The sequence below is a fragment of the Mytilus trossulus genome, chromosome 6 (genome assembly GCF_036588685.1).
Source record: "Mytilus trossulus isolate FHL-02 chromosome 6, PNRI_Mtr1.1.1.hap1, whole genome shotgun sequence".
In the NCBI taxonomy this organism is placed as follows: domain Eukaryota; kingdom Metazoa; phylum Mollusca; class Bivalvia; order Mytilida; family Mytilidae; genus Mytilus; species Mytilus trossulus.
This window is the reverse complement of record NC_086378.1, coordinates 50,572,793-50,644,881: the sequence shown is the minus strand read 5'-3', so window position 1 is coordinate 50,644,881 and position 72,089 is coordinate 50,572,793. Positions and strand designations below refer to the sequence as shown.

At 33.1% G+C, this 72,089-nt stretch overlaps 2 protein-coding genes and 1 long non-coding RNA gene across 3 annotated transcripts; 2 read left to right on the top strand and 1 right to left on the bottom strand.

Annotated features, from left to right (window-relative positions):
• Positions 1–13,976: 13,976 nt before the first annotated feature.
• Positions 13,977–15,880, top strand: LOC134723518 (uncharacterized). Its single transcript, XM_063587107.1, has 4 exons — positions 13,977–14,111; positions 14,663–14,782; positions 15,127–15,246; positions 15,655–15,880. Exons 1-4 carry the CDS (start codon positions 14,014–14,016, stop codon positions 15,830–15,832), a joined length of 516 nt encoding a protein of 171 aa, XP_063443177.1. The 5' UTR covers positions 13,977–14,013; the 3' UTR covers positions 15,833–15,880.
• A 3,389-nt stretch (positions 15,881–19,269) lies between these two features.
• On the bottom strand, positions 19,270–29,534 carry LOC134723517 (uncharacterized). The gene is made up of 3 exons (XR_010108100.1): positions 29,393–29,534; positions 21,837–22,003; positions 19,270–19,869 (listed from the first exon to the last, which is right to left on the bottom strand). It is a non-coding gene; the product is annotated as an uncharacterized LOC134723517 (long non-coding RNA).
• Positions 29,535–30,640: 1,106 nt separating this feature from the next.
• LOC134721477 (uncharacterized) lies at positions 30,641–54,349 on the top strand. Its single transcript, XM_063584529.1, has 8 exons — positions 30,641–30,724; positions 33,178–33,324; positions 34,380–34,524; positions 40,572–40,685; positions 41,253–41,378; positions 50,002–50,112; positions 53,428–53,494; positions 54,251–54,349. Exons 1-8 carry the CDS (start codon positions 30,659–30,661, stop codon positions 54,318–54,320), a joined length of 846 nt encoding a protein of 281 aa, XP_063440599.1. The 5' UTR covers positions 30,641–30,658; the 3' UTR covers positions 54,321–54,349.
• The last annotated feature ends 17,740 nt before the right edge of the window (positions 54,350–72,089 follow it).

The following is a 72,089-nucleotide window of genomic DNA, read 5'->3' as shown; positions in this document are numbered from 1 at the left end:
TGAATTAGCCTTTTTAGCTATACTCTCTATGTGGGTGTTCCAATTAATAGTTTTGTGGATTGTGACGCCTAGATATTTTGCTGAGTCAACCAGTTCTAAATTGTGCCCATGAATGTTGTAGCTTGTTAGAAGTGGTTTGCGCTTGTTGGTAACGCGTAGCAGTTGGCATTTGCTGGGATGGAATTCCATTTGCCAATCAGATTCCCATCTGAGCAAGTTGTTCATGTCTTCTTGTAGTAGCTTCGAGTCTGCATCATTTTGAATCCTTCTGTACAGTACGCAGTCATCAGCAAATAGACGGACTGTTGATGACTGAACATAGTCTGGTAGGTCGTTGATGAATAGAAGGAACATGAGTGGTCCAAGTACGCTCCCCTGTGGTACCCCTGATTGGACTGGTGCAGTGTGGGATGTTTTACCATCCACAACAACTCTCTGATTTCTGGAGCTTAGGAAGTCCCTGATCCATTGGAGTGTTGGCCCGCTTATACCATAGTACTCTGCTTTGTACAAAAGTCTCTCGTGAGGGACTTTATCGAATGCCTTGGAAAAGTCAAGCAAGATAAGGTCAATTTGTTCACCGAGATCTATGTTTTTAGCCAGGTCCTGTATTGTAAGGATAAGTTGTGACTCGCATGAACGGTTCTTTCTAAATCCATGTTGAGCGTCGTTTAGGATGCATTTTGGTGCATTTGAAAGATAATGTAATAGCCTTTAAGAATAATACCGCAATTCAATGAACAAATAAGTTTTTTCATAGAGAAAAATATCGTTACAATTTAAGTGTGCAGGGAAATGCATAGTTAAACCCCGTGCCTACCTTGGTGGTAATTTTTACGCACGAAAAGCTGACCTAAGCGCGAATATTTAATATAAGGTCGTTAAAGTCAGCTTATATAATAAGGATAAGAATAACATTACTTTTCGGAAGTCTTTGTTAATAAACAAACCAAAATGCAGTTCTGTTGGCAAGGAAGTTATATTTGTAGAAAAAAATGTAATGTAAAAACTTTCAAGAAATTACGAGAAGTTTGTTTAAAATTAAATTAATACATAGAATTATGAGGGCAATACAACAAGAGTCTTTAGATTGCAATTAAATATTATTCCAAAATCTTTTTCACAATACAAGTACCTTATTTTTTAGGATCTGAGTATGATCGAGTATGTATTTGTCTCTGTTTTTCTCATTTTGACTGACGCCACATAAGTCCCTTATTTCTGCGACAAAATCAATTTAAATAAAACTCAGATGAGTGACACAAGGGGTAGAAAGTGTTGCGACCAAAGAGGGCGGTTAGTGAAATCCAACTCCGATATATTAATTTATGTACTAGTTAATTGTGGTGAAACCTCACTCCCCTGATACGCGAATGGAAAAAACCGAAGATCTAGTGAAAGAAGGTAGATCAAGACACAAAAAAACAAACAACAGCGAACTAAAACAGCGCAGACTGACAGTGGACACACACACGACGAAATATAAAGACAAATAAAATACCTAGATACGTCAGTGTCCGTCAATTATGCAGTATACGGCTCCATTTGTTAAAAAGTCATGGTCACTGAGGAGAGTGGACTCAACAACTGCATGATAGATACTTATATGTATATAATGTTTGTTCTTTTGTTGTTATTTTTGTATGATGTATTGTGTTCATTTATATATGCCTTCAACCCCATTGGGGTATAAATGTGCATTTATTCAATAAACATGTTAAGTAAAACGAAAGAGGAACGAAGGTAAGGACTGTGCAGCTGCAAGTACCCAACAAAGGATTCTCAAATTCCGATGATCTCATTATAACCAGGGACCTGTTTTATATATGGTGTACTTCATCCCCAAATGTTAAATTTACCCGGGACCCGTGTTATATATGTTGTACTACACCCTCCTATGTTACAACCACTATAGACCTATTAAGGAGTTATTGCCCTTTATATTAAATTTCTAACAATTTTAATAAATTATGCAAATGTTTGTAAATTTTTTCAAAATATTTTCCTCTGTAAGTACTTGGCCAAGTTCATTAATAATTGTTAGCAGCAAGAATTTTCAATAAAGTAAGATCTACAAACACATCATCGTCACCAAAACACAATTTTGTCATGAATCCATTTGTGTCCTTAATATGCACAAGGTAAGCGACACAGGGTCCTAAGAGCCTCTAGTAATAAAAAATAAATTGAAATAAAGTATAAACGTGTTTATTTCAACAATATACGCGTATAAAAAAAAGTACTCACAGTTACTGACACCTACTTCAAAGCCGCTAACAACTAACCCAAATTGCAGCTCAGATTTAACAAAAGTAGCAGCGGAAATCTTACATGTTTTCAAGCTTAGAGACAAAACAATTTGTATTTTTATTATTTGACATTGTGCACGTCTTTCAACATTAGTAAACATATTTAGATGTGCACAACACGTTCAACAGATGTATCAATGGATAAAGTCAAATGTACGGAAACGTCGCTATATATATGCGACGTTCACTAAAAAAAGGCATCTTTCAAAACGAGCAAATAAAATATGTTACAAGCCTCTATTTCCGTTAAAAAATGAAGAGTAGGCAAAGATTAATGTCCAATTAATTATTTGAAGAAATAAAACAAAATATCCGTAATCATATGATTTTTAAGGATGTGAATTTAAGAATGGATGCAAGTTTGGGTGCTCCTCATAACAGAATCACGGAAAGTTCGGAGGTCTGTTCAAACTCTTTTTTCTATGATTCAATATAGATTCAAAATTTATTCGTTGGAACTGTATAGTGAATTAAGATACATCTACAAAATAAACACAGAATGGAAACTATTTACTGTATCATAATGAGACGTTGGTGGAAAAAACTGTCAAAATAGGTGCAATTTTGGTACCGTCACGTTATGTACAAACATGCATCTTTACCAATAAATCACCCGACATAACAATCGGGGAAGATCCTATCAACATCTGGTATTATTGGAGTAACAAAGAACTCTACCTTTTTAAATCTTTGCATTTGTTTTAATTATGTTTTTACTAATTTTATTTCCATATACTTTTTTTTTAATAATTTCTGTCCAGTAGTTTTGTCGGTTTTTGTAGTAAAATTCCTATATTCTCATAAAAAATCTTCCAGCATTAGAGTTACTTCCAATAACTTCAATGTCAATGAGTGACAGTTGATTCCAAGTAATTTGCTAAAGACAGGAGATTAACAGATTAAAATAAACTGTCTTTTTAAATAGTTAAAATATTAAGTTTTTATTTAATTTACAATTTTAAAATTGTTTCGAAATTTCAGTTATATTGATCTGTATTATATATTCCAAGGATTTGTATATTCGAATCTAATCAGTGAACTTGACCAACTTCTTAAAATTAGTTAGACTGTACGACTGTTAGACTGTACGCCGCATACGGTACGACCATATGAGTATTTTGAAAAAGTACGAATACGGTCCAGACCGTACGCGTATGGTCTAAATACTCATATGGTCCGGATTATTAATACCCATAAACTGTTATCACAGAGATATGTCTCTAGTTTTTGTAATTTCAGTAATGCAAATGTTGAAATTAATACAGCAACACTTTAACATGTCAGTTTTGCAAATATTCAAAGTCAATGAACCATTTCTGAAGGTACAAAAATATTTCGGGTGAACTCAGGGACCACCAAAGGCTAACTAGTTCCTCAGTAGCAGATCCCGTGACGATCAATGCATTTGAATGGGGACATATAGTTGGACCCCCCCCCCCCCTTTTGTCCTGGGTTGGGACCCCCTCATCTTTTTCAAATGGCTGGATCCGCCACTGATCCTGTTCCACATGCATGTGATGCACGTCTTGTGGCTCATGTAATTCCATATTCGGTGATAAGCCTTATTCATTCGATAGGTTAGATTCTATGCAGAGATGATGGCATTTTGGTAACGTCGACTGGAACTTATCCGTCATCATCTCATTCTGGCGAATCAGATTTTCAATAAACAGCTGCGCCATGAGCGCATGATACGCCCGACGTCTTGTGTGGAAGTTTTATGCAATAATCATAAATAGTTTCTGAGAAAGTTTTAAGCAATTACCATTTATTGCTTTTGAGACACGGCGGGACATGTGAAACCCCCCCCCCCCCCCATTTTTTTTTTTTACAAATACCACTAAAATAAAATTTTGAATCAAACCAAAAAGTATACAGATCTTAGATTAATATAACAAAGAAGTGTGTACAGTTTCAAGCAATAATCTTCAATTGTTTTTGCGATACGGCGCGACATGTAAAAAAAACCCTCCCCTTTTTTACAAAATACTCAATAACTTAAAAATAAAATTTTGAGTCATCACCAAAAAGTAAACAGATCTTTAGATTAATATAACAAAGAAGTGTGTAAAGTTTTAAGCAATAATCATTATTCGTTTTTGAGATACGGCACGACATGTAAAAAAAACCCTCCCCCCTTTTTTACAAAATACTCAATAACTCAAAAATGAAATTTTGAATCATCACCAAAAAGTATACAGATCTTTAGATTAATATAACAAAGAAGTGTGTAAAGTTTTAAGCAATAATCATACATCATTTTTGAGATACGGCGCGACATGTAAAAAACCCTCCCCCTTTTTTACAAAATACTCAATAACTTAAAAATGAAATTTTGAATCATCACCAAAAAGTATACAGATATTAAGATTAATATAACTAAGAACTGTGAAGTTTTAAGCAATAATCAAGAATCGTTTTTGAGATACGGTGCGACATGTGAAAAAAAAACCACACCCCTGTTTTAGTTACAAAGTGCCGTAACTCAAAAAGTTTAAATCTTATTTTCACCAAAGTATACAGATCATTTGACCATCATAAAAAAAGAACTATAATAAGTTTCATGAAATTTAGATAAGTCGTTCTCAAGTTACGGTGCGACATGTTTGCGCCGGACAGACAGACGGACAGACGGACAGACGGACGGACACCGGACATTTGTATACCAAAGGGTCCAAAATTAAACTTAGTTTGATTTTGACAAAAAATGAATCAGTTAGGTTCTTTGATATGCTGAATCTAAAAATGTACTTAGATTCTTGATTATTGGCCCAGTTTTCAAGTTGGTCCAAATCGGGGTCCAAAATTAAACTTTGTTTGATTTCATCAAAAATTGAATAAATGGGGTTCTTTGATATTCCAAATCTAACTGTGTATGTAGATTCTTCATTTTTGGTCCTGTTTTCAAATTGGTCTACACTAAAGTCCAAAGGGTCCAAAATTAAACTTAGTCTGATTTTAACAAAAATTGAAATCTTGAAGTTCTTTGATATGCTGAATCCAAAAATGTACTTAGATTTTTTTATTATGGGCCCAGTTTTCAAGTTGGTCCAAATCAGGATCTAAAATTATTATATTAAGTATTGTGTAATAGCAAGTCTTTTCAATTGCACAGTATTGCGCAATGGCAAGAAATATCTAATTGCACAATATTGTGAAATATCAAATTTTTTTTTAATTAGAGTTATCTTTCTTTGTCCAGAATAGTAAGCAAGAAATATCTAATTGCAAAATATTGTGCAATAGCAAGATTTTTTTTTAATTGGAGTTATCTTTCTTTGTCCAGAATCAACTTAAATCTTTGTTATATACAATATACAATGTATATTCACTTTTTACTACCAACTGATAAATTAAAATAATCTTTACCATTCAGTGATAACAAGCAGTTTTTTTACATCTTAATATTTTATGATGTATTTAAATGAGTAGTTATTGTTGCAAACTCCATTAGAAATTTTAATTGAGATTAGTTTTGGTTAAACTGTTGATATTGGAATTAGGTGAAAAGTCAAGGTTGATAAATAAGTGTTCCGTGAAAATTGTTTTCGAAAATCTAATTTGTTCATAATTCTTTAAAGTAATAAACAAATATATTTTGATCTTCCCTCATCTGATCACCAGCATGGCTAAAGGTATTACTTCCAAAGGTATTGTGAGGGGTGTGAGGTGACACGTCCAGGTATTCAAGCGATTTCCTGTCGGGCTTGCAAGTTCATGCATCGTTTCACTTCTGCAGGTATTGATCAGTGTACACGGCTGATAACTTATAACTTATAACTTTCCATTTTGAACTATCAGATGAATAATATACAACTCTGTCTTACTTGTCATTACTAAACTCATACGCTTGTTTATAAATAACATTTCTGGTGTAAAGAATATAATTCATAAACATATAAATAATACCCAAAAAATAAGATTTGATGAAATTAAAATCTATTTAAATATTTTTTCCAAGGGTGAATTTGGGAAAATGTAATATATAGTCATTGTCAATAGTGAAGGACAGATTGGAACAGACCAGAAATATTGATTTAAAAAAATGTACGCACTTGCCGACGATTCGTTTATACGACTGGATAGAAAGTTACGGAACTATATAGCGCAATTTAAAATATATACATGTATACATTGAACATAAAAAAAAACCATATATTTTGAATAAATAGGGGTAAAAGTGTTGTAAATAGACTAGTCCACGTATGCCAACAGTATGTAATCATCGAATGTCGATAGACTATTGTATACCAGAAGAAGAAGAGAACCAATTTGATTTAAATACAGGTCGATGTATAACTTTTGCTTTGGTTCATTGAAGCTGTGGACCTAGTAAAATCACAGATTTATATTTCAATAAGATTGTTCTCGAACAAAGGAAGTAATTCGTCATCACAATTGTTATATATGCCACTGGACGAACACTAATTATCCCCAGGGAATGTGAATATTTTGCTGGGAAACTTTTGAGTATCAAAGTTTCAAATTAATTTCGGGATTTATTTTCTTTCTTGGTATTCAATTACAGAAAAAAGAATAAATTACTTGTTCGCTAAATAGGGGTATTCTTGTCAGATAAAAGACTTTTAGTTATATTTAAAAAATAGGGAAATATGACATTAAATTGGTTCTGTCTTTTTTTTAAACATCGTTAAAAAGATGTGTGTCTAAGGTGAACGCCACAAGAACCCTGTAATACTAGTACGAGAGTATAGCATGTAAACATTCCTTCTCAATAATACGGTTGTATTGGAAATCTTTTTATACAGATTGACAACTCATTGTCCGATATGCATGTAATATTTGCCACATGACGCCCATAGTTCTTTCTACCATCATCATCTTATTCTGTGATATTGCTGTAAACATCGATGGTTCACACCCAAACAAAATGGGAGTAATGGACCTTCAGAGCTTCTCCGTGTTATACACTTGTGAAATATATAGACGAAATTTCTGTATTGAAATGAATCTCATCTCACAAACAGGATTTTCAAATAACGATTGTGAGTAATCACCTTACAAACCAATATAAACGTATGGCAAGATATAACCATGAAGGAATTTAGTTTTTGTCAGACGCAAGAACTCATCACTATATATATCATAAACGTATACGTATATATATGCATACAGTTTCAAATATTAAGAACAAGCGGTCGATGTCGATAGTCTGTTTTCTAACTGTTCAGAGTTAGACATGTCACTTGTTCATTCTTGGAAGCTTCATATTCCCCGTCTAACGATGGGAACTCTTTCTGATTGTGTTGACTATAAATGCTTGTATGGTAATTCTGTCGTTTATCTGTACAAGCGGTTGCATTTCCTCTCCTTTCCCAACAAACAAACGAACGAAACGCCACTAGTCTGATTTCTCTGGAGCTCATCCTCAATGGCTCTTATACGTCAGGAAACTTACATGTATACTAATAATGATTGTTTCAAGAACAACGATGTATGGACGAACTATTATAAATTCGTCAATATCAGTTATGCATGACTAAAATATAACTTTTGTTACAACTACTGTATTACTTATTTGGATTAATGACGGCTATCATGTTCAACATTGCACAAATATTATCATAGAATTTAAAAAAAAATCCTCAAAAATCCTCAAAAGAAATAATGCCTTAGCTTAGATAATTGATATTCTTTTTACAAAAAGTTCGTGTAAATGATTGTCAAATGAATTTAATTATGTAAGAATAAAATGTTAAAAAGAAACTAAAAAAAAATTATGCATGTTGTATGTTGTATTTTTTTGTCAATTAAAAACTTTAAAATTGCAATAGTTTTATTAGCATTTAAACACAGCCAAATTTGAATACAAGTTAAGAAATTCCGGTAAAGTCAATGATATCAAACAGATGTACAATGGTATATCAAATTGGGTAATATTGCATTTAGTTTTTATAAAAGATTAAAACTACTATTTTTTGCTTCATATTTGAATCTTTACGCCAATTGCCGCTAAGAAAGTAATCAAAAATTGTTTCCTTTTATTTTTATACACTTTCGGAATTACGAATCTGAATTTTATTTTCAATTAATTTACACAATTTAATTATTGTATCTTTATTCTCATCGTGTATTAAATCTTAGTGTATTAACATCGTGACAGCATACTCTTTCTAATCCTTTCTGTTTATCCTTTCCAAATAATAACATTTATACCTGTCACGGCTGGTAATCTACACACGCAGAACATTTGGTTCTGCAATAAAAACCGTGAGAGGATTTTCCGGTTGTGCTTGAGTGGAGTAATTGTCACCGCTTCAAAAGGTATGTACATTTCTAAATCTCAATTTTCTTAGTCAACTGATCAAAATATTGAAAATCGGAGAATGCTATGCTGTGGTGAATACTTTAACGAAGAGATACATGTATCATTTACTGTTGTACGTAGAGTTGAACTCCTACAAAATCAGTTGTCCCACAAGAAATTGCCTAAAAAAGTGACATTTCAATTTTGAAATGGTTCTTTTTACAGACCTACAAGTTCAAATTTAGTTTTTTTTCGGGCAATGGGTATGAATGTTGTTTTTGGCGGCGTGTGTGCTGTCCTGTGTTGATAGACGTCCTTATAATTCCAAAAACAACATTTTTCCGTGAAGTCATGTTTATTGCAGAACCAAATGTTCTGCGTGTGTAGATTACCAGCCGTGTGGTGTACGCTTGAACTCACACCTGCGGCTAAATAGCTACAAGGTAAACGAATTGACCTCAAGCCGAGAAATATACAGTGACCTTTACAAAATAATATACACACTCTGCTCACACATTAGTTGCATTGAAATGATTATCAAAACAATAACGGTAAATAGAACTGAAATATTTTCAGTTCAATATCAGTAAAAAATGTTCAATAAATATTTTATGAAAAAAATCTCAACAATAATTAATTAAATTTATTCAAAAACATTTACTAGAGATAATTTTATAGGAATTTAATTCAATCAATACAAAACAGTATATGCATATTCACCGTGTAGAACGCCACATGCGGGGTGTCGGCTATGTTTGACATGGGGTGGCGATTTTGAGGCGACGAAAAAGTAACAAGGTAAGTTCATGCATCAAAATTTCTTATTTTTAGAACTCTCAGTACCATATAATGTATTGCACGGAAGGAACCGCAACATAATCTATTTCCTGAACGCAGAAGCAGTCGTTTTCAGTGCTCAGTTTTCTCAAACACCTCGCCCTAGTTTTCCGTGTTGCAGATTTTGAGGCTTTATATGCATATTTCGGTATAAACACTACTTTACGCAACTACCCTCAGTATCATTTATATAGAATTGTATTCCTCTCATTGACTTCTACCAAATGCCAGTTTCTTAGTTAAAATTAATTGGTTTTAAAACTGTTATTCATCAAAATATAAAGTGTCGCTCGGGGTGTCAGATTTTGCATCGCAAGGGGTATAGAGGCTTGTCATAAAAAAATACATATTTTTCATGTAAATTAGTCTTCATATGATACATTTTATTTCAAACACATCTATTTTACCATGACAAAATAAGGTTTTTTTCATTTTGCCTATTTTTGGTCTTATACAACATGTGCTTTTGATTTCATTCATAGTAAAAAAAATGGCTTAAAATATTTAATTTTAAAGCTGGTAAACGATTTCTTTTCCTTTTCAGTCACTATCATGGTAAAAAAAAAGTCAAGGCTATGGCTCAATAAACCAAAACATGGTGGAAAATCACAAAAAAGTCATCAATATAAGATATGCCCGAAGCCTCCACCAGCCAGAATGCATCATAGTTCATCACCAGCTTCATCTAAAAAGCACTCGTGCACGCCGCAAAAATCCATCACTCCTAAAAGAATTAGAACACTCTCTCCAATGAAACACTTACCGGCATCATTTTTAGCGAATGACAACACAACTTCAAGTAATCCCGAAGACGATGATACTACAATAGTAAATGATTTCAAAACAGCGATTCAAAATTTAAAAAAAGTTAATTTGGCTACTGAATTTCTATCCTTTATCCAAATGGTGAAAGAAAATACATTTCCTTTAGACAATATTTCGCTTCTTCTTTTCCTGGAGACTGTCAGATTCATGTCAAATAGAATTACATCAGAAATGTCGTATCGAGAAACGACAAAGAGGTTTTGGAAAACAGGCTACAGACTTTTTCATGGTAAATTTTTATATTTCATGGGTGGACCAAAGAGTATTGGACAAATAACAGAAAACTTGTCTGAGCGCGGAATGGCCGATCCCCAAGACGCAAGAATCAATTTTGCCGTTCCAAGCCAGAAGATACTTTCAGACTTTATCGCCATGGACCTTGATATTCCAAAGACAACTTCTCCAGGCATTCTTTATCCGGTATTGAAAATGTTGCATAACCAACAAAATCATGAGTTTATGCTATGTGCTGACGGAAAAAAGGTAACAGCAGGGGTAGATCGAAAAGGGGGAGATGTGGATATGTTCGGGTTTGAAGATGGGATTACATTTAAGGAACGAAAAACACTTCTAGAAGACCAAATAAATATTTTAGATGACTTTATAAACTTTTTACAAGGCCAACAATTATTGATTACAAACAAGGTTTTGGAACTTTCTCTTTGTAAAAGGGTACAAGAAGCACTAAATGTTATGAGTCTACGATTGAAAGACTGCAAAGAGCTTGCAATACGTCAGAAATTAGGTCTTCAAAAGTTTAAAGGAATGGCAGGTGAAAATTGGCGTGAATCTAGATTTGTATTTGTGATAAGTGGATTGCAGGCGTCATTGTTTCAGTTAACAGAACTTGTAGAAAATGGACTTTCCTGTATCAACTCGGTTCTTTTTAGCTCAAGTGGTATATTTGGATCACAATCCCATTATATTAAAGAAACGACAGTGGACATATCGTATCAAGGAAACCATGTCAGCCTCAGGGAACATGATGAAAGTGTTGAAGCTTTAGAACCAAGATATCTTAAGCAGAGGTCAGATGTATGGCATATACTTCGAAAGTCCGCTAGAATAACGGGAAGTACATTACACTCAGCTCTGGGATTGAGGGGACTTAAGGAACAGCGACTTCACTACGCAAAGTTTATAGATGGAATTGATAGCGAGGTATCAGAAGATACTCAAACACGGATGAAATATGGTAGTGATCACGAAAAAGATGGAATAGCAACACTTGTAGGTAAAGTTTTGCCCGTCTATTTTCCAGATTGCTTTTTCATAGAAGAAGGATGTTATATTATTCCTGGAGACAACATTGACGTTTTGGGGATAGTGTCACCAGATGGAAGTATAAGGTCACAAGTGCCGAATAAATCAGATTCCGATGGAGGTATCATTGCAGCCGTTGAAATAAAGTGTCCTTTCCCAAATGATAAGAGAGTTGCCGTTCACTATTCACTTCCAGAATATTATGTGTGTCAACTTCTGGCTGAGATGTTTGTTCTTAGAACCCAAACATTGATATATGTCTCTTATACGCATGAAAGCTCCACATTTTTTAAGGTGAAGTTCGACAATGATCTTTGGACAGAAATCTGGTCCGAGGCGACGAATATCTATGGAAATAATAAGCCAAAAAAATCAACGAGAATAAGCGTCAAAACAAAGGAAATAAAAGAGAAAATAAAACAGTTTGTGAAGAACAACGTCGAATTCCTGTGTGAAGTGCAGTCCTGTACCATGACAGACAGTGGATTGAGGACATTTTCAGTTGATAGTTATTACATGCAGCCGTTAAAGAGGTGCCACCTTCAAAATCCAGCGGATACATTACCGTTTGAAGATTTAAACAATGCAATTGAGAAATGTAAAGTATTTGTTAGTAACGCTTATGAAATTCGCAGACGTAGAGCAACAGAGGTCATGGTTTGGGTCCTGACAAATAAAAATAGGAATTCTAACCAAGAGATACCTTGTTCTATACCGATAGCATTTGGACTAAAGGATTATCGATTAAGTGGAAATGCTATGCGACAAGCAACGAATTTCGTTTTGAAACAATGTACTAATAGTGGTTTGAATATTCTAAACTTATCCACTGATGGGCAATGGATCCAGTTAATGAATCGGGACACAAGTGGCAAAGATTTGACCATCTTTCAATTGCAGAAGGACGTTTGGAATAGTACCAAATCAATGTCAAAACAGGAGTTACTGAAGCAACTAGTGAATATCTTTGACAGTTACCAGGACAGGGGCATTTGTGTGAATAGGTTGTCTTCAGGGGCATTATCGGTGTCTAGTAAAGATAAAGTGCTGATGAATATTAGGGGACCTGCAGATCACACAATTATGAATAAAGAACAAATTGGGGATTGTGTTGAAGAAAATGGGGATGACACAACAGGAAGTAGAAGTACTGACTGGCTTCCCGACTCAGTAATCAACATTTTGCCTGAGAACTCTGACTCTGATCTACTAAGAGATGTAGATAAAGTATCGAACGAAATAACAGATGTATGTCTAGCTGACAATGCAAACGAAGCAAACACAACAGACGCGGAATCCGAACATGCAAAGCAGACGGATTTTGAACACACTATTGAAGTACAATCCGACAATTTAAACGACATCATAGATACAAGTGGAGAGTCGGACACAACACGAATTGATATTGAACAACAACGTAGTACCGCAACTCACATAGAACTAACCGAAGAAATTCTAAACAAACTTGTCACTAGTTTAAAACAAAATCCAAAAACAGCATCTAAATGGACAAATGGTACTCATGAACAGTTAAGGACCAAATTGTCTTCATACTCGGCGATTAGATCATTGAGACACCCAGATTTAGAAGTATTACATGAAACATGTAAGAATGAAATTCCAAGCTTAAGTTTGGAATTCAGGAAAAGTTGGAAAAAAGATGACAAAGTATGTTACGTATGCAAAATGTTCGGGGTTGAAGTACCTTCGACTGTTTCAACCAAACCATCCCAAAGTCGGACTCGCACAAAACTGAAGAATCCTTTGCCTTTGAAAACAATTAGTAAGCGTATGATTCAGACCAAGGCCTACCCAAAGGCTAATTTGCGTATTGGTTATTCTGCATATTTATTTGAAAAAAAGTTAAGAGAATGGCAAAATGAATCACCGTTCCCATGTCCAGCAAAAATTGAAGGGATATGTGAAGATATCAAATACTGGTTTTCTTATCCAGAGAAAAGCACAATGACTGGACGCTTGCTAACAAAGAGTATTGATTGTTCTCATAATTTAACACACTTGCGTGTCAGGACAAGTACAAAAGGCATATGTGGTGTTTCATCATTAGCATGGCACAAGTGCGCTAAATCAAACGAAACAAGATTAACGTTACCTTTTGTAGAAGATCTTATTGATAAACAAAGTGTCGCAAATGCAAGGACCCATTTTTCACAAGAGGTTGAAGACTGGATGAAAAAGAATGAATATATAAAAGCGTCAAATCTAACTAGACTAATACGAAATTGGTATGAAGCGAGTGACAACCCTGGAATTCCTGCAGCACGAAGAATTTGCTTCCTGGTAGAAATGAGAAATTTCCTGTTGAAGGACTTGGACTTTTCAAAGTTTCCTCCTTACACAAGATATTTTAAAGGAATTCCATGTGTTACCTTTGAAGGGATGATGATTGACATCGATAGCAAAATACAGTTGCATACCATGGCAAATGGATACAACATAAGATCAGTGGGCAGTCTAGCAGCAGAAACAACTGTTGGAGTCTTGCAAGCGATGTACCCAACATCACAGGTTTCAATCAAAGCACGAGATGTCCCTGAACTTATATCCAGTGTGGTAGAAGTAATGACATGCAAAAGTAATCCGGACAGGTATAACTATGCATAAATATTTCATGTTTAGAGCTTACCTAACATCAGATCATAACATTTTTTTAAAGAAATGATTTTAGATTTGTGTTATATTGCAAAGCATAGTCTTATTGCATAAAGAAAGGGAATTAAACAGCTGTATTTCTTCATCAATAAGGTTTGATAATTTTAATTCATCATATCAAAAGACAATTTCGAATCAGAGCTTCTGCTATTGCACATTAAATTATTGCCCTGGAAGCGTGATATATAAAAGTTAATAAGCAAAAACCTAATATCTTTATAAAAAAGGAAGATAAAACATGACCGTCAATAAGACAAGTCACCAAGATACCAAACATTAAACCTTATTAACAACTATAGAAAGCCGTATGGCCTCAACAATGAGCAAATACATATTGCACAGACAGTTATAAAGTACCCCGATAGGACAAGTGTAAAATAATTCAAAAGAGAAAACTAAATAATGTTTATTTATATATTCAATGTAATGAAAATATTTACGTGGTACCATTTTATTCGTGTAATGATTCGTGTATTTATGTTTGCAGAGGCTTTTGGATGAAAACGTCACGGTCAAGTGGCATATATCCAGACTATGAGGCTGACATGACAACACAAAAAGTGTCTGACAAACAACAGACAACAACAAATGGCATTATAATTCCAAGGTAACGATTTAATGAAGATTTTATATTGCAAACATATTATTTTTGAAAAAAAAACCTTGTCAATTTATTGAGAAAATTGTCAATGAGAAAACAACGACTTGTACACAAATATACAACGGAACAGTTTACAAGAAAAAAATTCAAGACAGTTTTTTCGTTCGTAATCGCCCAGCTAGAAGTTACAAATTTATCATATCATATCTACTTTGAAGGTCTACTCTGACTATAAACATATCTCTAAACGAACCGGAATTGAATAAAATTTGAGGAATTTGATGTAACCTGTGTTTTCTTTGTTGAATTTCTGTTGTTACGTATACATTTATGTTCATATCTGTTTTCAGAGGATTTTCAATGAAACCTTCGCAATCTAGTGGCATATATCCCGATCATGAAATAGATTTCACAGCACAGACAATTTCAGACATACAGACAACATCAAACCAATGTATCATTACTCCAAGGTAATACATATAGAAAAATCACTTAAATACGCTAATATTATATATAAAGTAAATATAAAATTAAGAATGGAAATGGGGAATGTGCCAAAGAGACAACAACCCAACCATAGAGCAGACAACAATTAAACAAATATGGAATTAATCAGACTTTGGAGCGTTTTTGTAGCATCAATGATTCGTTTTCCATTTGTTTTTAGCAATTAAGAATACTATTTTGCACTTGGTATGTACACTTTTTTTATTTTTTTGTTTGGATAGTGTTCAAATATTCATGTTGCTTTTTTTAATTGTTTTTTTTTTATTGTTTTTATAGTTTTGTTTGAATTGGTTTTTTTTTTGGCGGGTCGTTTCTATTAGCTTCATGTGTTTGTTTTATGCAATTCAGTATTATTATTCATGTGATTACAGAGATCATGCATTTGACCTTCCAGCCAGAGGAACAAAAAAGCGAAGAATTAAAATTGGAGAAATATCAGGTCCTATGGCTCCAGCTCGAGGTGCACTATCGGATCGTCAGTACCACAGAAAGGACGAATCAAAAATTCTGCCAACAAAACGTTTGGGAGTGGATCTCAAAGAGATATAAGACACAAAAGTTGATTGTAATCATATATTTTTATTTGTAACAACTCCCTCTGAGCATTATTTATAGTAACAAATAACAAAAAATATAACAAAAATGTGTTGTTTTCAATGAAAACTGATTAACAAAAGTAACATTATATCAATGATATCAAAATAATAAACATAGTTCACACTGAATGCTACCTGCATACTGTATGATATAAATATGTCAATATAAATTATATTAGCAAGGGACAATACTCTTATTAAAGTAATTAATAGAATTGATTTTATAACTCATGAATGACATTGCCTACGAACATTCTAACAAAAGGTGTTGACAAGAATAGAAATGTTGTAGGCTATCACTGCCGTTATAGCCGAAATAGATATGGTGCTTTAAGTTGAATGGTTTGGACACATTCGTTCGTGCCTCCTCAGTGAGCTGGAATACGAATATGTTTTTCCACAAGTACATCTATATTGTTCTGGATTTTGATGCTTACAAATTAAATGTTTTTGCAAATATCTTTTGCACAAAAATTTCTTTTTACAGATATCACATTCGTACTGTCTTGTCCTTTTATTGTGAACTTTACAATTTTTAAGGTGCTGTACAACATCCCTGAAAGATTGTTTGCAATTAGGACATTCTTTCTTTGTTTTAATGTGCGACTCCTGGTGGCGTTTTAAAGCATAGTTGTCTTTAAAATTCTTGTCACAAATTGAACACACCAATGTTTTTTGTCTATGCTTAAACCTCACATGGTTATTCAATGCCATTTTGGAATTAAACCAAGCACCACACTCAGCACAAAGGTGGGTAGTTTTTTCTGAGTGTGTCCTTATTTTGTGTTGTTTCAATAGGTCCATGGTACGGAATGTTTTTTCACATTGCATACAAGGGTGGTCCTCACCGTCATGTATCTTTAGGTGCTTGTTGAGGGATGACTCGTGCTTATATCTTTTGGTACACACATGACATACAAACTGTTCGCCAGCCTCCTCTTCGTGGTCTATTTCAAATCCTTCTCGTTCCATTCCTTTAAAAAAATATATACGTTTATGCATTTACATAATGTCTAAACAACAATTAATTTATTAATGCGTCGATCAGTTTAAATCAGTGAAAATAAACTGATACAGTTATTAAATAAAAATTATATAAAAACATTTACGATCTCGATTATACATTTTGATAAAAAATCATGGAAAGATTAAAGATTGATCTGTTCATAGCATTTAATTTATAGAGGTTTGCTGCTCTCAAGGAAGCTATTAAACCAAGAGTTCCAAATAGTGAAGTTGAAATCATCCCTTCGTAAATTTTACGGACGCCATCACGAGTTGGTTGACCGTTATGGAATAACCGTTTCACAAATGATATCGGATATGTTCCTTACGTCGTAACTACAATCCCCTTCCCTTTCATGAATATGACCTACCGAATTAGACTATTTACCGGATTTGTAATCACATAAGCAACACGACGGGTGCCACATGTGGAGCAGGATCTGCTTACCCTTCCGGAGCACTTGAGATCACCCCTAGTTTTTGGTGGGGTTCGTGTTGTTTATTCTTTAGTTTTCTATGTTGTGTCGTGTGTACTATTGTTTTTCTGTTTGTCTTTTTCATTTTTAGCCATGGAGTTGTCAGTTTGTTTTAGATTTATGAGTTTGACTGTCCCTTTGGTATCTTTCGTCCCTCTTTAATTAAGTGTATTCATATTCAACTCAATTTAATTCGTTAATTATTTGATAATAAATCGGGTACACCTTTCTTCATTTATACGTGTAATTTTCATATTATTACGTACATTTGTCAATATTTTTGTATTTCAAAGGTATAATATAAAACAAATAACATTACACTTCTATTCATATCCAATCATTTTTCTACTTTGAGTCTTTATTTGCTATGTTTATCAATAAAAATGCACATTACTTAAAAGACTAAAATATGGACCAAATGACATACCTTAAGTTTGTAATTTGTCATCATAACAATGTAGGTGTGTTTGAATTAAAAAGTAACAGATAGAGATCGATTTATAAGAAAATGTATTCTTTTTTATGACAAGCCTCTACCCCTTGCGACGCAAAATCTGACACCCCGAGCGACACTTTATATTTTGATGAACAACAGTTTTAAAACCAATTAATTTTAACTAAGAAACTGGTATTTGGGGGAAGTCGATGAGAGGAATACAATTCTATATAAATGATACTGAGGGTAGTTGCGTAAAGTAGTGTTTATACCGAAATATGCATATAAAGCCTCAAAATCTGCAACACGGAAAACTAGGGCGAGGTGTTTGAGAAAACTGAGCACTGAAAACGACTGCTTCTGCGTTCAGGAAATAGATTATGTTGCGGTTCCTTCCGTGCAATACATTATATGGTACTGAGAGTTCTAAAAATAAGAAATTTTGATGCATGAACTTACCTTGTTACTTTTTCGTCGCCTCAAAATCGCCACCCCATGTCAAACATAGCCGACACCCCGCATGTGGCGTTCTACACGGTGATATTCATTTTCGTTCATTCTTATATTATGGTTAATAACTTCGACCATTCGTCAGATGTGCGCTTTTAATTACGTATATTGTCGATAAGCTATAAGAGTTAAACAGATTTTATTTTTTCCCAGAATTCAATAAATCGGGCTAATACGTCACGACCCACTCGAGAATTCAACCAAAAAAGTTACAAATACTTGATTTTCTCCGTTATTAGAAGGAATATAAATTTAAAACTTTGCAAATGTGTTTTTTATGTTAAGATGAACATAATTAGATGATAAGTAAAAAATCGCGGAATTTCCCTTTAAGCCCGGGGAGTTTAAGCAAGTGAAAATAATTTCTACTAGCAAATTTGAAATTTAACTTTGAATTTAGCAAGTATTTCCTCCGAAATTCGATCCCTGGAAATCATCATTTGGCTGCTAATAAATATCGTTGAATTTTAATTCACTAATACTGTTATTTTATTATGAATGAAAAATGAAAGCAATACAATAGTCATCAAAACATTTATCAAATACTGTACCCAAGAAAAACATAGCTCCATATATATATGTAGTTTATTTCAACTCAAAAAGAGGAACTCGCTCGCAGGAATCCTGGACTCATCATTTGCATCTGGGACTCACCATCTTTAAAAGTGATGAGTCCCAGGACTCACCATAAAAATTTCCTAGTGAGAACCCTGATATAAAACCAATTAAATATTGAAAAACTTGCACAAGAAGAAAATATACTGGATAAAATTATTACTTTAATGTAGCTCATTACATAACAAATATTCAGAATGATTTTTGTTGTCAAAATGATATAATTTGTCCACAAAAAGGAAATAAGTAAAATCTTCCTGTTTTCCGAAACATAAATCGACTAGATCAAGTCCTTCATTTTCTGACTTAAGCAAGTCAATAATTGCAACAATTTTTCAACAGACTGCAGTTTTTGACTTCTATAAGTCGGAAACGGAAAAAGACTTGTTTAAGTCTGAGCTCTGACTCAAAGAGAAGTCACTTCTCCCTGTTTTTTTTAAGTAGTTGAGCCCTGATACTGCTAGGGACAAATATTCATGATATTCATGCAATAACCCCATATTATTGTATAGCAATATAATATTTCCCACAGAACGTAACCAAAAGTTAGCGTGCAATAAATTCTAATATTGCACTAGTGCAATAAATCTTCAAAATTCATGACGTCATCAACGTTTAAATCTTAGTTTAAACCATTTTTTTACTTTCAAATATTATATTGCTATACTCTACTCGGGACAATATTCCCCAATATTCATGCAATAACCCTATAATATAATTATAATTATAATATTGCAATAATATTAATTAATAATAATCATATAATAATTATGATTTATAATTATCATATAATGATTATTACATATTTATTAATATTGATTTTATTCATTATTTATAATTAATTGATAATCAACCAAAATGATGATGATACTTCAGAGTGGTCTTCCGAGGACGACATTCTGAGCAATATGGATCGAACTACATTCCCATTTATGTCTACCGATTAACCTGGAAAGAATAAAATACAATTTGAAAACATGTACTCACATTTCGAAACAAAGAACATCTTTTCACAACCCAGCACAGGAAAATACCACAACGATTTTTATGTTATAACAAAATGTGGCGCTAAGTGAGATTGGTGCCTGTGTTACTGGTACTTCATGCTAAAGAAATTGATTCTCTTGATATATTCATGACTTGTGTAATAAAACTGTAATAGACCAAAAAATGTGTGGCCGATATCCTTCGTTTTTAGAAAGATTGAAACAATTGTTTCAATTCTTTTCTGTGGCATCGACCTGGTTGCTAAGAGCCAACTGTGTTCTGTTATGATTGTGTTACTACACTGTAAAATAGTTTTGATTAAGAAAATCACTTCTCCTTTCCAACCAGTTTGCTGAGTAAAACTTTCAAGATTTATGTAATACACGTAATGGAAATTACTATTTTATAAATGTTTGAAATGTCAAAATTTTATTTATTTGTTCGAACTGCAGTTACCAAATTTCAGATTACTCCGCACATATTTCCGTCGTTTGGGTTTGGCTGTAAGTACTTTGATGACTTATGTATCATTTCCCGTTATCCGCTAAAAACATTTTCGACTGTAAATTAATTGTAATTAAATGAAAAATAATTTGTTTAAATGCTTCTTTTTAAGTAGAAAGCACTTCGTACAGAATGTTATCGTGGGCATACTTGTAATGGGGAAGGAAATGAAAGTTACCACAATGAATCAATGACATTCGGAAGTTCGATTCTACATTGGTTCCCAAGAAAAATCGTATTTGACCCGTATCCTGCTAAAATTTATAATCTCCTTAAAATTTGTTCGAGTTTCTCGGACTTTTTCACAGAAAACAAACACAATGGCAGATGTCGAGTCAAAGCTACAGTCTCGAGGCTACAGTACGCGTTCATCAGGAAAGAAAAGATACTGTCGTCCATATGAACATCAGGGTCTTCCTTATGACAAACGAGATCAACATAAAGCATACGCTTCTTATTCAAATCTGCTTCTTCTCCTTCGCATTAGTTTTTTGAAGCAGTAATAATTTGATCGTATCATGTCGTACACCTTGTAGCTGTAATCATGGTAATGTAAAAGGTGTAAAACGTACTAGTACAACACATTTTAAAATATTGTACGGTTGCAAAATAATTTGCAAACGCAAGAACAAAGCCTCGTGAAATAGAAAATAAGTAGAAGCATAGAAGGGGAACCTTGAACTTCAATTTGAAATTGGCAATATAGCAGGCTATGCAAATCACAGGGCTTGTCTTTAGGTCAAATAAATGGCCTATATCAATATATGTGCATCTCTAAAAAATCGGGACCCATGTATAGTAGGGGGTCCCGATTTTTTAGAGATGCACATATATTGATATAGGCCATTTATTTGACCTGAAGACAAGCCCTGTGATGCAAATCAACATCTAATATCTATCAACCAGTTGAACATTAATCATGTTAATACTCCAAATATATTTTATTACTTTAGGATCCTTGGGGAATTATCTTTAAAAAAAACTATCCATTTTTCACAGGCACGAAAAATGCAGTGTGACTGTTGTTTTCATTTACAAAAAGGACATTATTTGTATCCAACTGAACATAGTATACATAATAAGAGGTTTCATACATTGCCTTGCATTCAATCTTTCCATTTAATGCTGTCGGGCACTTTGATTGTAAGTGTGGCCGACATCCTTTTGGATATTTTTAAAGATGGAAACAAAACGCTTCATTTTTTCAGAAAAACTGATGTAACTGATAGTTTCTGGATTAAAAATAATCATACTGAAGTGGTTTATATGAAGTGAAATAAAGTCTTATGAAAATTAGCTCATATCTAGTAAAAATGTAGCCTCTATCCTGCGAGTTTTGGGATTTTGAAAGTAATGAAGTCTTTGGTGGACTATATATTTTTACATAATTATAAGGAGAATATGAATAATGGACAAAAACTTACCTTTAAGTGCATGCATTGGCAGCGATTTCAAATCCTCCGACACCCTGCGTATGACGTACATTCTTACCCTTGTCAAGATGGACAGGGATCTCTTTTGCCCCTTTAGCATGTTTAGGTACCAGATTAGAACCAGATTTGACTCCGTGATTACTTTTTCAGCAAACGATCTATTAGTAAAAATATACTACTTGTTATATAAGTACTGATAGGGAAAAATATCCTAAGGACAATTGCCTGTGGCAATTAACCATATTTTTCTGGTGTAACTGATAGTTTCTGGATTAAAAATGATCATACTGAAGTGGTTTATATGAAGTGAATCATGAATCAAACTTTACAAAGGGAAATATATAAAAAAAGAATGGCATACAACAAATTTCAAAATTTTAAAAATAAAACAAATTGGGAATGCTACAGAAAACAAAGAAATCTAGTAAATAAAATTAAAAAGAAATCCATCAGAAACTATTTCATGGAAAGATGCATAGGAGGACCTAACAGCAAAGATTTTTGGCCAACAATCAAGCCTTTCCTAACAAACAATGGTTCACATTTTTCAAAAGACCTAATCCTTTGTGAAGAAAATAAGATAATTAACAATCAAAATGAAGTAGCTGAATGATTTAATAATTTTTTTATAAATGTTGCCAAAGATATCGGCTCAATAGATACTGTAATAGATGAACATCATCCAAGTATTAAAATTATAAAAGAAAATAAACCAGAAAAAGAAGAACTAAATTTTAGCCCAGTAGATCCAGAGTTTGTTAAAAAACAAATCAATAAAATTAACATCAAAAAGGCAACAGGAAAAGATGGAATATCTTCAAAAATACTAAAATTATCCGAATCTGAAATATCCAATCCAATTTCTAAAATAATAAATAAATCATTTGAATCAGCTGTTTTCCCAGATAAATTAAAAGAAGCACAAGTAATACCCCTGCATAAAAAATCAAACACTCTTGATAAAGGAAACTATAGACCTGTAAGTATATTGCCCATGATTTCAAAAATTTTTGAGAGGTCTATAGAAAATCAACTTGTTGAATATTTTAATTCATTTTTCCACATTTTTCTGTCAGCTTTTCGAAAAGGATATGGATGCCAAACCGCTTTATTAAAAATAATTGAAGATTGGAAAAAGGCTTTAGATCAGAATAAATATGTAGCAGCTATATTAATGGACTTGTCCAAGGCTTTTGACTGCCTACCCCATGACCTCCTCCTACTAAAATTAAAATCTTATGGTGTGTCTGCCACATCTCTTAAACTTTTGGAAAGCTATTTAACTAATAGAAAACAGTGTGTTAAAGTAGGTACTAATTCAAGCTATTGGCAAACAATGTTTAAAGGGGTGCCACAAGGGTCAATATTAGGGCCAACATTATTTAATATTTTTTTAAATGACATTTTCTATTTTATTCATAAAAGTGAACTCTATAATTATCAGCAGATGACAACACCCTTTCATACGCAGATAACGATTTAGATAAATTAATTAAAACTTTAGAAGAAGAAAGTAAAATTTTTATAAACTGGTTCTCAATAAATAAAATGAAAGCAAATCCAGAAAAATTTCAGGCAATAGCTGTAGGTAAAAAAACTAAAGACAAAAACCTAAAATTTAAATTAGAAGGTAATGAAATAGAGTGTGAAGATAACGTTAAACTGCTAGGTGTAACAATAGATTTTAAACTAAATTTCAATGAACATGTCTCTATAATATGTAAAAAAGCATCCAAACAATTAAATGTATTAAAAAGAATAGGTAAACACCTGACTAAACTCGGAAAATTAACAATTTATTATTCTTTCATAATGTCCAACTTTAATTACTGCCCACTAGTTTGGCACTTTTGTGGGGAGGTAAATACAAAAAAGATAGAGAAAATCCAAGAGAGAGCACTAAGGTTTATCTACGAAGACCATTCAGCAAGTTATGAAGATCTACTCTGCAAATCAAAATTACCATCTTTAAAAGTAAGAAGAATGCGATCTTTGGCGATTGAAGTTTTCAAAATTATAAATAAAGATTGTCCTGTTTATCTCCATGATTTGATTCACTTAAAGGAAAACACTTACTCTTTCAGATACCAGAATACAGCAGATCTACCACATGTAAGGACAACTGCATATGGCCTACAATCTTTCAGGTATGCAGGTGCTAGGCTTTGGAATGAGCTGCCAGATGAGCTTCGTAAGCAAAAATCAATTCAAGAACTTGATAAATTCTTGGTCTGGCAGCTCATGCCAATGCTTTGCCTGCAAAACCAGTTAATCTCTGCTTATTATTTTGTTGTTTTGTTGCTTTATTTTCAGCATGGCAAATTTATTCTAATATCTTTACTATAAACACTGGACACTTTTAATTTGCAAAACACTCATTTGCAAATCCGCCGCCGCCTCAAACAAGAGCTACAATATCATGTATATAACCAAAATGTGCGGAATTACATGGGATTCAATAATTTCATTGGTTTTATACTGTTACTTTCATATTTATTTTGCAATTTGAATTATAAAAACATGGGATTTTCAATATCCCATGGGACAGGGCAAAATCCCATGGGATTTACCATTATCCCATGGGATTTTGGTTAAATCCCATGGGATTTTTTTTGGTCCCATGGGATTATTGTAGTCCCATGGGATATTTGTTGTCCCATGGGACAAAAAAAAATCCCATGGGACTATAATTATCCCATGGGATTTTTAATATCCCACGGGACAAAATAAAATCCTATGGGATTAAAATTATAAATATATATATATAAATATAAAGTTATGTGTATGTTACAATGAATGCTGTTTGGTTGTAAAATGTTTTAACTGTATACGAGTTTTTTTTATATTTTTTATATATACATATAAATAATTTTTTTTAAATTTTGTCACAAACATGTTTTTTATTTGTTTATATGACAATAAATATTATTCTTATTTTGGAATGTATAATAATAATATTTTACAGTCAAAAAATAAAGTCCTTTCACTGAAACAAAATGATGAAATTTCTAAATAAATGAAAAAATATTGTTTTGAAATCTTTGTCTTGTTTATTCTATTATGAAAAATAGAACTGAAAAAATATTTCATATTCTGACTGAATAGTTCACTCTTTTCATGAGGTAAAATTTTCTTTGTTATAGGTTCATTGCAATACTTGTATAGGCAAACAATTTGAATTATATATAACTTTGTGGTGTACATAATAGTATGCTTATAATTGCAAATTTATAATATAAACACTTTTTGTTAAAGTTTTTGCTTTCTTTATTCACAGCTTGCTATGTACAATTATTCAGTCCACTATATAAGAGTGAAGTCAATAAATAATTTCATTCACTAGAATATTCCTGCAATTCTTAGACAAAACATTTTTTCAATCTGTTCTTCAAAGATCTTCCTCTGTACATCTTTATTGAATGGAGAGATTCAAATGAGAAGACAAAGCAAGTTTATTTGGACAACAACATTCTAATATCTTGTTCATTCGTTCCATCTTTCAATTGATAATTAATACATTGTTGTATTTATATGATCAAGTTCTTGTGCATCAATGATCGTGATGATATGACTCTTTTTTGTTTATATAGTCATCATGTTGAAATTTCCTCTTTCAAATAAATGTAGGAAAAAACATGTTCCATTTCAAATTAATAAAAAAGTCGCACTATGGAGAAAAATATCAGCTTTAAGTTTTCCGTTCAGTATTGATCTGTGAATGATGACCATGAAAATCCAGATTTCTGACCTACAAATACACAAACTCAAAAATTATCAGTGAAGAGATCAATAAAATGGCTATTTTATCATGTTTATGATTAATATGATAAACTTTCATTTAAATATTCAAGTACTAAATTACAGAAATCGCTTAAATTTTATAAAAGTTTAGTTAAAGTACAGCTTATTTAAAATAATAATAAAAAATATAGGCCACCGATGAGTTAAATAAGATATTACATTTTTAATGCCAAAAAATGGCTTTTTTGCACCAAAGGGAGATAATTTGGAGCTTTTTCAATGATATATGCATTTTAAAAGTCATCTGGGGCCAAACCGAATTGATTGTTTTGAATGATTTGGTGTACCATATGATAAAGATATAAATAAATTGAGTTATGAAAAAAAAATATTAAAACATTTTTCTGAAATTGTTATACCCTAGAGCCTCCTTAAATGTCATTTGATCTCTATTGGAGAAATGTCTCATTGGAAATCAGACTGCTAAGTGTTTCTTATTTTTATATCAACCCAGCCATATTATACCTGTCTAATATCAGGAGCTTGTACATATTCAGTGGTTGATGTTGGTTCATACCCGTCATTTTTATTTTTCATAATTTTTTGTTTTTATAAATTAGTCTGGTATATTTGACGTTTGAATTGATGCTCTGTTTCAAATTTGGTTAGTGTTGACTTTTATAGATTACTATAACATGTATAGGGTATGGGTTTTCTCATTACTTACAGGTCATCAATGGCCTCTAATAAGTAATTACAATGCTTACATCCGCTAAATTGAACTCTGATGGATAGTTTTCTCTTTCATCATACCACATCTTATTTTAATAAATATTTAATTATTATTCAAGGACATAATTTTTTATAACAGTGGACTTACCATTTAGGCTTTGTTGACCTCTGTAAATCTTATTTTGTTGATAATTTCTTCTGTTTATAGTTTCCCCTTTATCTTTCATGTTCTTGCCCTACACATAAAAGGGTAAACATCATTTAATGACAAAAATAACTACTACATGTATTACATAATTAGTAGGCAACTGAAAATTTTGTCTTATTTGTATATAACATCAACTTACTCATCATTCTTGCTGTTCAATATCATGAATATTATCATTATTCTATGAATATGAGGTCACAGTAAAATTAACCTTGGCAGGCAGACATCTTTTTTTATATGATACCTTGTAGTCATTCCATACAACAAGTAGACCTATGCTTAAAAAATCTAAGGCCAAAATTAAAAATATGTTTGTTTCCCCTCCCCCCACACGGGTCAAAAATAAGCGCCCGGGTCAAAAAATTATTTTCCACAAAAAAATCGAAATTATTTTTTTCCTGAAAATAATTTGTTTCCATTTTTGGAAAGTGCTTGAAAGCAGAAGGATTGATAATCTAAATAAATACACTCAAATTGAGCACAAACAACTGATAAGTGGCCTGGACTGGACAAGTCAAACCATTCATGTGACCATGCTATGACAATCACATCCAGTTAAAAAAAACTAGAGGCTCTCAAGAGCCTGTGTCGCTCACCTGTTAATGTGTTTACTGATGTCAGCCATCTTCGTTGGTAGGCGGGGTCATTAGACACTTTTTTTTTTAAATAGATACCCTAGTATTATGATTGTGGCCAAGTTTGGTTAAATTTGGCCAAGTAGTTTTAGAAATGATTTTTATACAAGTTACAAAAATGACGAAAAGTTGTTCAATATTGACTATAAAGGGCAATAACTCCTTAAGGGGTCCTCTAACAATTTGATCATGCTGACTTATTTGTAGATCTTACTTTGCTGAACATTATTGCTGTCTACAGTTTATCTCTATCTATAATAGTATTCAAGATAATAACCAAAAACTGCAAAATTACCTTAAAATCACCAATTTTAGGGCAGCAACCCAACAACAGGTTGTCCAATTCAACTGAAAATTTGTGAGGGGATATATCTTATTCTGATGGACATTTAAATCTTGAAAGATTTGCCCTAAATGTCTTAGTTTCAAAGATATAAAGCAAAATCTGCATTTTACCACTATGTTCTAATTTTAGCCATGTCGGCCATTTTGTTTGGTAGGCTGAGTCATCGGACACATTTTTTAAACTACAAACCACAATGATAATTGTGGCCAAGTTTGGTTAAATTTGGCAAAGTAGTTTCAGAGAAAAAGATTTTTAAAAAAGTTACAAAAAATTATGAAAAGTTGTTAAAAATTGACTATAAAGGGCAATAACTCCTTAAGGGGTCGACTGACAATTTTGATCATGTTGACTTATTTGTAGGTCTTACTTTGCTGAACATTATTGCTTTTACAGTTTATCTCTATCTATAATAGTATTCAAGATAATAACCAAAAACTGCAAAATTTCCTTAAAATAACCATTTCACAGGCAGCAACCCATCAACAGGTTGTCCGATTCGTCTGAAAATTTCAGGGCAGATAGATCTTGACCTGATCAACAATTTTACCCCCATGTCAGATTTGCTCTAAATGCTTTGGTTTTTGAGTTATAAGCCAAAAACTGCATTTTACCCCTATGTTCTATTTTTAGCCATGGCGGCCATCTTGGTTGGTTTGACAGGTCACGCCACACATTTTTTAAACTAGATACCCCAAGGATGATTGTGGCCAAGTTTGGTAGAATTTGGCCAAGTAGTTTCAGAGGAGAAGATTTTTGTAAAAGTTTACAGACGACGGACGCCTGGTGTTTTTGAACTTGGTAATAAGTTATGTGATAGAACTATAATGTTTTGGGATATCAAAATCAAAAATATCCCATTTTTACTTTTAATAAAGAAGAAGATTATTGATGTATGTTTAAATGTATATTAAAATGAGACAGCAAGCCAACAACACAAAAAAAAGAGGATAAAACATACATGTTTTGTTTGTATCAATGTTATAATTTCCAATATGTTCAAGGTATTTTTTCATTGAAATAAAACACAAATTGAAATCTGTCTGAACTTCAAAAGCTTAAAGAAATATTGTTTCTGTTGTCTGCATTTTGTATAATATATTGCAAATTCTTGTGAATAATGGAATGTTATTATAGATCCCATGGGATAATGGTAAATCCCATGGGATTTTGCCCTGTCCCATGGGATATTGAAAATCCCATGTTTTTATAATTCAAATTGCAAAATAAATATGAAAGTAACTGTAGAAAACCAATGAAATTATTGAATCCCATGTAATTCTGCACATTTTGGTTATATACATGATATTGTAGCTCTTGTTTGAGGCGGCGGCGGATTTGCAAATGACTGTTTTGCAAATTAAAAGTGTTCAGTGTTTATAGTGCTTCTGCTGCTTTTGTGTTAATTTTAGAAACTTAATGTGCTTTTATGCTTTTTATGTGCAAACCATTTCATTTGTGCTTTTGTGTTTTTATCTCATAATTGCATGTACCAGTATGTGTTAAACTTGTAAGATGCTTAAAGAACTTTTGTGCTGCATGTTTATATACTGATTGAACTCTTGCTTATATGTTTAATGTTGTGTGCATGACTCGATATGTATGTTTTGTTTTATTTGTTGTTATGTCGGTTTTAAAAGCTCTTCAGAGCTTATGTTTGTAATTGCTTGCTTATACCGACTCTAATTAAAGCTAATTAAAGCTTTCTGTCTTATGTCTTATGTCTTATTATGAAGTGAAATTAAGTCTTATGAAAATTAGCTCATATCTAGTAAAAATGTAGCCTCTATCCTGCGAGTTTTGGGATTTTGAAAGTAATGAAGTCTTTGTTGAACTATATATTTTTACATAATTCTAAGGAGAATATGAATAATGGACAAAAACTTACCTTTAAGTGCATGCATTGGCGGCGATTTTAAATCCTCCGACACCCTGCGTATGACGTACATTCTTACCCTTGTCAAGATGGACAGGGATCTCTTTTGCCCCTTTAGGTACCAGATTAGAACCGGATTTGACTCTGTGATTACTTTTTCAGCAAACGATCTATTAGTAAAAATATACTACTTGTTAGGCCGAAGAAAAAAAATTGTTGGTTTCCCCTAACCCGGCCGGGTCATTTTTAAGGTGCCTGGTCATTTCTTTTTTTTTTGCGATTTGAAAAAAATAAAAAATAAAGTTAATCTGCTTGGTCTATTTTAGATGTTATGGTGGTATTTAATGTGTTTAAATCAAAACGATGGTGGTAATGTCAAATAAATTTGTAGTTTTAAAGTTAACATTAAAGGGTATAACAAAACCTAATCCATATTTTTAATTTGCATCTTCAGAAAAAAAATAAAAGATAAAATATTACAAAAAATTTCAAATCATGAATAAAAAAAATAAAATAAAATCCCTGCCTGCCGGGTCTAAATTTTTTGTCCATGTTAGGGGAAACCAACTTTCATTTTTCTTTGGCCTTATATAAGTTCTGATAGGGAAAAAATCCTAGGGACAATTGCCTGTGGCAATTAACCATATTTTTCTGGGAAAACAAAAAAATATTTTTGCTTAAAGGATCTGGAGACCATTAGCAGCCCCAATTTCTAGAGGGTTGCTTTGCGGTGCTTTATACGACTTTAAGTAAAACAAAAACTTAGCTACTGAAATATTATTTTTAGTAGCCCTATTTAGGCCAAACAAAATTATATGTGTGGTTCTGGTTACATCAAAATAAGAATTAGGGTAGGTAGGAAAGGATTTTTTTTTTTTTTTTTTTTTTTTTTTTTTTTCTTTAGATTTGTTAGTGCAGTGGTTATATGTTTCTATATAATATGTATGATGAATGAATGACCAGTTTTGCACCTTAAATAAAGTCATTCTTATGGCAAAATGTTTTTTTACTAAAACCATACTCATATTTTCAAAATAAATCTATACCCTTGAAACATTTGTGAAATATTGAAGGAAACATGGGATTATCCTGTTTATAAAATGTTCAAATTATGTGACAGGTGGTTTCCCATATTTTCTAGGAAGGGAATTACTAACAGTAATCTATGAAGATGAAGTATGCTGAATGTTTCATGAAGGTGCTCCTATTTTAAGGAGGGATATACAAAGCATACATAATATTTCCCGCCAAAACCACATTGTAAATAAACAAAAGCACATGGTTCATTCCATGAAAAAAACATTTCTATTCTTGATTAAAATATGGATATATCTATATAGAAAGGTATAGTAAAGTACTTATTTGAATTGCTACATGTATGTATCTTAGATAAACGAATGTTGATTTTCTATTAATAAATCGGAAATGAAAGTAGGTCATGTACACGTATAAACATGATCATTTGATGCTTTATGTAAATGAGAAGCCAAGGTCACACTAACAGTGTGCATCAGCTGCCTTGAAGCGAAAAACTGCATGCTACCCCACAAATATTGCTATCAATAGATTAAAATTCTTCCTTGAAATTGTCAATAAACATGTCGGAGTATTTATAGAATGTGGTCCGTCAGTCCAATGCTGATTATGAGCGTCAAGATTGCCGACATATTTCCTATCATGTTGTGTTTACGTTAATATTTTTTTTTTTTTTTTCAAATTCAAATATTTTATTGGACAAAGCACATATGATACAATGCGTATTCCAAGATACAAACACATTAAACATGACAATTTATGCAAATATAACATAAAGAAAGCATTTCAAGTACCAATTATATATATAATATCACAGTATTTACTATTACACAGTATTATACTTATGGTAGACCAACTGACATTAGATTTTTATTACGAAGTTCAAAAGCTTGACTTAAATAATTACATATTTGTCTGGTGTCAACCAGATTTACTGGGTTAAGTAAATAAATCGTTGATTTAATATCATCATCATTATTAAGGTTTTTGAAAATATCAAACTTGTCTCGAAGGTCTTTATATAGAGGACAATATAAAAGAAAATGAACTTCATCTTCCACTTTATCTTTACAAAGTTTGCAGTATCTTTCACTTGCTAAAATTTTTGGTTTGCTATACCTCCCAGTTTCAATTGCAAGTGAATGTGCACTTATTCTAATTTTTGTAAGCAGTGATCTATCATATTTCTTAATATCAAATCTTAAGTAAGCTTTTAAGTCAAAAGATGAGCACATTTTACTATAAAATCTTAGTTTACCTGTGTTATTAGATTTGATATGCTCAAGTTGACCCAAAATCTTGCATTTATAAAAGTTTTTTAGTGAGTCCTCAAACACATTATGTGATATTTGAAGTGAATCAAAGTTGATTAACTTTTTTAGTTTATGTAATGATTGTACCCAGCAAGAGCTCTTCTGTGTATACAATTTTTTATCTTCAATGAATGCAGATTTTAATAAATCAAATTTTGGGTTGTTTCCAACTTCAATGTCAGTTAATCTAGCATAGTATTTAAACATTAGTTTATATGATATAAAACACACTGGATATAGCTCAAGTTCTGTACGTAAAGCTAAATTGGAAGCCTTACCATGAACACCAAGAATATTTTTCACTTATCTTATTCTGAACCTTTTCAAATGGCAGTTTATCAGCAGTGTCAAGATTTATATTAAAATCTGAGATCCAAATTTCAGATCCATAAGTCATAATTGGTGAAATAAATGAGTTGAAAAGTCTTACCCATTTTTCCACTGCAATACAATTAGAATATGGTAATTTTGATTTCAAGGCGAAATATGCCTTACGTGCTTTATCAGCAAGATTTTCGGCTGCTATATTAAGTTTACCTCTATTGTTGAAGACTATACCTAAGTATTTATATTCTGTAGCAGATTCTAATGGTTGGGGACCAAAATAAAAATAATGTTTATCTAATAAAGATCTATTTTTACTATTTGATAAAACCATAATTTGGGTTTTCTTGGTGTTCACATTTAGGCCCCAATCAATACAAAAAGATTGTAAGGCATCCACACAGTGTTGCAAGCCATTAGGTGTTTCTGAAATTAAGATTAAATCATCTGCATAAAGAAGATGACTAAAGTTATTCTGATTTAAATTAACTGGATCAGACAAAACAGGGTTGAAATAGGAATCTATGTCATCAACAAAAATATTTAATCTGTAATATTATTTGTTCATGTGTCACAACCTGTGTCTAATCAGATCCATCTTTTCACGAGACTTGGGTGACAATGGAAATGAAATTAGGATCGGTCCCTAGTTTTAACATTTGATTTTTTGAAGATTGGGAAAACAAGTGTTAGGGTCAGGAGTATAAATTAGGGTCGGTCGGGTAACCGGAACCACACATATTATTTTGTTTGGCCTTACTAGTAAATATAAAATCAAATTTCTATCACTGCAACACTGTCAGTGACTGTATTGTAATAATAATAATTCAAGATTTTTTCAAGATTTTGTTATAAACAGGAAAATCAATACAAACATTGATGTCTTCTCCACAATATTAATATTTTTTTTTATTCTTTACGATGTATAGGACTGGTTATAAGGTAGCTGTGGAACCATAGGGGAAAGTCTGGATACTTCGATCATAACATCGTTGTAGTGTACATGTATCTGTAGCATTAACATCCTGACACAAATATGTGTGCAATACGCATTGCTGAAATGTGACGTGTTTCTCCTCAAAAGATGATATTGTTGTAACAAATCTGTGTTTATTTTTTTTATAGTTTATGAGCATGGCACCTACATCCCCATTTATCTTGTTTGAAGAAAAATTGATGGAAGTCATCAAAAAAACACCAAAGACATCACCCCTGGAGATATATATTTTAAAAATATATCTGGAAATGAAAACAGAAACTGACATTGTTCAGGTTTGTACTATAGTAGGATATATACAGGTAGTAAAAAGATTTTGACTACATGTAGACTGCTGTTTTTACTGTTGTTCAATTTTAGGAATATATGTTTGTCTGATGGACATGCATGACAATTTTTTATACCCTGTAAGAATATAAGATGGTCCCAAATGTTTGTTTGTAGACTGTTAATTACATCATGTAAAAACTTGAAGGCATTATTTGACGTTTTTAGACCCCATCAAATGAAGTTTGTGTGGGTATATAGGAATCACCTCTGTCTGTCTGTCTGTCTGTCCATCCGTCCTGCTCATTGTCCTGAGCAGAACTTTTGTACCTTAGTACCTACATTGTAGGATTATCAAACTTGGTATGTGGATGAATCATATACGGGAGGTGGATGTGTCACGAATGAAATTATGTCACAATGACCTTGACTTTGATCTTCATGATAGCAAAACGAAGATGATGTATCACGTACCAAATTTAGGTCAATGTGACCCTTGACCTTCATGATAGTAAAATGTCATCCACTTTTTTCTTTATAATTTTTAAAGCTTTTCTTCTTCATGTTCTTCATGTCATAGCTTTTGTACTGTAGAGCCTAGGTGGTTGTATCATTGGAAGATGAACTTCTTGCGATATCAGATGTAAGTCTCATGACTTATAGGGTTAGGCAAGTGAGAGGGAAAAAGGGGTGGGGTATAGAGTTATGCTCATAGTTTCAAGTTAGATTTAATATGGAACAAGAATTTCATTGCAGACTCAATACATTTACAAGTTTAACTTCATACCCTTGGGAAGGAGATTTGAAAGAATTTTGACACGCATCTTCATCAGTCATGTTGTCAGTGATATCTCACCCATTATTTCATGATGTTATTATTATACAATTTTATTTCTATCTATTATTCAATTTTCCGTATTTAGCGCCAAAGTTCGGGAGCGGAGTATCACTAATAAGCATCAGTTCACACAGATTTCTTGTTTTGCTCTTGCATACATATATTATTATTTAGTGTACAGTTTTGTAACTGCTGAATATTGATTTTCATGTGTGTTATCTTTAGGAAGTAGGAACCAAGTATGACAGTCCCCCTCTAGATGAGAAGGACAGTTGTGGACAGAATTCAAGGAAAAGGAAAGAAAAGAATAGACTTTACACCTGGATAAAAAATTTCATAACAAGAAAGACGTGTGCACCTGTGGAATCTTGTGAGTTTATGATGTTTATCATGTTTATATGCACATTGATTTAAGAATTGAATGCATATTTTTTGTACTTTATCGGCGTGTAAAAGCGTTGACCGAAGCACATTTTATATAAAGCGTGGAAGCGCTTCATACAAAAAATGTGCGCACGGTCAACGCTTTTACACGCCCATAAAATGCAAAAAATCTGCATTCAATTCTTAAAATTACATTTTCCAGTCATAAAAAAAAACAAAATCACATCAAAGTTCAAGGCAAGATTTTTTCTGCGCCAGTCGCGTGTTTCGTCTATAAAAGACTCATCAGTGACACTCTTATCTAAAACTATGCAAATCCAAAATCACTATGAAGTTGAAGAGCTTATAAACCCAAAATATACCGAAACAGGGAACCAAAATAAGACCAAGGAAATCCTATGCCTTGAAGTAGAAAAACTTTATTGTTTTAACAGTCAGGGGACTTACTGAAATAAGTGATTTTTAAATCACTTATTTGAGTAGCAAATTCGAGGTTTTGTCACAAATCGGGATTTTGTAGTTTTTTCAATATTTTAAACACATAGGTTTAAATCATATTTTTTAATTAGTAAAAAATATGAACTTTTTGCTTCTTTTAAGTAGCAAGGTTTATGCTTTTGATGCTATCATTTAGCTTTAAATTCTATTTCAGTTGGAAAAATGCTATAATAATGGCTTTACATAATGAACTGATACTTTCTTAAAAGATTTTTCACAGCAGTGGGAGTATTTTTCTTGTGAAGTTCAAGGTTTCATCTTTCAGATTATGTAATAAAATTCTACTGTTCGCTATAAAAATATCACTGTTCGGGGGTGTTGAAATTAGTGGGGGTTATTAAAAGAATGATACTTAAAGAAGTGATTTTTGGGAAGGAAATTGAGGTCTGATACTTAAACAAGTGATTTTTATGTCATTATCCTAGATTCAGTACAAGGTCATCACCTGAAATGACCTGGTCATCCTAGACAACACAGATGTTGGTTCTGATAAGTTTAGAAACATAATTAGTCCCTGGATCATTAGTATTCTATATTTAAAGCTACAACAAAATTAAGTCACTTCTTCTAGTGATTAATTTGTGCTACTTAAATAGGTGATTATTAAAGAAAGACAACTCTTACTTCCAACTTTTATGGAAATAATGTTACTTGAATCAGTGATTTAGAAAATCACTTGTTTAAGTAAGTCCCCTGACTGTTTTAACAATTTCAAAATTTATAACAGCGAATTTAGTTTGATGAATCACGTCAGCACCAAAGTGTTGACTAGCGGAGCGGGTTAACCTCTAGGAAGAATACCTCCACCAGCAGTGAAAACCATCATGGTGTTAAAAAAAAAATCACATCAAAGTTCAAGGCAAGATTTTTTCTGCGCCAGACGCGCGTTTCGTCTATAAAAGACTCATCAGTGACGCTCTTATCTAAAACTATGCAAATCCAAAATCACTATAAAGTTGAAGAGCTTATAAACCCAAAATATACCGAAACAGGGCACCAAAATAAGACCAAGGAAATCCTATGCCTTGAAGTAGAAAAACCTTAGTGTTTTAAACAATTTCAAAATGTATAACAGCAAATTATGAATTTCCAACATAGTGTATTTTAACAGATTTGAGCTAGGACTTACATTTTCTGAGCTATAAGGGGCTAAAAGGGGTTAAAAAAGACTTCTCTTTTTTGTTCGTCAAATTTTTATTTTTCATCTTATTTTGGTTTTGTTTTTTATGCCCCGCCACGAAGTGAAAGGGGCATATAGATTTACCCTTGTCCGTCCGTACATACGTATGTACGTCCGTCTGTCCCGATCTTGGTTAAGTTTTGCGTTAAGGTCCATTTCTCAGAATGTAATAATGATGTACCAATGATATTTCATCAGTATATTCTTCTTAAATAGTACTACATTGATCAACAACATTATGGTCAATTTGACCTACATTTCATGCTTGATTGACTTCAATAATTTTTTTTATAAATGACCATTGTGAAGAAACCTATTGTAATATATGAATGATATTTCACCACTGTGGTGTTCCTATGTAGTGTAACACAGTTCAACAGTTCAGCATCTTTTGGGTCACTATGACCTACATTTTATGCTTGAGTGATTTTGGTTAAGTTTTGCGTTTAGGTCCATTTCTCAGAACCCTATGGTAGTGCATCAATGATATTAGACTGTTGTAGTGTTCTTGCTTAGTGCAACACAGTTCAGCATCTTTTTGGTCAATATGACCTACATTTTATGCTTCAGTGGTTTTGGTTAAGTTTTGTGTATAGGTCCATTTCTCAGAACCCTATGGTAGTGTATCAATGATATTAGACTATTGGTAGTGTTCTTGCTTAGTCAGCACAGTTCAGCATCTTTTTTGTCACTATGACCTACATTTTATGCTTCAGTGATTTTGGTAAAGTTTTGTGTCGAGGATTATTTCTCAAGAACCTAGTGTAGTATATCAATGATATTAATGTATTGTAGTGTCCTTGCATAGTGCAGCACAGTTCAGCATCTTCTAGAATACCATGACCTACATTTTATGCTTGAATGATTTTGGTTAAGTTTTGCATTTACTGCCATTTCTCGGGAATCTGTGGTAGTGTATCAATGATATACCACTGTTGTAGTATTCTTGCACAGTGCAGCACAGTTTGACCTCTTTTTGGTCACTTTGACATATCTTATGCTTGAGTGACTTTGGTTTAAATTTGCCATACAGCTCTTTTCAGCAGCATTTTGGTCAATTTTTACATGAGACAACATGGAACCTCATATTGATCTTAATGGCAGGGCATCTGTGGCTTACAGACACATTTTCTAGTTTTTCTTTATGTTCCTTATGAACTTTCGCAACAGTAGAGTACGACAGATTTAGCATAGCTTTTACCGTTTTCGAGCTATTAGGGGCCAAAGTGGTGCTAAATAAAAAAAAAAAAAAAAAAAAGTTTTTTTATTACTAATCAGAATTCTCTGTCCAGCATATTACTGTGTCCAGCATATTATTGTGTCCAGCATATTATTGTGTCCACTTTAGTAGTGTGTCAATGCTTGCCCAAATGAACACTTGTTTGACCACTGCGGTCGTATCATGCTGCGCTTGGCGTAGCTCTTTATTTTGGTAATGCTTCAACCAAATGATAATATCTTTGGTATGTAGCCTTATTATGAAGAGTTACAGATTAAGTTAGAGTTTGGTTACGGTTCAATGATTTTCACGGAAGCTACGGCCCTTGGACATAGAAAATTCAATATCAAAGAAATTGTAAAATGTAAAACCACTGGCAGTGGGGCTAAACAAACCAAATATAAAACATACAAAACAATAAAAAGTAAAAGACATAGGTAAAAGGTAAAAGTGGCCCAAAATATAAAATATTTCTATACATAGAAAATTACAGTGAATTTTAAGTATTCCACACTTTTTTTTGTAATGTTCAACCAATTGATTTTGTTTTTGGTATGTGGTCTTATCATGAGAAGTTACAGATTAAGTTCTACTTTGGTTGTGGTTGAATAATTTTTACGGAAGTTACGCCCTCGGACTTAGAAAATTACAGTGAATTTGAAGTTTTCAGCACTTTTTTATGTCCCGCCACAAAGTGGTCGGGACATATAGTTTTACCCTTGTTTGTCATTCTGACTTGTTGCGCAACAACCAGTTTTCCAGACTTTTTTACTAAACACCTTGAGATATTGAACTGATTTTTGGTATATAGATATTAATTGATGTTACAGATTGAGTTTGAGTCTTGTTACGGTTCATTGATTTTCACTTTTGTCGTTCAAAGTTATGGGACTTTGTTCATTGAAAATTGACATTTTTCACAAAAACTCAAGTTTACTTTGACCAATTCTTACTAAATTTTAACATGATGTTACATGTAGGTCCTATGTAGAGTAAATGCCTTTGGTTTTTGTTATTTTCCCTATTGTCCTTTTAGAGTTCTAGAGTTGGGAGCGGACTAAGTAACTTACTTTTTTTTTGTGAATAACTAAAGAATATTTTTTTCCTATTTTCATTTAGATTTTTTTTGGTTCTATATTTAATTTATTATTTTATAAAATTTTATTTTTATAAAAATAATTGTCTGTTTGCTTTTAAAATTCACACAGTGTTTCTTCTTTTGTTTTGTTTGAAATAGACATGATCTGATAATTACAGTCGAACCTGCTTAATCCGACACCTGAATATTCCGACATCCTGTGAAATCCGACAAAATTTACTGGTCCCGAAAGTTTTCTTTAACATTCTTTGTTAAAAAATCTTCTGTATTCCGACACCCGTCTACTCCGTAATCCGACAGCATTTTCAAGTCCCAGCCTTCATAAGTACTCTAATTATACTTGTTTAATCCGACCCTTTGATCTCCTTAATCAATTTATAAACAAGGTAATCATAATTCAGTCAGGTGTATTTCATGCATTTAAAGGTAATTTAATCCATTACCTGTGTACACAAATATCTTGTTATTTTTTATTGATCGGATAGGAAAGGAGTATGTTCGATAAGGTCCTAAAATGGCCCACTTTTTTAGCGTAAATTCCAAATTCGGATTTATTGACCAATATCACGATAAATTATAGCTAATACATTGACTAGATAGGATATAAGCCATTTTGTTTAAAATTTTACGTTTCTGCGTTTCATTATGACGTCACAAGTTGTACTCATATTGATTTTTCACGAAAAAATCAATGAAAATGGGTAAATTTCCAAAGATTATTTGACAGGAAACATAGAGCGCATACGTCGACAACAAAGATCTTTTAAAATGATGTTTGTGAAGACATTTAACATGTTTTATTTGAATATTAAGCTTGTCGACGCATGCGCTCTATGTTTCCTGGTCCTTTATTTGGTTGAGATCCCGCTGATTTTGTCAAATTTCACCAAAATCCCTTATCTTGACCGTTTTGGAATGTAAAAATCGTTGTGTTAGAATTAAACTTTGACAAAAACAGCTCTGTTTAACTTTTTCACATGTCTTTAAGGCAACTTAAAACAATTATTGTCTTGTAACCATGAACTTTATAATTGGGGCCAAATATGGCACTTACCGATCTTACTCCTTTGAGGCTCAGTACGGGATAAAAACATTTCTACAACATATGGAAAATATATAAATCTTAATACATACTTTTCATAATGTCTTTCTTAATTCAATGTGAGTAAATTGTTGGGGAAAAAAATCCAGACGAAGAAATATTGCTAATTGGACTGTGAAATGATTTCATTTTGACAGTTTACTTTATGTAACCATGCAGTGTCGAAGACGATATTCCGACTAAATGATACAAATAACCATGACTGGGAAAATAGTTAAACAATTGATGAAGACTAACACTGTAAATGTTCTAAGAACTTGTCAATCTCACTGAAATTTATCGTACTAAATATTTACGAGATCTTGGGAATTTGTACTTGACGTGGTGTAATGTTTCATAAACACTATTTTTCTTTAAAGGATCTCCTTAGTAAAACCTATTTTGGGTGTTATTGCCCACGTTTGTATCTTACAGGCTTATTTCACTTTTATCAAATGTGAAACCCGAGTATTCCGACACCCTGTCCAATCCGACATATTTCTCTGGTCCCGAGGTGTGTCGGATAAGACAGGTTCCACTGCATATGTTTTGAAATGAACTATAAAAAAAATTCGGAATGGGCGTGTATTGCACTTGTGGCGCAGCTGTTTATTCTAATTCTGATTTCCAATATATTTCAATAATAGTGAACTACCAACATAATCGTGGCAAGCAAGTTAGACTGTCAAGCAAGTAAGCATATCAAACACATTACTGTATGAAGCAAGCTACTGGTAACACAATTCCTGTGTTGACCACAATATAGGTTATTGAGTAGTCAACAAAGTAGGTTGTTAAGCACCTCAGTTTGTATTGATAAAACTATCTGTAATTTCAAATGTTATTTTGGACTGTCAATTAAGTCATTTTAAGCTTGAGAGGCAAAATAAACCTTTGCAAAAAAAAAGCTCAGACCTGTCATCGTTTATCATTGGATGAAAATCTTATATTTTCAGTTAAAGAAAAATGGACCAGATTTGCAGATGCAAATCCATCTGTGGTGATGCAGTACGTCATAAGTAGGCCCAGGGTAATAGAACAACTGCAATGCATTTTGGACTCTGATTCAGGTAAATTTAGAGTTTTACCAAAGAAACAAATGGAATTGTGAATTCAGAAACATGTGTTTTTGATTTCTGTTTAATAATTGAATGATTAATGTATTATGTTGTGCATTAGTCCATGATTGCAGAATATTTAATTTATTTCAGACAACATGTATGAAAGATGAGCATTGTTGATTGCTTTATAGATTATTATTAGGGTAATGTGAGCTTTTGCCACCATGAAACATCTATCATAACTTATCACACTTTAATCTTCCCCTCTGAAACCGCTGGGCTAAATTGAATCAAACTTGGCAGGATGCATCTATGTAAGGTCTGTTATAAAATTGCCTCATTTCGTCCTGATTGGACAACAAAATTGGCTGCCATGGGCAATTCTTGATGCTCACCTGAGCCTCTAGTTTTTTTTTATTCAGTCATCTTCAAAATTGTTACTAAAAGAATGCATAGATCACACAAAAAAAATTTAAAACGGCATTAAAATTGCTATATTTAGCCATTGATATGTTTGGTTAAGACTATCCAGGTAAGCAATTTATGTTAGTTAATGAAATATCTTTCCTTATTCAGAGAAAGAGTTAGAAATAGACAGAGAAGAAGATAGAAATACTCAGATGGAAGGTGTAGAGGCAGAAGAAGATTTTGAGAGGGAACAGTTCATCGATTCAGAAGAGAATATTATCAATGAAGAAGAGGGTATAAATATTGTCAAGTGCTGTTTTTATCCCCCCTGCTAAGCGAAAGCGGGGGGATTATGTCATGTATGTAATGCAGTCCGTCTGTTTGTATGTATGTAATGTCATGCAAAATCTCAGAAACTAGAAATGATGGAAACTTGAAACTTGGTAGCATGTTAGAGTATGTGATCAGGGTATGAAATTCATGCCCTAGGGCAAATTTATGAGCGAAATTTCGTTTTTGAGATAGGCAGAAAATGGTGAAATCTTCCAAACTATTTACAATAGGAAGTTGGTTCCAACAGTATGACCTCCCATTATGGGTACCAAGTCTAGCAGTGGCATGGGATTTTGCCTGCAAGCCCTGAGGGCATTTTCCTAAGGGTTCAAAATAATGACAAAATCGATTCTGCACGAACTCCTCTTACACCTTTCATGGTAGAAACATGAAAATTATAAGTGTATAAGTAGTACTATGAAAGTTGTCTGTGTCGAAGGTTTCGGAATTTTGAACTTTGCCCTTAGGGCAAAATGATTTCCCACCAAATGATTAATATGCGACATCTTTTGGTATGATTATGATCCAAGCAACTAACTTTTTATACGACTGCAAAAATTTTGCGTTCGTATAATGGTATCGCCCCTGTCCGTTGGCGTCGTCGGTGTCGGCGTCGTCGTCGTCGTCCAGATTAATGGTTTCCGGACAATAACTTAAGTTCTGATAGAGCAAATGCTACAAAATTTTAACACAAGGAATCTAACCACAAAATACAGCTTGGGATTGTTTTTGGGGGTTATGCCCCTGCCGGTTCCTGAAATAGGGGCCAAAAAGGGCAAAATAAGTGTTTATATTAAATTTGATGTAGAGGATTTATTTTTTGTTCAATTTTAATCAAATTTTTTTCATAATGTTCCTTATGAAATTCCGCAACTGTAATATTGCAACGGATTTAACATAGCCTTTACCGTTTCCGAGCTATAAGCGGCCAAAGTGGTGCTAAATCCCAAAAAACGAACTTTTTTATTTCATGTCCGATTTCAATGGGTTTTTTTTCTTTGGATTCCTTATGAAATCTACATCATTGGAAATTTTAAGCGATTTGAGCTAGGACCTACGGTTTCCGAGCTACAAGGGGCCAAAAGGGGCTAAAACTGCCTTCTCTTTTTTGTTCGTCAAATTTTTATTTTTCATCTTATTTTCATTTTGTTTTTTTCATTATGTTCCTTATGAAATTCCGCACCGATAGTATGTCAACGGATTTAACGTAGCTTTTACCGTTTCCGAGCTATTTGGGGCCAAAGTGGTGCTAAATCCCAAAAAACGAACTTTTTTATTTCTTGTCCGATTTCAAGGGGTTATTTTTCTTTGGATTCCTTATGAAATTTCCAACTCAGAAAATTTTTACCGATTTGAGCTAGGACTTACGGTTTCTGAGCTACAAGGGGCTAAAAGGGCTAAAACGAACTTCTCTTTTTTGTTTGTCCAATTTTTATTTTTCATCTTATTTTGGTTTTGTTTTTTTCATTATGTTCCTTATGAACTTCCGCACCGGTAAAGTCTCAACGGATTTAACATAGCTTTTACCGTTTCCGAGCTATTAGGGGCCAAAGTGGTGCTAACTCCAAAAATAGAACTTTTTTATTTCTCGTCAAATTTCAACATTTTTATACGACCGCAAAATTTGAAAAATTTTTCGTCGTATATTGCTATCACGTTGGCGTCGGCGTCGGCGTCGTCGTCGTCGTCGTCCGAATACTTTTAGTTTTCGCACTCTAACTTTAGTAAAAGTGAATAGAAATCTATGAAATTTTAACATAAGGTTTATGACCACAAAAGGAAGGTTGGGATTGATTTTGGGAGTTTTGGTCCCAACATTTTAGGAATAAGGGGCCAAAAAGGGCCCAAATAAGCATTTTCTTGGTTTTCGCACTATAACTTTAGTTTAAGTTAATAGAAATCTATGAAATTTTGACACAAGGTTTATGACCACAAAAGAAAGGTTGGGATTGATTTTGGGAGTTTTGGTTCCAACAGTTTAGGAATTAGGGGCAAAAAAAGGGCCCAAATAAGCATTATTCTTGGTTTTCGCACAATAACTTTAGTTTAAGTAAATAGAAATCTATGAAATTTAAACACAAGGTTTATGACCATAAAAGGAAGGTTGGTATTGATTTTGGTCCTTTGGAGTTTTGGTCCCAACAGTTTAGGAATAAAGGGCCCAAAGGGTCCAAATTAAACTTTGTTTGATTTCATCAAAAATTGAATAATTGGGGTTCTTTGGTATGCCGAATCTAACTGTGTATGCAGATTCTTAATTTTTGGTCCCGTTTTCAAATTGGTCTACATTAAGGTCCAAAGGGTCCAAAATTAAACTTAGTTTGATTTTAACAAAAATTGAATCCTGGGGGTTGTTTGATATGCTGAATTTAGAAATGTACTTAGATTTTTAATTATTGGCCTAGTTTTCAAGTTGGTCCAAATGGGGGTCCAAAATTAAACTTTGTTCATCAAAAATTGAATAAATGGGTTCTTTGATATGCCAAATCTAACTGTGTATGTAGATTCTTAATTTTTGGTCCAGTTTTCAAATGGTCTACATTAAGGTCCAAAGGGTCCAAAATTAAACTAAGTTTGATTTTAACAAAAATTAAATTCTTGGGCTTATTTGATATGCTTTATCTAAATATGTACTTTGATTTTTGATTATGGGCCCAGTTTTCAAGTTGGTCCAAATCAGGATTCCATATCAAGTATTGTGCAATAGCAAGAAATTTTCAATTGCACAGTATTGCACAATAGCAAGAAATATCTAATTGCACAATATTGTGCAATAGCAATTAATTTTCAATTGGAGTTATCTTTCTTTGTATAGAATAGAAGTTGATAATATATGTTGGAAATTTGCCAGACATGACTATGATGTCATTTTCTATTTTTAATTGCCAATAACTTTATGTAAATAACTTCATTGGAAATTTGCCAATATAAAATGTTGCTGATGAAGCTTTTTTTCCTTATCTTATCTAAAATGTTTTTAGATAATGTATGTTGGACATTTGCCAGACATGACTATGATGTCATTTTCTATTTTTATTTGCCAATAACTTTATGTAAATAACTTCATTGGAAATTTGCCAATATAAAATGTTGCTGATGAAGTTTTTTTTATTGTTTTATACAATAAACAATGTATATTCACTTTTACTACCAACCAATCTTTACCATTCAGTGATAACAAGCACTTTATTTTACATTTTAATATTTTATGATGTATTTAAAAGAGTAGTTATTGTTGCAAACTCCATTAGAAATTTGAATTGATATCAGTTTTGGAAAAAGGGACGGGGATGTGAAAAAAAAGGGGGGGGGGATTTAAATTTTTCTCATTTCAGATTTCATAAATAAAAAGAAAATTTCTTCAAACATTTTTTTGAGAGGATTAATATTCAACAGCATAGTGAATTGCTCAAAGGCAAAAAAAATATTTTAAGTTCATTAGACCACATTCATTCTGTGTCAGAAACCTATGCTGTGTCAACTATTTAATTTTAGATTTAAAAAGTTTGAAGAAGAAATCTTTAATTGATTTGTAAAATCTTGACATTTGTTTTGTGTAAAAAAAAACATGTAATGTCAAAAATTTGATCACAATCCAAATTCAGAGCTGTATCACGCTTGAATGTTTTGTCCATACTTGCCCCAACTGTTCAGGGTTCGACCTCTGCGGTCGTATAAAGCTGCGCCCTGCGGAGCACCTGGTTTTTGTTTGGATTCCTTATGAAATTTCCAACCCGTTTGATTCTTTCCAAATTTGAGCTGGGACTTACGGTTTCCCTGCTACAAGGGTCTTAATTTCTGTGTCCAGTATATTACTGTGTCCAGCTAATTACTGTATCCAGCAAATTACTGTGTCCAGCACATTATTGTGTCCACTTTAGTAGTGTGTCAATACTTGCCCAAATGAACACTTGTCGACAACTGCGGTCGTATCATGCTCCGCTCGGCGAAGCTTTTTATTATGTATTAGTATAACAGTTGGAACAATACTGTATGTTTGGATTCCAAATATGGCAATTCCAACTTTGGTAAATTTCCTGAAAGTCTCAAAGACTGTTTAAAATTTGGAAATGTTCCTTGAAACTAATTGTGTTTTACAATAACATATAAAAAGATATGCACACTTGGATTTTAAAAAAATGCCAATTCCAGTTTTAAGAAAATTCCTGAAAGTCTCAAAGACTGGCAAATCTTTGAAAATGTTCTTCAAAACTTACTATTCTTACATTGCAAAAACAAACAAAATATTTTTGAATGTTCAGATTTCCATTTTTGGTAAATTTCCTGAAAGTCTCAAAGACTCATTAATTTTTCAAAATTTAACTTGCAATTAATCTCTTTTGCTACATTTTATTTATTGGAATTACATGGAACACTTAGATTTCAAAAAATTTCAATTCCAAGTTTTGTAAATTTTCTGAAAGTCTTAAAAAGACTGCTTGATTTTTGGAATCATTCTACAAGACTTACCATATATATATATCATAAAAACTAATGAAATGTTTTGAAATGCTCTGATTCCAAAAGTTGCAATTCCAACTTTGGTAAATTTCCTGAAAGTCTCAAAGACTAGTTAGTTTTTGAAATGAAACTTTTACGCTGATGCTTGTAAAATGGGTTAAAACAAGTCCAATGTTTAGTGTTTAGTATAATAAAACAATTATGTCCTTCATGAAAAGTTAATATCCAAAATTGTTAAATCTCGAAAGGGGGAATTTCCCTTGGGCTATGCCCGCAGGAAATAACCTCTTCCGTGATTTATCAATTTTGGATACAATATCAACATTTTCATCGAGGTTCACAAAGGGTTACCTAGAATCATGAAAACATAATTCCTTCGTCTCATTCAATGATTAATCGATCCAGTGAACAGTGAAATGAACCAAGAACGTTTTTTTCCTTTATCAGATTCCTGAATAAGATCTTACTTTTGTTTCAATGTAGATTCATTCACGAGACCTTTTTTGGCAATGGTGTGTTCAGTTCACATTGTTTTCAAAATCAATTTTCCTCTTTTATTGGCGTACTTCAAGTCTCCATATTAATATTTGTTTAAACTAACATATTCTAAGGAAAATCTTTTTAATGGTTGTAAAAACAGTTCACTTTACTTTTAATTCACTTTTTGTTACCTTGCTAATTTTATACCCTGAAGAAACCCTTTGTGTAAACAACCACAACACACGCTCTTGATCAGTTTGATTGACATCAATCAATACCGTTATGATAAAAAGCCAAACCGGTTTTGACAGGTAATAATTAAAGTAATTTACTGTATTGGGACTAGATAATTAGATCGGAATTCGGAATAGACAGGGTCCGGTTTACAAGGGATATTTTTGCAAAGAATATTAAGGGAGGGAAATGGGACTTTAATTTTCGGCCGGAATTGACAGGAAACCGGTTTACTCAGGGTCCGGTTTTCACAGGTTTGACTGTATTAACTTTCCATGAAGGTCATAATTGTATATTATACAATTTATGACTTTTGATGAGGTGGATACAAGGATTTATTTACCTTGTACAAATATTTCATGTGATTAAGGTCAATATTTAAGAAATAGTTCAAGACACTGAGGGCCTTTTGGAGTGGCCTGCCAGTCCATATATTACAATTTGGCCTAAAGTTACAATGAACAATTTCTTTAATTATACTTTCAACTGTCCTTTACAGTAACATGACTATCAATCTTTATTTTTAAAATTTTGTAAAAAAAAAAAAAGAGTCTTTCATTGATATTTTATTGTAATAATTTGATACATTATTTAGTTTTACCCCCGCTTAAAAAAACGGGGTATATAGTATTCGTTGTGTCCGTCCGTTCATCCTTCCGTCCCTAAACTACTGAAGGGAATTCCATAAAACTGTCAGAGAATCTTTGTTGCATGTTCCCATTGTGCACTTCCTAGTTTAGATTTTGATCCTACCAATTTCTGGGGTTTCCAATAGCAAAACTCCTGCATAGGGGTTATTGGCCATAAATGACAGTTTTTTGCAAATTTGAATGCTTTTGGCTATTATCTCATAAACTATTATCACTGTGCTTAAACGGCTGTGGGTAACTTAAGTTACCCACAGCCCAATATGGCGGCGTAAAATAATGCGATTTTAATTTTATCAAATATCTTTAGATTTACGCATTAATAATTCATTACAAGTTGTCAATGTATTGTATCTAAGGCAAAATAATCAACTGAAAACAAAAAATGTAATGCATTTTGTCTTAGCTTAGCGTAAGAACAATTTTAAAAATGGCAAAAGATCACTCACTCACTCACAGTCCGTAACTTTTCTTAACCGAAAACTCTGGCCGTGGGTAATTTTTCTGTTGTAGCCTTTGGATGCATAATTTTTGCGTATATAAGGATTCTTTATACATAATGATCTGACATTTGTTTTCCTTTTCCACGTGGTAGAGGACACCGAAGAAAATGACACTCACAAACATGGGGATAATACCAACTTAAGCGCTTAACTTTGGTCCGTTTAGCTGTGCTGGATGTACAAATACACAGTCAGGTCCGGTCAGATTAGGGACGTTAAATCCGATGCCTCGTATAGGAAGAGTGCCACGCTCTCTACGTTCATGAAAATATAACATAAAATTGCGTACCAATACAGGATAATTTGTACAATAAACATGCAATAAACTTCAGCTACTGCAATTTACAATCATTAGATCTGCAAGTTACACGCATCCGCTTTACAAGTTAAGGGCATCTAAACTGTAGAAAAAGCAGCAGGTACACGCATCTTACAGCTCACTTAGAGCTTTAAAAATGAAATAGCTAGACATATAATAAACATGATTCTGGTCTATATTAAATCTTGAGACACTGACCTTTTCCTAAATTGCAAAATTCAACAATTGTAACAATTTTATAAGGCTTACCGGTAAAAGCTAGAAAATATAATGCCCAATATTTTCGTATGCCATCTACGGCTAACCGTAACTGCATTTACGGGCATGGGCTTTATACCAGTGATTTTCCACTATTAACAGCTACCGAAGGAGAGACAGGGTTTCAAAGAACTCAATAAATCATTATCCCAGTAGAAATTTTATTTTCAACTGTTTGAAGAAAAACAACAATGTGATCCTGGCAAATCTATTTGAAATTACATATATGTAATTGCACTACGTTTCAATGAGTAACACAAGTAAATAATGAAGAAAGTTTATTAACCCAACTAGTCCTGGTTTCTTAAAAAATAAGGCTAAGATATTTTCATTGTTTTAGTATTAATGTACGGTTTATTCCCTTTTGTAATTTCATCTGAAAATTTGAATATTGGCACCGCATAGAAGAAAAACATTTAAGCTACATGTTCAGATTTTTCGGCTTCTTAATATTCATCTTAAACTAGTTGATGAAGGACAGCCGTGGTTTGTTATTGTAAAAATGTATGTTGCAGTACTGTGTTGCTGTAATTTTATGAGTAAAACAGACAGAGTGATATCACATATAATCTAGAATAAAAAATGTTGAAGGGGTTTAGTGATTTGCTTTAAGGGATCGTTTCGAAAATTGGAACTTCTGACTATGAATTCCCCTTGCCGTTTTTGGGAATAAGTAAGGCGTTAACCTTTACTCTTTACTGTAACTAAATGTAGTTGTATACCAACTTACGATATTTCATAGCTTACCTTTATATTTTTGTGTATAACAATATAAATTCTGAGAAAAGTTAAAGACACATCATGAAGTTACGGACATCTCTGTAAATTACGTAAAAAAAGTTACGGATATCTCTTGTGAAAGTTACGGACCTCTTTTGGACTTTTAAAATCAGTTGTTTTTCGACTTATTGTTTTATACTTGAGTTATTTCTACTTTTATCAGTACGGGCGAAACTGATATACATCTTCTTGAAAGCTTTATCTTCGTTAAAACAACTTTGTTTTGCTTTAAAATAACTAAAATCTATATAAACAGAAGATGTCTTGCGCCATCTTGGGCTGTGGGTAACTAAGTTACCCACAGCCGTTTAAGCACAGTGATTATAGATAGAAAAAAAAATATTTTAGATTGCAAATATGTTCAGCAATAAAAGCTCTACACACAGTTCAAATGACCACTTGTTATTGGATTTATTGCCCTTAAATGTTTATTACTTGTTTATTACCATATCCTCTATTTTTATATTTTCATTGATTTTAGTGCTTTAAAAAGTATCTTTTAAACTGTTATAGATATATTGAAAGTTTGAACAGCAAAAATGTTAAGTAGGACAAGATCTAGAAAATAAAGCCAGTGGGTCTGAAATCATCCTCAAAGAAAGATTTAGACAAATTTGAAAACAGGTGAGCGACACAGGCTCCTTGGAGCCTCTAGTTACCTTTCTTGCAATAGTTACTAGCTGGTTCGTGTCAAGCGCAAAATTATTATGATTTACATTCAGAGTGGAATTGGTAACAACACGGACACATAAATATTCTGAAATATAAAACAGCAATACAAGACTTGACACAGCTTTTTTTTTTTTTTTTGTCAGATCATACATTATTTTTTTTATTTTGGTCCTGGTAATGAAACAGTTGATAGTGAAACATCTGTCAAATATGATATTCATCTTTTGCAGATCTACCAACAATGGAAACTCCAATTTCCTATCCAAAAAGGAAAAGAATTCCTAGAAAAATATATACTCCAAGCAGCAGTAAAATAGCTGAAAAGCAAGAAAACAAGAAAAGTAAGAATTGCTGATTTGTATTATTGGTTTCTGTTTTGGTCACTTAGCCTGAAAGGCTTGCAAGTTTTTGCCATCACTAAGCATTTTCATCCATTATCTATCGTCTGTCTGTTGTCCATCCATCCATAATTTATGTTTTATTCTGTTCTAAAACATCAAACGGACAGATGGATCAGTATAAACAATATGCCCTTCACTTATTGTCACGGTGGCACGAAAAAGGCGTCTAATTTTCCATCTAGTTGTAATTTGACCATGTCATGAATATTGTCCAAGTCCCTTCCAACAACAATCGTCAATTTAAGGGAAAAAAATCCAGTAAATTTTCAAAAGTTGTAGGCTAAAAAATATCTTTAAACCTGAATTTCTTTTTATATTAAATAAAATTGACAATTTCGATTTTCAGTTATGTCAAAAGTAGTCATATTTTTTCCAACAAAGTGAATTTTTACAGATTTGAGCTAGGACTTAAGGTTTCAGAGCTAAAAGGGGCTAAAACGGACTTCTCTTTTTTGTTCATGAAATTTTTATTTTTCATATTTTCATTTTGATTTTTTCATTTTTCATTGTTTTCCTTATGAACTTTTGCACTGGTAGAGTCTCGACGGATTTAACGTAGCTTGTACCGTTTCCGAGCTATTAGGGGCCAAAGTGGTGCTCAATCCCAAAAAACAAACGTTTTTATTTCTCGTCCGATTTCAAAGGGTTTTTTTTTTCTTTAGAGTCTTATGAAATTTCCAACATAGAGAATTTTAGCAGATTTGAGCTAGGACTTGCAGTTTTTCCAACCTATTAGGGGCCAAAGTGGTGCTTTTTAGTACTAATGTAATTTCTGTGTCCAGCAAATTACTGTGTCAAGCATATTATTGTGTCCACTTTAGAAGTGTGTCAACACTTGCCCAAATGAACACTTGTCGACCATTGCGGTCGTATCATGGTGCACTCGGCCAAGCTCTTTATTCTTGTATGTCGTTAATGAATTCAAAAATGCTTCATCCAATTGAACTGAAATTTTAAAATTAGGCTGGAATTGGTAATGTCTGGTTACCTTTTGTTTTTTCCAATTTTGCGATGTGTCCAGAGTTATGGGACTTTGATTTTTTTTAAAAATGCCATTTTTCTTGAATGTCGTACAGTAACTCAAAAATGCTTCATCCGATTAATCCGAAATTTTATAATTAGGCTAGAATAGGTAATGCCTGGTTCTCTTTCGTTTTTTTTCTGATTTTTCTATATGTTGTTCTAGAGTTGTGGGACTTTGGTGTTAAAAAAATGCGTTTTTCTTGTATGTTGTACACTAATTCAAAAATGCTTCATCCGATTGAATTGAAATTTTAAAATTAGGCTGGAATTTGTAATGCCTGGTTCCCTTTCACTTTTTATTAGCTCACCTGACCTGAAAGATCAACTGAGCTATTCCCATCACTTGGCGTCCGTCGTCGTCATCGTCTTCGTCGTCCGTTAACTTTTTACAAAAATCTTCTCCTCTGCAACTGCCAGGCCAAATGGAACGAAACCTAGCCACAATCATCCTTAGGGTATGATGTCCATGTCAGTCAACCAAGATGGCCGCCAGGGCTAAAAATAGAACATAGGGGTAAAATGCAAATATTGACTAATTTCTTGAAAACCATTGCAGATAGAGAAAATCTGACATAGGCAAAAATGTTCAGAATGTCAAAATCTACCTAAGTTCCATTTATGCCAAAATTGTCGGATGCCCTTGCAAAGGGGTTATTGCCCATAAATGATGATTTTTGACCAATTTTAACGTTTTTGACTAAGAAATAATTCGTGGCAGCCATGGTTTATTGGAGATTTTAACATGGGTTGCATTGTTTGTGTAAAATTTTAATCCCGAGTGTTAGCGAGGGTTAAAATTTCGCAAATAATAATCTTCTCCTCTGAAACTACCAGGCCAAATGGAACCAATCTTGGCCACAATCATCCTTATGGTATCTATTTTTAAAATTATATCCGTAGTCCTTGACGGGCAACCAACATGGCTGCCAAGGCCAAAATTTAATAGATGTATATCATGCTAAAATTGTCATATTTCTTGCATTTTATATATAAAAAACCTGTACTCAATTTCCTTTTGTTTTCACAATTCCCTTTATTATCCAATGCTACATACTATTATGCTGCGATTGGTAAGCACCTATGTTTCCATGAAGTGCCAGCGCTGCAGGTCCAGAGCCGACTTTGCTCTTGTTCTTTCCCATTTTCATACTTAACAAGTTTTCTTTTCATGGTCTGTATGTTTATATTATTGGCAAGTGTTAACTAGAGATCAAAAGAGGTCAGGGCATCAACTTAATCGGAATAAAAATTAGCATGGTTATAAATGCCACTTGGCTAAGTACATGTATTTAAGACAATATAAAAGAAAAAACACACCTGTCATATTTTAAATTTCTCTTTAATTACCGTTATCAGTGCCAGCTAAGTAAATTAACAGTAATAATTATACCCCCGCTCCGAAGGAGAGGGGGGTATAGTGTTTTACCTATGTCCGTCCGTCCGTCAGTCAGTCCGCCCTTCCGTCAGTCCATCCGTAACACTTTTTTGTAACACTTTTCTCAGCTACTATGTATTACAGCTATTAGATATTTGGTATCAAGCATCAGGTTGGGGTGCTGTACGGTGTAAGTGGTTTTCAGGTCTGTCGCTCATCTACTTCCTGTTTACAGACTTAGTACATATATTAGACATAGGGGTATTAATGAAAAATTTTCATAACACTTTTCTCAACTACTATGTATCACAGCTATTAGATATTTGGTATCAAGCATCAGGTTGGGGTGCTGTACCATGTAAACAGTTTTCAGGTCTGTCGCTCTTCTACTTCCTGTTTACGGACTTATTACATATATTAGACATAGGGGTATTAATGAAAATTTTTCGTAAGACTTTTCTCTGCTACTATGAATCACAGCTATTTGATATTTGATATCAAGCATCAGGTTGGAGTGCTGTACTGTGTAAGCGGTTTTCAGGTCTGTCGCTCTTCAACTTCCTGTTTACGGACTTAGTACATAAATTAGACAGGGATATTAATGAAAAATTTTCGTAACACTTTTCTCAACTACTATGTATTACAGCTATTAGATATTTGTTATCAAGTATCAGGTTGGGGTGCTGTATTGTGTAAGTGGTTTTCAGATCTGCTGCTCTTCTACTTTCTGTTTACGAACTTGCAGATCCTATAATGATATGGTTAGCGGGGGTAGACTTTTGTGAGTAATAGCTCACAGTTCATCTTGTTTAATATTTAATTCCTATCTTGAACCTATAATAATAATGAATTAATAGGAGTTGTATCACTCAAAACTGGCAAGAGGAAAAGGAAGGCTCCTTCAACTTTCACACCAAGTGATTGGTAAGTATTAAAAATGTAAGTACACATTGATTAACTTTGGTTAAAAGTTTACGTCCGAGTTCATTTCTCAGATACTATGTGGCCTAGGATCATGTAATTTGATGTGGGGATGTAACTTTGCAAGCCTGTCAGCATCAATACCAAAATAGGTCAATTTGACCTACATTTCATGCTTGATTGACTTTGGTTAAAGTTTACGTCCGAGTTCATTTCTCAGATACTATGTGGCCTAGGATCATGTAACTTGATGTGGGGATGTAACTTTGCGAGCCTGTCAGCATCCATACCAAAATAGGTCAATTTGACCTACATTTCATGCTTGATTGACTTTGGTTAAAGTTTACGTCGAAGTTCATTTCTCAGATACTATGTGGCCTAGGATCATATAACTTGATGTGGGAGTGTAACTTTGGGAGCCTGTCAGCATCCATACCAAAATTGGTCAATTTGACCTACATTTCATGCTTTTATTGACTTTGGTTAAAGTTTACATCCGAGTTCATTTCTCGGATACTTTATGACCTAGGATCGTGTCACTTGATGTGGGGATGTAACTTTGGGAGCCTGTCAGCATCCATACCAAAATAGGTCAATTTGACCTACATTTCATGCTTGATTGACTTTGGTTAAAGTTTATGTCGAGTTCATTTCTCAGTCACTATATGGTCTAGGATCATGTAATTTGACCTACATTTCATGCATAGTTGACCCTCCTTAGGTAAAGCTCTTACTTTTATGAATTATTGTGTTTTATAGGTTTGTCTTAGGTACAAAGAATGTTGCAGATGAGGCGAACTTTGTAATCATGGATTACCCTATGTTTTAGCAAGGCACATTCACTGATCATACAAGGTTAGTGTGAGGGGCATTTCTAGAATTATACAGGCCCTGGAGATAGTTTTTGATTTGAAGGAGAATTCAATTTGTGTTTTTTTGGACATCTATAACAGCATCCTGTTACAATTATATCTTCTTAGGTTTTGCTCTTTTGATATAAATTACATGAGTTAAAAAGTAGTCTTAGATTTAGAGTGCACTTATTGGCAGTTATATGCATGTATTACTTTTGCTTATATAAAGAGGTTTATAGCATTGTATATGAAAATCTCTGTTAATATCGACCTACAGGGGATGCATGATGCCTTGATTTATAAAGGTAAATCTAAATTTATAAAGGTTTGTTGTTATCTTGAATTGTGTCACATTTTCTTGTTTAGGGGCTTTTTACAGCTTACTTTATGTTGTGGATTCTTGTCCATTGTTGAAAGCCGTACGGTAACCTGTAGATAAATTTTTATTTGTACTTGGAACCTTTCCAGATGACTGTCTCATTGACAATCATACCACATCCTCTATTCTTATAACTAACTTGATAAGAAAATATAAAGTGCATCTTGAAAAAAAGCCATGGGATAAATATCAAAAAGGGATGTAGCTAGTCTATATTGTTATTGATATGCTTGTATTATACGCCTTAAATCATACTTTTCCTATAGAATATTCAAAATCTGCACTTCAAACTAATGAATTATACTATACAAAGGATGTATACAACAAAAGTTTAATCACATTATCAGCTGAAGTTCTGTTCACCCATAAAACATGGACAGTTGAAGATTTGGAAATTTTCTGAAAATACTGTGTAAAATTAATATAATAGTTAATACTTGTTTCATATGACATTTTACTTGCTTGTTTGTTGTGTATAAGGTATTGTTTTTTATTTCTTTGGTCAACTCACCTTTTTGTATATTATTTTATTAATATAATTTTGTTTTGAGGACTCCCAATAGATTAGCTAAATTGTATGGGGTAATCCTCAGTTGGTAGAGTATTTTGTCTTGCTTCTACAGTTTTCAGGCATCAAATTTTTATTGTATTTATGTTCATATATATGTAAATACTTGCATGTCCTAATGCTTAACTGGCAGGTCGAAACTTTCCTGGTTCAGTTTAAATTATTTATTTTTATTTGTTGTCAAATATTAAATATCCTCTGAATACAATTTTTGAAATGAAAATAAAAATTGATGATTTAAAAAAAATTAAAAGCTCAAGTTTGGAATAGCTATGTACATTAACAATTATGTACTAACTTTTAGAACCAGGAAGGTCTCAGGGAAAGTCAGATGATATAGATATTTCTTGAAACCATGAATTTGATTCCTACCCTGACTGATGAGACCAAATGGAAGCAAATTTATAGGTATATAAATTTCTAGTTTTAAGCTCACCTGACCTAAAGGGCCAAGTGAGCTATTTCTATCACTTGGCGTCCATCGTCGTCTGTCATCGTCAGTCCTTTAACTTTTTCAAAGATCTTCTTCTCTGAAACTGCCAAGCCAAAATGGAACCAAACTTGGCCACAATCATCCTTAGGGTAACTAGTTTAAATGTTGTGAACAACATTTCTGCCGGACAACCAACATGGCTGCCAAGGCTAAAAATAGAACATAGGGGTAAAATGCAAATATTAACTGCCATCTTGGAAACTGTAACAGATTGAGAAAATCTGACAGGGTGACAAATGTTCAGATTGACAAGATCTACCTTAGTTACTTTTGAGTTAAAATTGTCGGATGGCCCCCACATAGGGGTTATTGCATATAAAAGACTATTTTTGGCCAATTTTAATGTTTTTGGCTATTATCTAATAAGTTTTAATAGATAGAAAAAAAATAAAAAATTGCAAAAATGATCAGCAATAAAAGCTCTACAAACAAGTCATTGATCACTTTAATATGAAGATTTTGTTTGAGAAATGAAATACACGTAATTGTAAATACTAAGATTGGTGAGATCAAAGAGTATCATAGAAAATAAGTGAATTTTTACAGATTTGAGCTAGGACTTAAAGGTTCAGAGCTAAAAGGGGCTAAAACGGACTTCTCTTTTTTGTTCATGAAATTTTTATTTTTCATCTTATTTTCATTTTGATTTTTTCATTGTTTTCCTTATGAACTTCTGCACTGAACGTAGCTTGTACCGTTTCCGAGCTATTTGGGGCCAAAGTGGTGCTCAATCCCAAAAAACAAACTTTTTTATTTCTCGTCCAATTTCAAAGGTTTTTTTTTTCTTTAGAGTCCTTATGAAATTTCCAACAGAGAATTTTAGCTAGGACTTGCAGTTTTTCCAACCTATTAAGGGCCAAAGTGGTGCTTTTTAGTACTAATGAAATTTCTGTGTCCAGCAAATTACTGTGTCAAACATATTATTGTGTCCACTTTAGAAGTGTTTCAACACTTGTCGACCATTGCGGTCATATCATGCTGCACTCGGCCAAGCTCTTTATTCTTGTATGTCGTTCATGAATTCAAAAATGCTTCATCCAATTGAACTGAAATTTTAAAATTAGGCTGGAATTGGTAATGTCTGGTTACCTTTTTTTTTCCAATTTTGCAATGTGTCCAGAGTTATGGGACTTTGATTTTTTAAAAAATGCCATATTTCTTGAATGTCGTACAGTAACTCAAAAATGCTTCATCTGATTAATCCGAAATTTTATAATTAGGCTAGAATAGGTAATGCCTGGTTCCCTTTCGTTTTTTTCTGATTTTTCGATGTGTTCTTCTAGAGTTGTGGGACTTTGGTGTTAAAAAAAAATGTGTTTTTCTTGTATGTTGTGCACTAATTCAAAAATGCTTCATCCGATTGAATTGAAATTTTAAAATAAGGCTGGAATTTGTAATGCCTGGTTCCCTTTCACTTTTTATGATTTTTTATATGTTGTTCCAGAGTTTTGGGACTTTGATCTTCAAAAATTGTCATATTTCTTGCATTTTATATATAAAAAACCTGTACTCAATTTCCTTTTGTTTTCACAATTCCCTTTATTATCCAATGCTACATACTATTATGCTGCGATTGGTAAGCACCTATGTTTCCATGAAGTGCCAGCGCTGCAGGTCCAGAGCCGACTTTGCTCTTGTTCTTTCCCATTTTCATACTTAACAAGTTTTCTTTTCATGGTCTGTATGTTTATATTATTGGCAAGTGTTAACTAGAGATCAAAAGAGGTCAGGGCATCAACTTAATCGGAATAAAAATTAGCATGGTTATAAATGCCACTTGGCTAAGTACATGTAATTAAGACAATATAAAAGAAAAAGCACACCTGTCATATTTTAAATTGCTCTTTAATTACCGTTATCAGTGCCAGCTAAGTAAATAAATTAACAGTAATAATTATACCCCCGCTCCGAAGGAGAGGGGGGGTATACTGTTTTACCTCTGTCCGTTCGTCCGTCCGTCCGTCAGTCAGTCCGTAACACTTTTTCGTAACACTTTTCTCAGCTACTATGTATTACAGCTATTAGATATTTGGTATCAAGCATCAGGTTGGGGTGCTGTACCGTGTAAGGGGTTTTCAGGTCTGTCGCTCTTCTACTTCCTGTTTACAGACTTAGTACATATATTAGACATAGGGGTATTAATGAAAAATTTTCGTAACACTTTTCTCAGCTACTATGTATCACAGCTATTAGCTATTTGGTATAAAGCATCAGGTTGGGGTGCTGTATCGTGTAAGCGGTTTTCAGGTCTGTCGCTCATCTACTTCCTGTTTACAGACTTAGTACATATATTAGACATAGGGGTATTAATGAAAAATTTTCATAACGCTTTTCTCAACTACTATGTATCACAGCTATTAGATATTTGGTATCAAGCATCAGGTTGGAATGTTGTACAGTGTAAACAGTTTTCAGGTCTGTCGCTCTTCTACTTCCTGTTTACGGACTTAGTACATATATTAGACATAGGGGTATTAATGAAAAATTTTCGTAACACTTTTCTCAGCTACTATGAATCACAGCTATTTGATATTTGATATCAAACATCATGTTGGGGTGCTGTACTGTGTAAGCGGTTTTCAGATCTGTCACTCTTCAACTTCCTGTTTACGGACTTAGTACATAAATTAGACAGGGGTATTAATGAAAAAATTTTGTAACACTTTTCTCAACTACTATGTATTACAGCTATTAGCTATTTGGTATCAAGTATCAGGTTGGGGTGCTGTACCGTGTAAGTGGTTTTCAGGTCTGCTGCTCTTCTACTTCCTGTTTACGAACTTGTAGATTCTATAATGATATGGTTAGCGGGGGTATACTTTTGTGAGTAATAGCTCACAGTTCATCTTGTTTAATATGTAATTCCTATCTTGAACCTATAATCAATGATAATGATAATGAATTAATAGGAGTTGTATCACTCAAAACTGGAAAGAGGAAAAGGAAGGCTCCTTCAACTTTCACACCAAGTGATTATAAATAAAGGATTGGTAAGTATCAAAAATGTAAGTATAGTGCATTTGGTGACTCTGAAAACAAGGCTTGCAACTTAATTTATTTCTAAAAATAGAATAATTTTACTAGAAGGTATCCCCGTGTCTAATCACTCAATAAAATTTTAAATTTTGTTTTATTTATTTATTAACTTTATTGAATAATTTATCTATTTTTAACCGGATTTTACGAATGTAAAAATCAGTTTTTAGATTGGGAAAGTACGGCGGGCGGGCCGCGGGCGGGCGGGCGGGCAGCTGCCAATCGCTTCCGTTCAATAACTCAAAAAGCATATAGAGGATTCTTTTCAAATTCGGATATGTTGTTACATGTGACAAAATGAAGGTCAAGTTCGATTTTCACACAAATATTGCTTTTGTCGTTTCCGAGTTGCGGCCATTTTAATTTAGAAAATTGGGACTTTGATCAATTTCCGTGCAATAATTCAAAAAGTATATGGTGGATTGTTTTCAGATTTGGATATATTGTTTCATGTGACAAAATGAAGGTCAAGTTCGATTTTCAAAAATATCACTTTTGTCATTTCTGAGTTTCGGCCATTATTTCGAAAATTGGGACTTTGACCATTGTACGTGCAATAATTCAAAAAGTATATGGCGGATACTTTTCAGATTTTGATATTTTGTTTCATGTGTCAAAATGAAGGTCTAGTTTGATTTTCAAAAATATCACTTTTGTCGTTTCCGAGTTTTGGCCATTTTTATTTCAAAAATTGGGACTTTGACCATTGTCCGTGCAATAATTCTTAAAGTGTATGACGGATTCTTTTCAGATTTTAATATGTTGTTTCATGTGACATAATGAAGGTCTAGTTTGATTGTCAAAAATATCACTTACGTCGTTTCTGTGTTGCAGCCATTTTTATTTCGAAAATTGGGACTTTCACCATTGTCCGTGCAACAATTCAAAAAGTATATGGCAGATTCTTTTTAGATTTGGATATGTTGTTTCATGTGACAAAATGAAGGTAAAACATATTTTATTTTATTTTATTTTATTTTATTTTATTTTATTATTTTATTTTATTTTATTTTATTTTATTTTATTTTGTGTTGTGTTGTGTTGTGTTGTGTTGTGTTGTGTTGTGTTGTGTTGTGTTGTGTTGTGTTGTGTTGTGTTGTGTTGTGTTGTGTTGTGTTGTGTTGTGTTGTGTTGTGTTGTGTTGTGTTGTGTTGTGTTGTGTTGTGTTGTGTTGTGTTGTGTTTTGTTTTGTTTTGTTTTGTTTTGTTTTGTTTTGTTTTTATTAACCGGATTTTATTGGCGAGGTACGGCGGGCGGGCGGGCGGCTGCCAATCGTTTCCGTTCAATAACTCAAAAAGCATATACAGGATTCTTTTCAAATTCGGATATATTGTTACATGTGACAAAATGAAGGTCAAGTTCGATTTACACATATATTGCTTTTGTCGTTTTTGAGTTGCGGCCATTTTAATTTCGAAAATTGGGACTTTGATCAATTTCCGTGCAATAATTCAAAAAGTATATGTTGGATTCTTTTCAGATTTGGATATATTGTTTTATGTGACAAAATGAAGGTCAAGTTCGATTTTCACAAATATTGCTATCGTCGTTTCCGAGTTGCGGCCATTTTAATTTCGAAAATTGGGACTTTGATCAATTTCCGTGCAATAATTCAACTAGAGGCTCCAAGGAGCCTGTGTCGCTCACCTGTTTTCAAATATGTCTAAATCTGTATTTGAGGATGATTTAAGATCTACAGGCTTTAATACTTTCGAGATCTTGTCCTACTTAACATTTTTGCTGTTCAAACTTTCAATCTATCTACAATAGTGCAGGAGATATTTGTTATAAACATGAAAATCGGTCAAAAATCAACATTAAGGGGCAATAACTCTGATAAGGAGTCGTTTGATCATTTCGGTCATATTGAATTTTTTGTAGAGCTTCAAGTGCTGAACATTTTTGCAGTTTAAAGTTTTTCTCTGTCTATTGTAGTTTAAGCGATAATAGTCAAAAACGTTAAAATTTGCCAAAAATCGTCATTAATAGGCAATAAACCCATGAGGGGGCATCCAACAATTTTGAATTAAATGTAACTTTGATAGATCTTGTCATTCTGAGCATTTTTGCCCTTGTCAGATTTTCTCTATCTGCAACAGTTTTCAAAATTATAATAAATATTTGCATTTTACCCCTGTTCTATTTTTAGCCCTGGCAGCCATTTTGGTTGACCAGTAGGGATATCGGATACAAACTAGAAACTAGGTACTCTAAGGATGATTGTGGCTAAGTTTTGTTCCATTTGGCATAGCAGTTTCAGTGGAGAAGATTTTTGTAAAAGTTAACAGACAATGGACAAACTAGCCAAAAATCGTCATTATAGGGCATAACGCCAACAGGAAGTCAACTGATGATTTCAGATCTATTGAGTTTTTTGTAGATCTTGTCCTGCTGAACATTTTTGCTGTTCAAACTTTCAATCTATATATAATAGTTCAGGAGATATTTGTTAAAAACACTAAAATCGGTCAAAAATCAATATTAAGGGGCAATAACTTTGATAAGGAGTCGTTTGATCATTTCGGCCATATTGACTTTTTTGTAGAGCTTCAAGTGCTGAACATTTTTGCACTTTAAAGTTTTTCTCTATCTATTATAGTTTCAGCGATAATAGTCAAAAACGTTGAAATCGGCCAAAAATCGTCATTAATGGGCAATAACCCCTATGCGGGAGCATCTGACAATTTTGACTTCAAAGTAACTTAGATAGATCTTTTCATTCTGAACATTTTTGTCCTGTCAGATTTTCTCTATCTGCAACGGTTTTCAAAATAATAGTCAATATTTGCATTTTACCCCTATGTTCTATTTTTAGCCAGGGCGGCCATGTTGGTTGACCGGCAGGGACATCGGATACAAATTAGAAACTAGATACTCTAAGGATGATTGTGGCCAAGTTTTGTTCCATTTGCCCTGGCAGTTTCAGAGGAGAAGATTTTTGTAAAAACTTAACGGACGACGGACGACGACGACGACGACGGACGACGACAGACGACGGACGCAAAGTGATGAGAAAAGCTCACTTGGCCCTTCGGGCCAGGTGAGCTAAAAAGTATATGGTGGATTCTTTTCAGATTTGGATATATTGTTTCATGTGACAAAATGAAGGTCAAGTTCGATTTTCAAAAATATCACTTTTGTCATTTCTTAGTTTCGGCCATTTTTATTTCGAAAATTGGGACTTTGACCAATTTCCGTGCAATAATTCCAAAAGTAAATGGTGGATTCTTTTCCGATTTGGGTATATTGTTTCATGTGACAAAATGAAGATCAAGTTCAATTTTCAAAAATATCACTTTTGTCATTTCTTAGTTTCGGCCATTTTTATTTCGAAAATTGGGACTTTGACCATTGTCCGTGCAATAATTCAAAAAGTGTATGGCGGATTCTTTTCAGATTTTAATATGTTGTTTCATGTGACAAAATGAAGGTTTAATTTGATTTTCAAAAATATAACTTTTGTTGTTTCCGAGTTGCAGCCATTTTTATTTCGAAAATTGGGACTTTGACCATTGTTCATGCAACAATTGAAAAAGTATATGGCAGATTCTTTTTAGATTGTTGTTTCATGTGACAAAAAGAAGGTAAATTATGTTTTATTTTATGTTATTTTATTTTATTTTATTTTATTTTATTTTATTTTATTTTATTTTATTTTATTTTATTTTATTTTATTTTATTTTATTTTATTTATTTTCTGATATATTTAATTTAATTTAATTTAATTTTACTTTATTATTTCATGATATTTTATTTTATTGAATACTTTATCTAATTCTTTTTAATTTTTAATTTAATTTAATCTAATCTAATTGCTGTTCTCTACGGAAGCGTATAGGGGCCTTATATTAGTTAGTTAACAATGCTTAAGAAAACTTAATTAATACAATATCGTGTACTATAATGCATTAAATTAGATAATTTAGATAATTTACTCACTTATAAGAGATTTAACTCCTTTATTTATGGCAATATTAATTCTTACTAATTTTATGGATGTTAAGTTAAATATCTTTATTTTTTAGAATTTGTTAAGTTGCATTAAATAAAACACTTTAATGTTAAGGAAACTTAATTAAGGAGTTTTCATCAATTATACTGTTTTAAATTGTTTTAATTAAGTTCATTTACTAACTTATGATAGATAAATCCAACTTAGTTAAGTCATTTTATTTTTTATATTTATCTAAAATGTATAAATTTAAAAGCTTTATTTTTAATATGGCATAACTAAGGCAAGTTAACTGTTATGGTGTATATATATACAGCGAAACATTACCACGCATCCATTCTTTGAAGTAAAGCAGCATTTCAATTCGACGAAGCTTTTATTTCGGAAGACGCCAAACTATGTGACCTGAAAATGGATATTCACATGATTAAAATGGTAGGTAGAATCAAAGTTGATCACTTCTAGTTTGACATTCAAAAATCAATTAAATGAACAAATTACAAAAATATATTGTAAAACTAAAGAAAACACACGAAGTGAAAGTCAACAGGTAACTCTGGCTTCATATGAAAAACTTACAAGCTTTTCATTCATATTGAACATATTATGCCTCCACTCGATGGGGGTATGATCTGGTATATTGGAATAACCTGGTCCATCCGACAGAATGCCATTGCAACAAGTGGTCTATTCAATATATTACTTTACATACACGGGACATAAGTAGAGAAAGATTTTGGTTACTGTCCGACATCGACATCCTATGTGGTGTTTTTTTTTATTTGTATGGTAAACTTGTGAAAAACTCTACCGAGTCATCGTGCGAGAGAAATTGTGTCTCAAGACTAGTACAGTTGCACAAATACCCTGACCAAAAATGTTATCTGCTTAATTCAGGGGCGGATCCAGCCATTTTAAAAAGGGGGTCCAACTATATGTCCCGATTCAAATGCATTGAGCGGCCAAAAAAAGGGGGGTTCGAACCCCCGGAACCCCCCAAGAATGGAGGCTTTTGATTGGTCAATAGATGGTGTATTTTTTGTTCATGAATTTATTCCGCTGCAAGGGAAATTTGCAGCGATTTTGATATCACCGAGGTATTTGTCATTAATAATTACCTAAGTTTACCCTTTTTCTTCTTGTCTCGTATGAGCCTCCTTTATCAGGAGCACCACCATGAGTTATGGCGTAGAAAGGAGGACATTTGGAGGCTGTATCGGTACAGATTAATGTGAGCATTTGCCTACCCAATTCCCTAGCCAGGCCGTGACGGGTTTTATTACCAGAAAGTTAACCGTCCAAAAACAATATATACAATGCAATAGAAAATATAAAATAAAACTAGATCACACGCTCACCTGATTCGCTCAGGCCTCATAGTATAAAAAAGTGCAAAACTATACATAAAATGGAACAATATCACCCCGGATGCCCCACAAATGCCTTGGCCAGATACATTTAAGGTAATAACGAGGAATCCCCATTCGGTTAGGACAAAATACATATCAAAACCGACTCTTCTAAATGCCCTGCTGTAACAACCCTTCACTTAGACGCTTGTAACGAATTTGTCAAAGGATTTGTCTTTTGGTCATTTGTGCGTTTTGATGATATTCGGTGTAATTAAAACGATATACATGTATCAAAGGAAATAGTGGCAATTGCAAAAAATACAAATCTTCGGTCTATAAATATTCCTCGCCTTTCAGGCTCGTGAAATTTCACCGCCCCGCGATTTGTAATTTTCACAAATACCACTCCTTTCGATGATGTATCTATTGATAAAATCTACCGAATGATGTTACATTATAAACGCACGAGTGACATCATCTCGGTGAAGGGTAAAACATACAAAGACCGGGACAAACATATGCTGGTAAAAATGCATGTACGTCTGCAAAATACCCCGGGAAAGGATAAAAATGTTTCAAACACTTTCTGAAATATCTCGTATTTGTGAAAGAGCAAAGGCCGTAAGTATAGACGTGAATCGGTTAATTCGAGCAAACAAACAAAAGACAAACCAACATCACAAAAAAACAAAAAAGTACACAAATGATACACAGGGATTGTATTTTCTCTGGCTATGACATAATTTTGTATCTAAATATCCTATGTTTATTTTTCAGATTGTTTTGTTTTGTGTATGTGCAACAACAGTGAATGCCATTATTCCCCAACCACAAGATGGAGCGACATTAGACGAACTTATTGAGTACTATTTCAGCCAGTTATACACGCAAGATGAAATACTGGGTTTCGTGCTGTTTCTGCACAATGTGATGATAAGCAAGAGAACTCTGAAAAGAATTTTGAGGAGATTAAATTTGAGAAGAAGAGGTGTTGAAAATCTTTTGCCTGATATTGTACGTAAAATTGTTGACCTGCGACGTTTTGGATACGACCAAGTGGGATATCGCACAATTTGGAGATTGCTAAATACATTGTACGGTGTGCGTGCAACCCAAGAGACAGTCATAATTGCTTTGAGTGTAATTGACACTGACGGTGTCAATGCTAGAAGACGAAGACGGCTTATTAGAAGATCATATAACAGCAGAGGACCTAATGATTGTCTTCACGTGGATGGGTATGACAAACTTAAGCCTTTCGGCATTTCAATACATGGTTGTATTGATGGCTTTTCCAGAAAAATCATGTGGCTCACCGCCAGTCATACCAACAAGAATCCACGGTACGTTGCTCGTTACTTCGTAGAACACTTAAAGAAGTACAAGCGTGTGCCAAGATCAGTTAGGACTGACGCGGGAACTGAAAATGTTCTTATTCACAGAATCCAAATGGCCTTACGATATCGCCACCGTGATCCTTCGGCTGGAGTTCATAGTGTATCAGTTGGTCGGTCAACTGCAAACCAGAGGATAGAAATGTTATGGAGTTTCTTAATGCGAAATTTTACAATTTTCTGGAAAAATTTATTTAACAGTCTTGTAGAAGAGGGAATTTTAAATAATACTGACCCTTTACATTTAGAATGTGTTCGATTTTGTTTTTTGCCTATCATTCAGTTGCATTTAAAGCAGTTCGAAGAAATGTGGAACACCCATCGAATCCGTCAGCAAGGATTCGCGGAACAATATTATGGGATTCCTAATGTCATGTATTTCCAGCCTATCATTTACGGAAAATTGGACCAATCGTTTGCACTGCCCTGTGGTGACACTGTATTAGATGATATTGCAGATCAATACACTGAACAAACGCTTCACCGTGGAGTTTCACATGAGTTTAGGCAATTGGTATCCTTGGTTACAGGACTGACCATTGAAGACTTTGATGTAGTACAAACGCCTGATGAGGCTAAAACCTTATATCGTCATCTCATATCTTTGATGTTGCACACCATTTTTGCTTAGCTTCTATTAAAAAAACGATCTCGTCTTTGATTTTTAGCCTATTTATTGACATCCTCGGAAAACCCATCTTCGCTAGCCAAGAGTTACGATCCACTTCCCTTCTCTAGGGAATTGGATCGTAACCTTTGGCTAGCGAAGATGCGGAAAACCAGGAGTGCCTCCGTTGCACACTCCTTCATCACCCTAGGTCCAATCTCTATCCAGAGTTATCGATCCATACTCTCCGTATAGGGGGGAGTATGGACTGGCAACTCTGGATAGAGATTGCCCTGGGTCAATTGAAATAGTTTTCTTCATTTTTGGAACATTTGTATCGTTGACGCTGATTGGTTGTATTGCACTGTTATAATGCGTTATAATCTATAATCAATCAGAATGATGGAGAAAATTAAACGATCGCGACATATTTAATACAAGGATTCTGACTGCCGTTCGGGTCGACAATCAGAGAAGGAAGTTATTTCTATAAAAGAAAAAAAGAAAAAAATACACTTCATTACGTTTATCTTAAAAGGTTATAAGTGTTCGATTCTTGCAATTCCATTGAAAATAAGCTTACAACTTCCTACTTTTCTAAATTCCGTCCCAACAAGAGCCTCACCATTTATTCATACCTGTCAATCACTACCAGAAAATTTGACCAATTATTGATCATAATTGATTTCCCCAGTGTCTATCAGCAGTTCATGTTGATCAGTTGTGTTAACGTTGCATGCCATTTCCCGCAACATTAATATCTCATGCAGTCGATGTATTTTCAAAATGTTACATCGTAAGGGTCACGGCTGGTAATCTACACACGCAGAACATTTGGTTCTGCAATGAAAACCGTGAGAGGATTTTCCGGTTGTGCTTGAGTGGAGCAATTGTCACCGCTTCGAAAGGTATATACATTTCTTAATCGCAATTTTCTTATTCGACTGATCAAATATTGAAAATCGGAGAATGCTATGCTGTGGTGAATACTTGAACAAAAAGATACATGTATCATTTACTGTTGTACGTGGAGTTGAACTCCTACAAAATCAGTTGCCGCACGAGAATTTGCCTAAAAAAGTGACATTTAAATTTTAAAATGGTTTTAATTACAGACCCTCAAGTTCAAATTTACTTTTTATTCGGTCAATGGGAATGAATGTCGTTTTGGGCGGCGTGGACGCTGTCCGGTGTTGATAGACATCTTAATAAATCAAAAAACCTCATATTTTCATTTTGTCATGCGTGAGGGGATTGGTTCTGATTGAGGACATCGTTAATGCGTGAGGGGACTTGAAATCATATCTTTGTATACAAGCTATCAGTCGTTGAAAGTTGCCTTAATATGGTTAGATTGTTTATGAAAAAAACAAATTTGTGTGCATAAATAAAAATTATGAGATAGGATTTTGAAATAACAAGAAATGACCATGTTTTCTTTTTATGAATAAAAGTCTAACCAATAAATTTCAAATATGTGTCCAAATTCGTGGTTTTGGGCAAATAATCGGTATAGTTTACTACCACAATTTGATATTAATTAATATTGTAATTTTCATTGTTATTGATAAATGTTATATCAGTAAATCTAATCCTGAATCTGTCTATCCTATTTTTTGGGATATTGGTTAAGAAATTCATATATTACGTCACTTTGTGCGTTTATGGTTTTGGCTAACTTGGCTGTAAATTTTTATGTGCTGGTTTAGGTAATTTTATGTATCCGTTTTTATTGTGTAGTTAGTCATCACTTCGATTTTATCATGTATATCTATTTTATAGTCATTTTATAAAACATCACTGTTTGCAAAATTATGAATTATTCGAAATAACAAGGATGTTCTTATTCCAGACAGAAAACCTAGCCGCATTAGACACAACTTATTGGAACTTTTGGTCCTCAATGTACTTGTCTTGGCTTTCGAACTTTTTTCATCAAAGTTTACACACAAAATCACAGGTGAGCAATTCAGACTCTCAAGAGCCTTTTGTTTTTTGGTTGCTCTACATGTATTTCTCAGTAAGATTAGCATGATTTCAAATTTATATATTTTGTATCACATGCCGTCACCCTCGACCAATATCATTTCTCGGGCCTAAAGGCCCTTGGGCTGATATTGATGTCTCGGGATGATACGACATATGATACATTCAAAAAATTTACCTATTTTGAGTAAAAATTTTCTTAAGTAAAAAAAAAACCAAAACTGACTTTATGTAAAAAAAAAAAAAAAAAAGTAGGGGTGTGATAAAGGGTATGCGATAAAGGGTAGGATGTGATAAAGGGTATGCGATAAAGGGTGCGCATCAAAGTTGCGCGATATGGATTAAACAGCAGGCTATTTATCACATATGCAAAACTACTGTATTTACTACTAACCATATGATAAATGATTATATCACGGTCAAGTTGCAGTATAGCTATAGAGAAGGCCTCAGATTTTCTTCAAATTTTGCATATTGCTGTGAATTATTAAACTTGAACAGAAAGTATAAAAAATATGGGTTTTCCATGTTTTTTTTATGTTCACCTCTTTTATATTCTGAAAAAATATTGAAAAACTTTTTAACTGGTTTTCAAATGAAAATATGACTTGTCTTTCAGAAATTACTGTCCTTGATTGATTGTAAAAAAGAACTTTAATTTTGTCTTTTTCCTGCAATAACTGATCAATTTCAATCAATGCATCCCGAATTTTAATATATTTAACCTGATAAAAAAATGGAGGTCAAGTTTGATATTGTTAATTTTAAAACTATCATTTTTAGCTCACCGTTCCAAAGGAACTGTGAGCTTTTGCCATCACTTGGCGGCCTCGTAGTCAGTCTGGTGTAAACTATTTCAAACATCTTCTCCACTGAAATTGCTGAACCAATTCCAAACAAACTTAAGCTGAATGATTCTTAGGTAATCTAAAATAAAGGTTTTTTTTAATTTTCTGTTTCATAAAAAAACATTGCCGCCGTGGCTAAAAATAGAACAATGGAGGTAAAATGCAGTTTTTGTTGTCGAGCCTAGGACTTTACATAGCTTGACATAGGGATAGAGATCGCTTCACTAGTAACTGACTGTCTATAATGGAAGTCAAGTAACACAATCATGTGACAATGTGTTAAAAAAATGTGAATTGCTTGTGGTAAGGGGGTACTGATTGATGGCTTGCTTGCATCCAGTGGCAAGTTAATTGCATGTCCAGGACACGAAGGGCAAAGTGAGCTTTTTTCATAACTTTGCGTCTGGCGTCGTTCCTCGTTAACTTTTACAAAAATCTTCTCCTCTGAAACTACTGGGCCAATTTAAACCAAACTTGTCCACAATCATCATTGGGGTATCTAGTTTAAAAAATGTGTACGGTGATTTTCATATTTTAGTTTTACTTTGTTAAGCGAATAAACAGATGGCACTCAACTGCTTCATAGTCAAACAAAAGAGCAGCAGATATCTTTCACATTGATTATTATGAATTTGCCCCCAGTTCATTTGAATTGTGCATATTCTTGCATGATTTTCAATTAAAAGCATGACTCTCTCAGAACAAGCTTTCCTGAAACTAGAGTATTATGGTCCTTGATAGATTGAATTGGCAAATGAGACAACACAAATAAATGCCATAAAACTTGAATAAGGGTCAATCTGACAGCTCTTGGCTCTTTGTATACATATATATATATAAAAAAATATATTGTACCCTACATCCAATCACAGCGCTACTAATTTGACTTCCTTCACCTGTCTTGGGTACACAAAAGGCCAACCTAATGCTGGGAAAATTAAATACTACCGTTTTCCCTATACTGTGACACAAAGCTATAAATGATTTTTATAACACCATCAATGCAATACTGGGTTATTGTGAAAACCTTGACTATAACTAATACTTGTAGGTCTCCATTACTTAAAGAAACATGGATAATTTTATGTCCCCACCCCTAAATGCTGATTTACCTCTTTCTCTACTTCTTTCAGATAAGGCTTAACAAACAACCTGTATCCAACTATATCTTATCTTATCTAAAAAGAATAATAAACATTTCCATTTAAACAGATAAAAATGACAGTTCCATTCAATTTGTATACATTTTATCCAAAATTTACAACATAAGCACAAATTCAAGATTTGTCATACTAATCTCCAGTCCATGCTTTAGTATATGCCATATTGTGGTTCAAAATTTTAGAGCTGGTTATAACATCCATTATTCTCTCTTGAGATGATAAAAACAAGGATATTAGACACTTAAAACATTAAATCTGCAAAATACTCAGCTGTAAAGTTGCCTTTGTTGCCAGTATTAATCTATGAAAAAGCTGAATTATGTCCCTTGGGAGTATTAAATTCCAACAAAAGTCCTTTCAAACAGTACAAAATGACAAATTATATATGCCTGATATAATAAAAGATAGAAACTACAAAATGAAGCACTATTGAAATATTTGCTGCATGAATTGCCAACAATGTGAGCAATTCTTTACACAGGAGAGCATAAATTCTATCTAAATTTAGCCTCAAGTGGGCCTCTTTTTTTCTTAGATGAGCAATTCTAAGAGTGAAAATGCTTCTAGTATGACCAAATACTGCCTTACTATATTAGCAGTACAAACTTAACCAGATAATATCCAATTTTAATAGATTGGGTCAAGGGAAATACCCAATTGAAACATTTAGGGAATTCCACAGCAAAAAAGGCAAATATTTCAGTTCAAAATATTTGTCGCGACTTGAATTTTGGGTTTTTCGAATTGAATTAATCATTGCGAATGGTGAAAACAAATACAAAAGAACAATAGTTTGGTGCAGTTTATACAATATAGTTAATATTGACACCCTAGAATAAATTTTTATATCAGTACCCACCAATTTGACTTATTATGATGACTCAGCACTTTTCTCAACACAGTACTGTTCTCAGATAAAAATCTCTATTCTTTGTGATAAAAATCAAATGTTCTTATCAAATGCTTCAAAATAGTATAATATGACTGAAGTCTGATTGATTTTGATTTCCCTTGCTATCTTGAGTATAGGGAAAACGGTACTATTTATTCTGCCATAGGCGACAATACTAACATTTTCTAAATTTACCAGTTTTTATAATAAAAACCTGGACAAAACAGTTATGTGTGATGTTACAACTTTATTATTGTATTCTAAAAATTAAAGCCAAATAGTATCATGACCAATTTCCAACGGAGCTAGTTTATGTTATCCATGCCCACCGTCATTTTGCACCAAATTTTTGAAATTTTGTAAGCCTTTTCGAATAATTCTCTAGGAAATATTTCAATAGGTTTTAAAATTTATTTTATAAATTTACACACTGCAGTTATTCATAGATAAATAAAAAAATATATTGTACCCTACATCCATACATGGTGCTTATCATAGTGGTCAGAGATGAGCATCTGTTACAGTTGTCAGCTAATGAAGACATTATTAATTACTTCTATGACATCTTTATTACATCTTGATATGTATAATATTGGACATTAAATTGCATTTTATTTACATTTGATTGCTTTATTTTTGAGAAACTTAACAGATTAACCCTCAGTGAAGTTAACATTATCCCATCATGTTAAGACTATTCTCCAATAGTTTTCCCTCTAATAAAATAACTGTTTATAAAACGTCTATATCCAATCCATACATCAGGGTAAAAAAATAAATAATATTCCAGGCGCGTATTATTTTAATATGATGTTAGTAAAATAATAATGAAGTATGACCGTTTATTCATACAAAACGTTTTTTGTAAAGAAATATAAAAAAATCCAAAATAGTTGAAACACCAACTGATAATCTATTCAGTATATTTTTTTTAAATTAATGTATCAACCAGACATGTCAAACGATATTTGAGATGTTAGTCAAAGAATGACAAAAATAAAAATGAATAGATAATATCAAATTCTATGCTATATGCAGCACTTTCCCATTTAAAAAAAATTATACGAATTTTCC

Coding starts and splice junctions, on each gene's coding strand:
- LOC134721477 (XM_063584529.1), top strand. CDS start 30,659: ATGGTTCATTCCATGAAAAAAACATTTCTATTCTTGATTAAAATATGG. Junction 33,325..34,379: donor CAGAAACTGACATTGTTCAG/GTTTGTACTATA, acceptor TGTTATCTTTAG/GAAGTAGGAACCAAGTATGA. Junction 50,113..53,427: donor AAAGCAAGAAAACAAGAAAA/GTAAGAATTGCT, acceptor ATGAATTAATAG/GAGTTGTATCACTCAAAACT.
- LOC134723518 (XM_063587107.1), top strand. CDS start 14,014: ATGTACCCAACATCACAGGTTTCAATCAAAGCACGAGATGTCCCTGAA. Junction 14,783..15,126: donor AATGGCATTATAATTCCAAG/GTAACGATTTAA, acceptor ATCTGTTTTCAG/AGGATTTTCAATGAAACCTT. Junction 15,247..15,654: donor CAATGTATCATTACTCCAAG/GTAATACATATA, acceptor ATGTGATTACAG/AGATCATGCATTTGACCTTC.